General features: G+C 34.3%; 2 protein-coding genes across 2 annotated transcripts; one reads left to right on the top strand and one right to left on the bottom strand.

The window, feature by feature from the left end:
* Positions 1-27,207: 27,207 nt before the first annotated feature.
* Positions 27,208-50,099, top strand: LOC139894377 (vacuolar-processing enzyme-like). Its single transcript, XM_071877630.1, has 10 exons — positions 27,208-27,431; positions 28,856-29,020; positions 29,099-29,255; positions 29,834-29,919; positions 30,003-30,202; positions 30,876-30,924; positions 31,256-31,305; positions 40,420-40,579; positions 49,099-49,305; positions 49,687-50,099. Exons 1-10 carry the CDS (start codon positions 27,258-27,260, stop codon positions 49,867-49,869), a joined length of 1,431 nt encoding a protein of 476 aa, XP_071733731.1. The 5' UTR covers positions 27,208-27,257; the 3' UTR covers positions 49,870-50,099.
* On the bottom strand, positions 44,894-47,564 carry LOC139894378 (uncharacterized). Its single transcript, XM_071877631.1, has 2 exons — positions 45,403-47,564; positions 44,894-45,310 (listed from the first exon to the last, which is right to left on the bottom strand). Exons 1-2 carry the CDS (start codon positions 46,316-46,318, stop codon positions 45,294-45,296), a joined length of 933 nt encoding a protein of 310 aa, XP_071733732.1. The 5' UTR covers positions 46,319-47,564; the 3' UTR covers positions 44,894-45,293.
* Positions 50,100-72,089: the final 21,990 nt, after the last annotated feature.

Here is a 72,089-nt window from a genome sequence, read left to right on the forward strand (position 1 = left end):
TGAAAAGGGAGTAAATGAAACTCACCATACTGTATTTTGTAGTAAAAATACATATGACGACATTTAACAAGTGTAGAGTTGGCCTCGGATTCACGAACCTATATCATTTGTGTATATATTAAGACTTATAATAACAATTAAGCAAGTATATATATTAATATCCATATACTTAATAATTTGTATGTGATATTAATAAATAATTTGTTTTAACTATTTTATATACTTTAGATAACTAATTAATATTTATATATATGATTATATTAACATATGTTTATCTATCATATGCAATTAAATTAATATTTTATAATAATAACATTTCATTTTAAAACAATATGTAATGTAATATTAATATAGTTATGATACATGTAAAAAATATATTGTTATATAAATATCATTTGTTTGTTAAAATTACAATAATACTAAAATAATGATAATAATAATAATTCATTGTAACTTAATCATTTTCATTGTATTATTTGTATCTTTATTCTTTATGTTGGTAATCATAATAATAATAATAATAATAACGTTAATAATTATAATAATGGTAATAATATTATTAATAATAATGTGTTAATGATGATAATAAAAATATTAACACTTAATAATAATAATAATAATAATAATAATAATAATAATAATAATAATAATAATAATAATAATAATAATAATAATAATGATAATAATAATAATAATAATAATAATAATAATAATAATAATAATAATAATAATAATAATAATACCTCAAAAATAAGGTTTCTAAAAAGAATTGCCATAGCCCAGACTCGAACCCACGACCTCTCGTTCCCTTTCAACGCCCTTAACCATAGCACCATCTGCTTCCTTCTAATATTTTTCTCAAATTAGATTCTTTTAACCCTTGTGTGATTGCATCCTTCTGCTTTATCATCTAAAAATAAAAATAAAACTTTGCAGCTCCCCAGGCTCAAACCTGTGACCTTCTGAATAAGCACAAACATGCCTAAACCATCAGTCTGTCTATCATCTTTCTGAATTAAATGATACCTAATATCCTATAATTCTTGATCCTGTTCTCTTCTTCTTCTTAATCTATCATCATCATACCTTAATCAATTTCTATTTTAATCACCATCTTCATTGCCTATATAATCACGATCCTTATTTTCATCTTTAATATAATCGATCCTCTAGTCATCAATGACATCATAATCATCATCTTCCATGATCATTATATCGTCATCATTATTGCAGCATCATTCATCTTCGTGATCATCATATAAACGCCATTCTAACAGTACACCTAAGCTAATCCTTAACTCAATAACATGACCAAGGACATGGCCTAAACAGAAAGCAAATAGCAGCCCATTCAGCAACCCTTTATTCAGTCTAATAATCTGGTTCATTTAATAACTAATACGGCACCTAGAGAAAGAAAACTGAACATGGCAGTGAGCTTAAGTCGATTTCTTGGATACCAGTATGTTTCCTCTTCACATCATTTTCCATGATTTGAATTATTCCACTAGATGGCCCTCTCCCCATTTTGTTATTTAATCCTATCTTCACACCTCATCATAGTTTAATATCATATTCTTATACTTCTCTTTTTTTTTAAAAAAAAAATATGTAAAGGTATTCTTGGTTGGCCATGAGTCCCGAATGAGTCCCACATGTACCACTAGTCCCCAAGTTTTATAATACTACTTTTATAAAGAAGCTTTATCACATTCAATATGACAACTTGTAGGTGGTAGTGGTTTACAACAATATATCATGTTCGAATAAATAAGAAGCCAAGCAGCAAGACAAATTACTCGTAAGTCTTTTGTTGTTCAACTAATTTCCTCTCTAATCCCCATAGAAAGCTAATAGCTCAACAGAAGAAAAAAAACAGGTTTATGTTCGATCTGTAGTAGACGGTTAATGGTTTTCAACATAAGATGGTATTCGATGGTGGTTTACATCAGAAGTTGTTGTAGCAGTGTTTGTAATTTTTACAGTTATGATGATGTTGTTTTTCAAACAAGCACGCAGTAGTAATCATACAATTGGTGATGGCGGTTTAAGGTAACAATAATATTATGTAGGTGATGGTGTTGTTGTTGAAACAGAAAATAGGAATTTTTCGAAAGTTTGAGCGATGGAGGATGAAGGTTTTGTCGACGGGTGTGGTGGCACAAGATGGTGATGGTGGTTTAAAACAGGAAAGAAGAAGAAGACCAAGATTATGAGAGAAAGAGGAGAGAGAGTGCGTGAGGTGGTGGTTGTTTGTGGTGCTCGATTAAACAAAAAAGAAAAGCAGTCAAAACAGTTTGCAGGTGAATGTGTTTTAGTTGTGACAATTATGGTGGTTATGGATGGTTATAGGTTACAAGATGGTTATCGTGATGGTGGTTAAGAATAGATTACCATTTAACTTCAAAGGCACCAAGTACAGGTTTTCTTTTCTGCATAAGTGTGTATAAAGTGTGTGATTTTCATGTAAGTGAAATTTTGTTTTGCTGAAATCGAATATATTACACAACTAGTTTATACATTGTATTTGGTAGTGATTGTAAATGATAATGGGAGTGAAAAGTTAATTGAATTTTGTTAATAACATAGAATGATTGTTTGTGTTAAAGTCAATTGTTTGTCGACAGGGTTAATTTAATCAAGGGCAGAATAATCAAAAATTTAACTGTAAAGGTAATTAGATTGGTACGATCGATTCTTCTTGTCTAACAACCGAGGAGATACAACCAAAATCAATTACAGTAAGACAGCTACATGAAACTGATTCCATTAATTTTTCTGGTTCCTAATCTGTAATTATTCTATATCCAATATTATATTAAATATAATTTGTCTATAAAATATTAGTAATAATAATTAATAATAATATTATTAATTACGATTTTTATAAAAAAATCAATATTAAAATTGATATAATTAATGATATAAATGATAAACTTAATGATTTTTACGATAATATTAATATTGATAACTATAAAAGTAATATTACTATTAGCCATAATAACTAATAATATTACAACTAAATAATAATGTTAACCGTTCTTGTATTAATTTTTGTATTTGAAGTATTTACTTTGATAATCATAAACCTTAAATTTATTGAGATTTTAATATTTAATATTTATTAATATTACTAGTATTGATATTAAAATTTATAATAATACTAATTGTACTAATTCTAATATTATTAATGATAATAATAATATTAGTAATAACAGTACTATAACAATTTGTATATATATCAAATTTATATATATATGTATATATATTTTATATAATAATATTAATGATACACTATCAATATTAATATTAATAATAATAATAATGTAAGTAATGAATATAATATTAATATAACATTTATATTCAAATTAGTAGTACAATTTATAAATTTTATCCTGCTTAGTAATTAATATATTGAATCTTTAATTATTATTGATTATAATATTATTTATGTATATAATTCATATATATATATATATATATATATATATATATATATATATATATATAAACTTTTATTTAAAAAAAATTGTTTGTGAATCGTCAGAAATAGTCAAAGGTCAATTGTATTCATGAATTAGTTCAAAAATTTAGAAACTCGCTATTACAGACTTTGCTTATCGTGTCGAATTCCTATAAAGATTAAGTTTAAATTTGGTCTGAAATTTCCGGGTCGTCACAGGAATTGGCTGAATGAAACCAAACTGTCTACATACCCTTTGTGGGACGTGGGGTTCAACAGTAGAACAAAAAATCATCCAGCCAATATAGACCCACAAATTCCTATCCTGTGTGGCAGGGAGTGTACTCAAAATATCTGTGTAAGGCTCCCACTTAAACTGTAAACAAAATACACCATAATTTTATATATACTAGACAATGGTATATAAATAAATATTATTTAACGGTGTCTTAAAATGCCACAATCAACTATATTTAATATAAGCAAATATTACAAAACAACATTTAAATATATAAGTATTTAGATATATATAAGTATTTAATTATATGTAGTTATACCTGATCATCAGCTAATGTAGTGAAAGCTGAGCGGGTTGTTGTAATACAGTGAGCTGGGGTATTCTTATTGCTAAAGGTTGCATTCCACCTAATATACGCGTGTTTAAAAAACGTATGATAAATATACATTTAAATAGATTTACGTATATAAGCTTTAATAAATAAAGTTATATAAATATAGTTGAATTATACCTAGCTGCATACAGGTCTGTCATGTTGTAGTGCATTCAATACGAGCTGGGGCAATGATCGGTATTCTTTCATATGCCCAAATTTGTAACAACCGTAAAGCTCCTTGTATACCTTTCTTTCGTGAATTTTCAGCAGCTTTACACAAATTTCTATACAAATAAGCTAAGACTGCAGTCCCCCAACTTCTACGGGCCTCAACACTAAAATCTTCAAAGTTGGCCACATAGTTTAACGGGACCTCATGAGAGCTAGAATCCGGAAATAAATTGTAGTGACCCGGAAAATTTTGACTATTTTAAATCAAACTCTCGATACGATATTGTATTTTCAACATGATAAGCAAAGTCTGTAATATTGAATCTCAAAATTTTGGAACTACATTCATATAGACAATTACCCTTTGACTGATTCCGACGATTCACAAACAAATAATTATATATATGTATATAAATATAAATATAAATATAAATATAAATATAAATATAAATGTATTTATAATATTTTGAATTAATAAAGTATACTTTAATCAATTAGAATTAAAAATATAAAATAACAAACAAGTAAGTAAGTTATTAGTAAAATGAAGATATATAACTAAATATATAATATTATTACAAATCTATATATATATATATATATATATATATATATATATATATATATATATATATATATATATATATATATACATATATATAAGATCTCTATTAATAACTATTATATTGAAGCATTTGTAAAATTTATAAGTATTAAATATTCAATATATATATATATATATATATATATATATATATATATATATATACTACTATATAATATATATTACAAACAGGATATATGAAACCGGTTATAACTTAGTTAGTAATTATATTATTAGTAGACATTATTATTACATTATCATTAACAATTAGTATTAAGGTTACTACTAACATAAGTATTAGTATTATAATTATTTGTATTTCGATATTATTATTATTAATAATCTTATTATTTTATTATTAGTATTAGTATTTTATTATTTGTAACATCATCAAAATTATGGTTGTTATTTGATATTACTATAAATATTATCATTATTACTAGTATTATTATTATTATATATTATTATTGTTATTATTATTATTTATTATTATTAATATAAAAAAATAAAAAATAAAATAATAAAACAACGAAACTAAAATTGAATCAGTTTCATATCATGGTTTAACTATTTTGATTTTTGTTTCCATGTATAGATTGGTTACACATCATTATCGTTAGTACAAATTTGGTTGAAATCATACTTTGCCTTTTATATTTTTTATCCATTTTTTTTTACCAACCGATTCTCCTGGTCGAGCAATCTTTACTACAAAACAAACACAATTGATTCCTATCGTTTATACATCATACACTGGCACGTTATATTTATCTAACACTGCAAATGGTAAGCTAAAAATGAGAAAAACCAAACTAAATTGTAGCCACCATATGCTGCTGCTGCAATCTCCATTCACCATCACCTCTATCACTAGCTACCACCACCACCTTGATAAATACCATCGTAACCACCATCAAGAATAAATCTGCAACTGCAAATTGAGTGCTAACTGCCCTATTCCGGATCAAATTAATACATGACCCAACCCAAATCAGTTGTACTTTGCTACTGCAGCTCACAATCTATTCTTACTATTACCTTGTTACTATTTCTATATAAACACCAAAATCACCACCAATTAAACCTGATCCTAACCTGTTGTGCTATTAAATTTCTGTTTCTTCTATTCTAAAACCGAGCACCAATTGAACCTTTGTGAACCACCACAACAAATCAAACCAACACATATACGATTACATATATATATATATATATATATATATATATATATATATATATATATATATATATATATATATATATATATATATATATATATATATATATATATATATCATAAATTGAAAACATTATTTATATAATTGATCAATCAAACAATTATCAAACCTGCAAGATTCTTAGTCGTATACTATCTGCTGCAACTGTCTATGTTTCGAACCCCATCATTGAACCCATTTCTGTTACAAGTGCTGCTGCTGTATTTGCATTCTGTTTCAGGCTCAATTCAACCGATCAACAATCCACCAAGAACATCATGAACACTCCTTTATTTATTTTATTTTTCTGCTCAACAAACCCTAAAACCATCAATAAATTATCACTATATCTCATCTATTACTCGAAGTAGAACAACATCACGAAACCAAATCCTTGACAACTGTTACCATTGATTTCTAATTTGGAACAAAACCCAGGAATATGAACACATTTGCGTTTGTGTTCCTATCCGTAAACCACCAATAACCCTCATCAAATCTTTTCTTTCGATTACAATTATCAAACCCACCAAGAACAATCATTAGCTAATGTTCTTATTCACCCAAATAATTATACAGAAATTATAAGGGGGATTAAAGAAATAAGTGAATACTTTTGAATCAAATACATACTTGATAAATTAATTAACCGATTACCTGGAATCAATCGATGAACCGATTACTTGACTAATTGATGACGAAGGCCAATGATGACGGTGTTGAACGAGGATGATGACGAACCGATTGATCTGCTATTTCGTGATGATTGCCATTCGATTAATCTGATGATGATGCAAATTGATTTTTTTTTTTACTTCTATCTGTTTTTGGGAACAGCCAATAAAACGCGTATTTCTATATATATATGAGGTATAATTATTATAATTATATTGTTATTATTATTATTATTATTATTAGTTATTATTAATTGTTGGTATTATTATGTTGGTATTAAAAGAAAAATATGAGTATTATTACTATTATCATTTTAATTATTATTAAGAAATATCATTAAGTGTTATTATTATTATTATTATTATTATTATTATTATTATTATTATTATTATTATTATTATTATTATTATTATTATTATTATTATTATTATTATTATTATTGTTGTTGTTGTTATTATTGTTATAAACATCTTTATTATTAACATTATTATTATGAATATTATTATTATTAGTAATATTATTATCATCATTATTATTATTATGATTATTATTATATTATAGTCATTATTATTATCAGTATTTTTTTTATTATTATAAATATTACTAAAAGTATCATTATTTTTAAAATTTATCATTTTTGTTAAAATTAGTATTTTTATTGAAATTTACATTTTTATTAAAAATTATTTTTTTATCATTTATTTAAAATTATCATTATTATTATTATTAGAAATTATCATAATTTTTATCATATTGGTATTATTTTTATCATTATTATTATTAGTAATATTAATATATCAAATAAAGATTTTCTATATATAAAAATATATTATGACATAAAACATAACTACATTAATAGTAATATTACATAGTATATTAAATAATATTTTAAATGAGTAATTACTATGCTAAAATTTAATATGATAAGTATTAGTTACATAAAATATATAGATTAAATATAAATTTATCAATATAACATATAAAATAACAAGTATATTATTAATAATAATATATATAAACTTGTTCGATTACTATTTGGTGTTAATATATATACTTGATATAGGTTCGTGAATCCGAGGCCAACCCTACACTTGTTCAATGTCGTCATATGTATTTTTACTACAAAATACATTACAGTGAGTTCATTTGATTCCCTTTTACTCTTTATATTTTTGGGACTGAGAATACATGCGCTACTTTTACAATTGTTTTATTAAATGCTTTTGAAATACATTTTGAACTGCAAATACGTGAAATGCTTTTATAAATGTTTGACGAGATATACACAAGCAAAACATTCCTCGAATGAATTATGTGGACGTGATAACGGCCACCATTGAATTATGTGGACGTGATAATTGCCACAACTGATATGAATATTTTTCCCCTAATTATTATTGCTTAGTAACCTAAGAATTAGGGAACATCACTAATTTTGAGAATTAGTGCACGCCTAATTGACGCGAATCCTAAAGGTAGCTACCGGGTTTAACACCCCCACCCAGAATGTTCACTAGACGGAAGGGCTAGTGGGCGTGGTGTTTAGTACTTCGAAGTTTATATGATTATTATACAGATGAGATGTTCTGTTTTGAGGATATTATTATGTGCACTATATGTTAAGGTCGGTTACCAAGCTAAGCTATGAAAGCAATGAAAAGTGAATGTTATGTATCGAGAGAATGATTTTATACACAGGTTATGTGTATGTTATTTTTGTGCACGAGATATGTGTACGGTTACTAAGATTTATGAAAGATGATTTCGTACACGAGAAAGGTGTACTGTATTTAAAAGATATCGCATGTACATTACAGGTGGGTATAGGATTCGGGCCCATTTGTACCATGCAGGATTTAAATCTTGTGGTCTATCAAAATGATGAATTTTATTGTTTTATGATAAACCTATGAACTCACCAACCTTTTAGTTGACACTTGAAAGCATGTTTATTCTCAGGTATGAAAGAAATCTTCCGCTGTGCATTAGCTCATTTTAAGGATATTACTTGGAGTCATTCATGAAATATTTCAAAAGACGTTGCATTCGAGTCGTTGAGTTCATCAAGATTATTACTAAGTCAATTATAGTTGGAGGTATTATGATATAGTATGCTTGCCGTCAACTTTCGATGTAAAGAAAGTTTGTCTTTTAAAAACGAATGCAATGTTTGTAAAATGTATCATATAGAGGTCAAGTACCTCGCGATGTAACCAAATGTAATGTATTCGTTCAGATGGATTAGGACGGGTCGTTAGATAAATGCCCAACAAGCAAAATTAAAATGTACAAACTAGCTCTCTGTTTATAACCTTCTTCAGTTTCGACTACCCGATTTAAAAAAAATTAACCAAAGTGCCAATTACTATTTTTCCGGTAGAGACTTTTTCTTCTTCTACCTCAATACCTAACATTAATTCACAGTATTCGACCCAACATTCCTTATCACAACACAACCACACTCCAGATACAGGTTGTCCGTTTATGGGCAGACCCCATAAAACTTGAATATCTTGTAAAGTAATGGTTGCTTCACTGACTGGAAACTGAAAGGTGTGTGTCTCCGGACACCACCTTTCTACCAATGCAGTAATTAGTGCATGATCTAACTTATGAAAACCGGTAGAGAAAACACCGGCTAACCCAGCTTGATGAATATAATCAAAGAATCTTGGGTGTATTTGTTGTCCTGGGAGTGTCTTAATGTGATCCCAAAGAGCTTTATCAGCTCTTCGCACGTTCAACTGATTCCCAGATCCACACTCGAAAATATTTTAAATGATCGATGTTGTCGTGTCGCTTGTAACCACAACAATTCTTTGTTTGGTGGTTGCTCGTTTACTTGTATTCCCGCCATTGCTTGATAATTATATAGTGTAAATGTATGCTTGAAAGTGTATGCTTGAAAGTGTATATTTGCAATCTGCTTGAAATTTTACCTGGTTTAAGTATGATTTATAATACTCAATCTCTTGTCACATGCATGCAAAGAGAAACCGTGTTCACAATACTATCACATGCAAACTGATGTGCGTAGGGGTGTATACGAAATAGCTTATATTTTACTAGGAAATACTATTAAATACTATACAATTTTACACAAGTTATTTATTTATTTATAGAGTGGATATACCTAAACCTTGCTACAACACTTATAGGCAGTGTACCTAATCGTACAGTAGTGTAGTTTTTAGTAAGTCCGGTTCGTCCACAGGGAACTCGCCAAGTTTAACGCTATATTTTTAAAACTATATTTGTATAAATATAAATATATATATAAGTAATATTATTATTATAAAAAAGGGGGGTTTTACCGTTTAATGACCGGTTTGTCGATTTTAAAACTTTAGTCGCAGTTAAAACCTAATGTAACATATTAAAAATAAATATAGCTTAATTTAAAGCGTAAATTAAATAACGATAATGAAATTACGATAAATAAAAATGTGATAAATAAAATGACGATAAATAAAATTGCGATAATTAAAAAGTACGATAATTAAAAGTGCAATTAAATACAATGACAGTAAATAAAAGTGTGATAATTAAAAGTGCAATTAAATATGAAATAAAGAAATTATGCTTATTTAAACTTCCGTAATCATGATGTTTGACGTGTTGATTTTAGTTTATTCCCATGGGTTAATTGTCCTTTGTCCTGAATTATTCACTATGTCCGTCTGATTTTTGTCCATAACAGTCCATCAGTCATAAATATAAAGTGCGAGTGTCCTCGTCAAATTATCCTTATATTCGAAGTCAATATTCCAACTAATTGGGGACTTAAACTATAATTACGCCAAGTGTCCTTGTACATAATTCACCCCTGTTTTAATAAGTCCATTAACTATTAATCCATTCCCGTGTCCGGTTAAATGAACGATTATTAGTACTTATAAATATCCCGCCCATCGTGTCCGATCGAGTGTATATGGTTATGTATAGGTACGTACAATTGTAAATCTTTATATTAAATTAACAAACTATCATTTAATTAAACAAATATAAAGCCCATTAATAGCCCATAGTCTAATTTCCACAAGTGTCGTTCTTTTGTCCAAACTCCAATTATGGTACAAAGCCCAATTACCCCGTCTTTAATATTTAGCCCAACATCATGATTACTTCGGCTTAAATAAGCATAATAATAACTTAGCTACGAGACATTAATTTAAAAAGGTTGAACATAACTTACAATGATTAATAATAGCGTAGCGTTACACGGACAGAATTTCGATTTACACACTTACAACATTCGCTAACATAACCTTATTATTATTAAAATTAAAATTAAAATTAAAATTATAATATATATATATATATATATATATATATATATATATATATATATATATATATATATATATATATATATATATACGTTTGAGAGATGGAGAAAGAAAAAGATGTGTTTTTGTTCGACCAAAACTGCGAAATTTATAGGACCTGACCCTCAATTTGGAGCCATGCGATCGCATGGAATTCCTTCTTCCTGGCCATGCGATCGCATGGCCAGCTAGGACAGCTCACATTTGTTATTTGCTTCTTGCCGACGGTTTTATAAATATATATAATATATATATATAATTTTTAAGAATTATTTATATATTATATTATATTTATGTGCATAGTTAACTTGTAATTTTAGCTCCGTTGCGTCGCGCGTTGAGAGTTGACTCTGGTCCCGGTTCTGGATTTTCGAACGTCCTTGCGTACAATTTAATATCTTGTATTTTGCGTTTTGCGGCTCGTACTCTTGTAATTTTGAGACGTTTCTCATCAATAATTTGAACCACTTTGATTGTACTTTGTACTTTTTAGCTTTTTGGTCGTTTGCGTCTTCAAATCGTCGAATCTGTCTTTTGTCTTCTCCTTTTATTATTTAAACGAATATCACTTGTAAATAGAACAATTGCAACTAAAAGCTTGTCTTTCTTGAGGGATAATGCTATGAAATATATGTTCGTTTTTAGCATTATCAAATATTCCCACATGTGATGACCCGAAAATTTCTGACCAAATTTAAACTTAATCTTTGTATGATTAACATTTCCGACATGATAAGCAAAGTCTGTAAAACTGAATCTCAAAATTTTTGAACTACTTTTATATATTTAAATACCCTTCGGTTGTTTTCGACGATTCGCGAACAATTATATGTAAATAGATACATATATACTATAACTTGAAAAGGTAACAATGTATTAATTGTTTGATACCGTACATTAAACTTATTGGTTTAAATATCTATTTGAATATATATGATAAGTTGAAATATTTATTATTAAAATTTATTTATAGATAACTTTCAAGGTGTATTTAAAAACTTATTTATATATTAAAAAAAAGATATATACATATATATAATTTCAAGTTATTTAGTAAACGATAGTAACATTCGTTTATTGATTCGATTGATATTTAGATAAGTTAACTAAAGCATTTAAGATGAACCAGTAAAACACTAATTTGCTACAGTATTTTCAAATTGCTACAGTACCCAAAAATGCTACAGTATTTTCGAAAATCACTATTTGCTACAGTGAAATTGACTTTGCTACAGTGAATTGCTACAGTAAAAATTGACTTTGCTGTAGTAACTGTGCTACAGTAAAACACTATTTCAAAATAAATAAAAATATATACATATGTATATGTATATACTGCGAGACGATGATTTATAGAAGCAAATAACCAAAACACTTAATTGATTAAAGCTACACTTAGAGTGACATAGTTATCAATGATTAAATTTAATTTTTGATAAAGGTACACGTCACGTAACGAAAATTGCTAGTTTTCTAAGCGTACGTAAGGACGTTCAAAAAATCGGAACCGGGACATAAGTCGAGTGACGATGTACGACTTATCGGAACAAAAATTACAAGTTAACTATGCAAGTAAATTTAATATAATATATAATTAATTATATAAATTAAATATATTATATTTATATTTATATTAAATAATTATGTCGACAAACAAAAAGTTAAAAGTTTGTGAGCTGTCATACCTTCCCATGCGATCGCATGGGAAATGGCTTGGGAAGCCATGCGATCGCATGGCACCCTTTTGCTGGCCACATCTATAAATTCGCGATTTCTGCTTCTGATTCAATTCATTATTTATTATATTATTTATTATTATTATTATTATTATTATTATTATTATTATTATTATTATTATTATTATTATTATTATTATTATTAATAAGATTATTATTAATCTTATTATTTTTATTATTAGTATTATTATTTTTGCGATACAAAAATAATAATGTACATTAAATATTACGACGGAGTGCTGTCCAAGTAATTTTCAAAACAAGTTTCCGAGCGAGCTAGAGCTAAGGAAAATATGGGTTATTGCCAAGGAAATTATGGGTAATGTTCGAGGGTATTTTTGTGAATCAAACCTCATGTTTATCATCTCCGATGCGTCTACGTGCTTTCCTACAATATTGTATATCAATATTAAACAGTGAGTTTTATATGATCCCTTTTACTCAATATATTTTTGGGCTGAGAATACATGCGACTGTTTATAAATACTGAAAATACTAGATTTATATGCGCGAGTTTCATTTGCTCCCTTTTTAATTGCTTTTGCAATCTATATTTTTGGGCTGAGAATACATGCACTTTATTTTAAACGCAATGGATACAAGTACATACTAAATTCTACACTGAGTTTGAACCGAAAATCCCTTAGCTTTGGTAACTGTTAACTGCCAGTTATAAGAACTGGTGGGCGCGAGTAGTAGTATATGGATCCATAGGGCTTGATATCCCCGTTCGAGCTAGAGCACTAGCCTTTTAACGGACGTATGCTATTTGAGAAGCGTACACGTTGGTTTGCGTGTATTATTAAGATGATTATACAAAGGGTACAAATTATATATACGTTAAGTTTAGTTACCAGGGTGCTCAATTTCGTAGAATATTTTGATAAACATTTCTGGATGAAACAACTGAAATCTTGTGATCCACCTTTATATACAGATTATACAAAACATTAAAACTATGAACTCACCAACCTTTGTGTTGACACTTGTTAGCATGTTTATTCTCAGGTTTCCTAGAAGTCTTCCGCTGTTTGCTTATATGTTAGACAAGCTAAGTGCATGGAGTCTTACATGGCATATTTATCAAGGAAATGTTGCATTCACCAAATCATCACCATGTATCTTATTTTGACTGCATTGTCAATGGAAGTATTATTGTAAACTTATTTACTGTGATTGTCTATATGTAAAAATCATCAGATGTCGAAAACCTTTGATTTAAATATTCATTTATGGTGTGCCTTTTCAAAAGAATGCAATGTTTACAAAACGTATCATATAGAGGTCAAATACCTCGCAATGAAATCGACGAATGACGTGTTCGTCCAAAGGGATTTGGAAGGATTGTCATACCACACTTGAGCATTGCTTGTCCTCAAGCAATATAGTCTTGAAAATAAAAATACTAGAATCACTTCTTTATTCTTCACACTTTGTACATCAGTGATTTTTATACGGCGGTATAAACAATGGTAGTAACGATGTGGTTTACAGTCCCACATGACTATGAAAATTTAGATCCTTTAGGAAATTGGATTTTTATGAAAACATTTGATCTTTTGAAAATTCAATCTAGCTTTTAACCTAGATAAGTTTTCCGGAATAACCCTTCACCGGTGTTTGCGAAATTGTTTTTGTGGGTTTGGTGGGTTTCAGATTTGAAAATTTTAGCTCAAAACTTGCGGTTTTGTGTCACCCACTTGCTAACCTTGTATTGGGAAAGCAACACATCCAGTATACTTGCTCCGTATATTACCTTTCGGTAAACTACCGTCCGGTTGTAAAGGAAAGCGTTGAACAAGCAACTGTTAAGGCAATGTCCCGTGACATGCTTTTAATTATGGTCTATAACGTGTCGAATGCAATTACTATCCTTTGTAGGAGCAATAGTAAAGATCACCCTATAATTTTTCAGTCTGGCACAAGGTCCTGTCTTCGACCATGCTATGCAACCACCGTTCTTACGGTTGACACCTGATTTGGTTCAGGTGACCTAATGAATTCCAGGTGAATTCCTAGGATTTTACGTTCAATGGTAATGAACGCATTGAAAATATGGTTTTCAGAAAACAAATCGGTTTGTAATTTGATCAAAATATTTTCTCGTTCAAGCTCGAGTTTAGATATCATTGAATTCCATGAGTTTGAATTTTCAATCTTTAAGGTCAATCTCAAGGATTGAGTAATATCAGTCTTAAAAGCTGATTTTTAATCTTTAAGGAGATTATCCTTTCTGGGGGTCTGATTCATTAGTCTTATCAAGCTAATTTGCACGGTGCCCTCCCCATTTTACGAGACAGATCCTCTCATGGTTAGGATAAGTCTGACCACTTGGCGACCCTATTTGATGCTGAGGTCCGTGGATTTCCAGCTGATTTTCGAGAAAACTTTTCAAGGTTTTTCGTAGACTCTACAACTGGTCTGGACGACAACTTCCAGACCTAAATCAAGAAGCGCGTGTCTTTTTCGGAAGACTTTACTTCCTTTTAATGATGGAATTGATTCATCGTGTAGATCCATCTTTCTTTCAAATATATTATAAGAAATTGGGTAAAACTAATAAAATTGTCCAAAACAAAAGTATCTTCAGTTATTTGTACAAAAATATGTGATATATGTTTTAAATAACTTGGTAAATTTTCCCACACTTGGCTTTTATTTTCCTTTCTTTGCCTTTTTATTGTCCTCTATTCCATTTTAAATGAATTCTAACATTTTGGGGCGTTTCTCAATTTATGTCCTTTCCGAGGTAACAAATTTCGGTGTTAACACCTAGTTTTACCGTTCATAAATATGTATAAACATGATTTTGAATTCATTTATTTGAAAATTTTGAAAAATTTTACTAGAATTGGGTAGTCAGTATATAAGACTAGGGTTGTTCTTTATTATCAGAGAGCACTAGATTCTAATACAACTACTGTGTTACTAGTATTTTTAATTGTAACCAAGTGTATAAGTTAAAATTTTAAAAATCCGAAAGAATTTAATCCCTTCCCACACTTAAGATCTTGCAATGCCCTCATTTGCAAGAAATCAGTAACAATTAAATTATTGAGGGTGATTAGCGTAGAAAAATGATTAAATTTTACCAAAGTTTTCAAACATATTGGCGTTTGTTTGTTGAATGATAAATGGTGCACATCATGCAGCAAACATATTGCGAAGGTAAATAATGTTCTTTAAAATCAAATGCTGACTCCACGGCCAGTCATGCAGCAAACACAGCGGAAGCATACCTCTTAAGGACCTGAGAATAACAACACGCAAAAACAGGTCAACAAATAATGTTGGTGAATCTACAGGTTTAAAGTAATGTAACAGTATCTGAAGAAAAACAGTTATCAGAAAAATAGTTTGATTTCCTTGACCACGAGATTCTATCGTTGCATACACCGAGCACCTGAATACTAGCAATGACCCGAGTATAGATGCCACTATACCCGCCTTTACCTCCTAAAATGTTATACACCTGTACGAGTGTATCTAATGTTCAAAATAAATGCACCACTGCTTTTATAGTGGGTGAGGTTGTCAACCTAACGGATCCGTCCATCTAAATTGTGCTTACACCGATGGTATTAAAAGTATTCAAGCTAGAGGCTTTGTGTACAAACTCAATATGCATATGTGTAGTACTCATGTCAATATAAAAGTAATTGAAAATGTAAATATAAAAGCGTGTATTCTCATCCCAGAAAACATGTAAAAAGCGGGACTGTAGAATCACCTTTGAATAAGCTCGGAATGAAAAACAAACGACTTGTACGGTTTAGACCCGAGTAATGTAACCTAAGTATACGTATGTAGGTTGGTCAATATATGTATCTTATATAAGTGTGGTTTCATAGTGTACGTTGTCTTATTGCTCGACTCGACGCGTTTCAAAGTAAAAGTCAACTATATCATGCAAGTCAAACAAAGTCAACCGAAGTCAAACCGAAAGTCAAACTTGGTCAAAGTATTCAACTAAAGTCAACATCAGTGGGTTCATGCCAAATATTGGCCAACATGTCAATCTTAAGTCAAACAATACGTTTTAGGTCATGAATGATCATTTTCACAATTTCAATTTATCGTCATGCACAAAATTTATGAACACGTAGCATACTTAGTACATTATCTCATAGTACAAAATTCAAGTAAATATGACAAACTCCAGATCATAATTACACTTAAAATAGATTCCAAAAAGTCCATCCAGGGACTCATACGACAATTAAAAGTCAGGAATCAGAAGGGATACATTTGGGGTTTGCCAAGTCAGTTTCTGACCGCGCACTGATTTCATTTTGGATATAACTGGAGTTAGGAACATGAAATTGATACAAGACCAGTGGCAATAGTTCAAGGACAAATCAAAGTAACACATATCAAAAATCTAGCAACTTTTGTTTAGCCAATTTGTACAGTTTATTCGTGCAAGTTGAACATTCATTTTCAGCTCAAATCCGAATTCACATAAAGTATGGATCTATTGTGCCCAATGCATAAGGTTTCAGAGATTGACATAAACTAACAATAAGTCACATATCATGTTAAATTTCATTTACCAGAAGTATACATGCTCAATCAATATACAAAATCCACAGAGTACAAAACCTTGTTCAATTTACAGATTCGATTCTCATTTAGTTAGTCACGTTCGCACGCGATTATCCGAAGATCTAGATACAATTAACCTATGATATCCACATGAAAGATGAAGTAATTTTTGTCTAATTTTCAAATATGCAAAGCTTTAATCACAGAAGTTAACACATTTTATCATACAAGGTTATTTTCATACAAGTGCTGTATAAAACTACTTTTATACTAATTCTAGCATATCTCGGGCTATACATAAGAAAACGACATGATATCCTAGTCTAAATTGAGTTTTTTAAATTATATTTCCAGTGGTATAAGTCTCACATGCCAATTCATTTTCTATCAATACCAGATTTCTGATCAAGCAACAAAAACACAACGATAATTCAAATCGACATAACTTAATCATACGGAAACGAAATCAAGAGAATCCAAAGCCTAAACTCAATAGTTTTTCGCAAGGAATCTGATTATATAATAATAATTAGCATTTGAAAAATTTAATTTTTCTGATAAAACAAATACAAATTCGTTTTTAAACCCTAGCGCATCAAACAATCAAAATAACGATTACAATTAACACGTACGCGTATAGACTTGAGCAATTGACAACATAACTATGAAACTTTATAAAAATCAGATTTTTAAGAATTAGGGTTTATGCAATTATACCTTTGATCGCTAAATTAAATACACCAACGCGTAGAGGAGATCAGGAATTACAACTTTCGTGTTCAAGGTTTTATCAAAAAGTGAAAATTGAATGGTGGTAGTGGTGATGGAGGTCGACGGTTTTGGGGAGGAGGAAGAAGTTGACTGCTTCTTTTTCTAGTGAGGGTTTATACCTAATTTGTGTTAATACATGTATTTATACTAGCCCTAGTTTAAACAATTAGCACATAAGTCCCTAAGGTTATCAAAATTAAACATAAAAGGGGTGGGGAGGGGGTTTCGGCCGTGGCCCACTTGGGATGGGTTCCCGGGCTCTCGTTATGCAATATCGTGTAATCGTGATCCGTTTTAAGTGCCGTTTAGTCGTACCGAAGGCCCGAAACGCTAACCCGATCGTTAAACGCAACCAATCGCTTAATTTATTAAAAACCCAATAAATTAAATATTTTAAAAAGTTAATAATTAATAAAATTAATTATTAAAATAAACTCGAGCGTTTCGTTGCTCAAAAAGCTATTATCAAAATCGTATCGTTTTTATCGTGTTTCACAATCCAAAATATTTATTTAAATTAATATCAACCCATAATAATTATTGAAACCTTCTGAAGATCAAGTACGCATTTAATACACGAAAACGCATAAAAGTTAAATAATCGCTGTTAAATAAACTAACGGAAGGTTAACGAAAGTAACGAAAAAATCAGGGTTGTTACATTACCCACCTGTTATTGAAAATTTCGTCCCGAAATTTTAGTGATCGTCAGCTGAAGTAGTTTCCTCGAGAAACAATTGCAGATATTTCAGTCTCATCTGTTTTTCACTCCCCCACGTGAACTCTGGTCCTCTTCTCGTGTTCCACCGAACCTTAACGATAGAAATTCTGCTCTGCTTCAACTGTTTGACCTCACGGCCCAAGATTTCAACAGGCTTCTCAATGAAATGAAGTTTGTCGTCGATACGTAGTTCCTCTAAAGGAATAATCAAATTATCATCGGCTTGGCACTTCTTTAGATTGGATACATGGAAAACGTCATGAATACCACTGAGTGCTTGTGGCAGTTCCAATCTGTAAGCTACCGGTCCAACTCTTTTAGTTATCTCAAACGGTCCAACATATCTAGGACTCAGTTTACCTCGTTTCCCAAATCGTACAACACCCTTCCAAGGTGATACCTTAAGCATAACCTTGTCACCAACTTGGAACTCTATGTCCTTTTGTCTAACATCGACGTAACTCTTTTGACGAATTCGATCCGTTCTCAGTCGTTCCTGAATCTGCAGAACTTTCTCAATTGTCTCCTGAATAATCTCAGGACCTGTCAACTGACTATCTCCCAACTCGCTCCAACAAACGGAAGATCTACACTTCCTTCCATACAACGCTTCCAAAGGTGCAGCTTTAATACTCGCATGGTAGCTGTTATTGTATGATAACTCAGCTAGTGGTAAATACTTATCCCATCCGTTTCCGAAATCAATGACACACGCTCTCAACATGTCCTCAAAAGTCTGAATAGTTCGTTCACTCTGGTCATCCGTCTAGGGGTGATATGCTGTTCTCATATCTAAACGGGTCCCCATTGCTTTCTGCAACGATTGCCAAAACCTGGAAGTAAATCTGCTGTCGCGGTCGGATATAATGGATATAGGCACTCCATGCCTAGAGACGACTTCCTTAATGTAGATCTGAGCCAACTTCTCCATTTTATCAGTTTCCCTTATCGGTAAAAAGTGTGCGGACTTAGTGAGATGATCTACGATAACCCAAATAGTATCGTGACCTCCCGCCGTTCTCGGCAGTTTCGTAATGAAGTCCATGGAAATTCCTTTCCACTTCCACTGGGGAATCTCTGGTTGAATTAATAATCCTGATGGCTTCTGATGCTCAGCCTTGACTTTAGCGCAAGTCAAGCACTTCCCGTCATAAGTGGCAATGTCAGCTTTCAAATTCGGCCACCAATAAAACGCCTTCAAATCCTGGTACATCTTATCTGATCCTGGATGAATTGAGTATCTCGACTTGGGTGCTTCCTCCAACACTAGTTCTCTCAATCCACCAAACGTTGGTACTCAAATTCGGTTAGCAAAGTACCGTGTTTCGTCCTCCTTGATGTCAAACTTTTTATCCATCCCTTTGAGAAATTCAACATCAACATTCTCTTGTTTCATGGCTTCTTGTTGTGCTTCGCGGATTTGTGATGTGAGATTCGTACGGACAACTATGTTAAGTGCTTTAACCCTAAGAGGTTTCTCTCGCTCCTTTCTGCTTAAGGCATCTGCCACAACATTCGCCTTGCCCGGATGGTATTGAAGTTCTCAGTTATAATCGTTAAGTAGTTCCATCCAACGTCGTTGTCTCGTGTTGAGCTGTTTCTGATCGAATATGTGCTGTAAACTCTTATGGTCAGTGAAGATAGTGAACTTGGTTCCAAACAGGTAGTGTCTCCACATTTTAAGTGCAAAGACAGCAGCTCCTAACTCAAGGTCGTGTGTAGTGTAGTTCTGCTCGTGAATTTTTAACCGACGCGATCCATAAGAAATAACCTTGTTTTGTTGCATAATCACGCAACCCATTCCTTGACGTGAGGCATTACAATAAACAGAAAATCTTCACTTCCCTCGGGTAGATACAATACTGGTGCAGTTGTTAAGTTCTCCTTCAACAATTGAAATGCAGTCTCTTGCGGTTCTGACCACTCAACTTCTTGCCCTTATGAGTCAACGCGGTTAATGGTCGGGCAATCTTAGAGAATCCTTCAATGAATCTCCGGTAGTAACCAGCTAGACCCAAAAATTGCCTAATCTGCGTTGGCGTCTTTGGAGTTTCCCAATTCTTAACCGACTCAATCTTTGCTGGATCGACCTGTATTCCATTGGCCCCTACAACATGGCCAAGAAATTGTACTTCTGGTAACCAAAAGTCACACTTAGAGAACTTTACATACAACTGCTCTTCTCTAAGCATAGTCAATATCGAGCGTAGATGCTGTTCGTGCTCTTCTCTGTTCTTGGAGTACACCAATATATCATCAATGAACACAATGAAGAATTTATCTAGGTATGGCTTACACACACGGTTCATGAGGTCCATGAACACTGCTGGTGCGTTCATCAAACCAAACGACATCACTGTAAACTCATAATGTCCATAACGTGTTCTATACGCTGTATTTGGGACATCAGCTTCTTTGACTCTCAATTGGTGATACCCGGATCTCAAATCAATCTTCGAATAACAACTGGGTCCTTGTAGCTGATCAAGAAAGTCATCAATCCTCGGTAACGGATACCAATTCTTGATTATTAGCTTGTTTAATTCTCTGTAATCGATACACAACCTCATCGACCCATCCTTTTTCTTAACCAACTGGACCGAAGCTCCAACTCTAATATATTTGGCCACGTGGTTGCCTTCTTGCACAATTCATAGATCACACATGATGGCGCTAATGTTCCTCACCATTTGGGGTGTTCCTTAGTACAAAATAGCATTACGTGCTAGCGTCGATGAAACAACGTTATAGAAATAGACCAGAAACGAGTGGTGATTGAATCGACTAGGAGTAAGGAATAGTGTTGAATAGCGGTTGGCAATGATACATAGTAAGTAATTGCGATGAGAGGTGATGGGTATGTTCAATATATATCAACTAATGATACGTGGTAACAAGTGGGGTCATTAGTGATGAGTTGTAGTATGTACGTATATTTTCGATAGGTTATGAGGGACTTTTAGGTTCATTTTATAAGCAGTGCAATTTAGAAAAGAAAAAAAACATTCCTTGACTAGCCTCCCATTCCTTATGTCATGCTGTCGAAACTTCCTTATAAGTTACCGTAATATAATCCCGGTCATTACATTACGCCGACTCATACTTCCATTTCGACATTACTTCGCAAGTTCTGATTAGCATACACGTACGGTTATTCCATTGCACGTAGCGAGAATCTATGTGTACCTTTACCCATTGGAAGAATTACTAATGAATTTGGACCCAAAATTCACCTTCACACGACTTTCTATGACCTTATAAAAATTGGCAAGGCTCCTTATACTTAAATAAGTGCTGTAATATTCTTGAGATACAGTCATGTGAGTTTTAATTCAATGCGACCTTTCTTCAAAACGTTAGGGTCGGTTATTTGGATAAGTTATAAGGGACTTTATTACGAAATCCTTGACGTGTATTCCAAGCAAACAGAGCTGTACTTATATTATATAAAAAAATATTTTTTTTCCAGAGTTGACTGTACGCTATACTATACTAACATGTAAAGAAAGTGTACGACACTCGTGTTTTAGTTTAAATCAACGTTAGTGTAACCGTCCAAATGACATAACCTTAGTGTAAATAAATAGTAGTAATGGTATGAACAACTTTCAACAACACATGCACGAATAAAATAGAAGGAATAGCATTCGAAATATGAAAGTACAATAAAAGATTTCTGAGTGATTGAATATGTCTCACAAAACAAATAATGAAACATGTCTGCTAGTCTTAACACGAAACAAGGTACTGTAGGTAACATACGTTAAGATAATCTCGATCTCACTCGGAGTCATCTTCATCTGGAAATTTTCGCTCTAAACGGAGGAAACTTGGTCCGACACGCTCTTTGAATGCGGCCAACTCGTCGTGCGGGTCAGCATACTTTTCGCTAAGGGTAGTAGGTGTAGTGATAGGTATAATCGGATCCCGGAGTCTTGGTTTAGTAGTGAGCAGTTCCTTAGACTTTTCTTCACCCTCAGAATCCTTTTCCTGTTCGGATCCCTTTTCTTCATCAGAATCTTCTTCATCAGAATCTTCCTCATTCACGGGTTCCTCTTCTTCATCGGAATCCTCTCGGTCGAGAAAATCAAACAAAGGGTTATCCTCGGCATTAGAATCTTCCTCGTCCTCTTTGGTCTCAGGCTGCCCAGCTATTTCAAACAATCTTTCTTCATCAATACAAGGTGTAAGAGTATCGCGAGCAGTCACGGAAGTATCGGACTCGGTATCCGCATCCCAAGCACTTAAGTAAACATCATGAAGATACTTCATCTGGTGTCAGCATGGAAGCACGTTCACATTAGAACATCTAATATATAATAATAGTAGGCATTTATATATAAACATATATGATATATTAAGCAGACATAGAATCAAGTAAAGTAGTAAGTAGTGTAACTACAGTCTACGTACCTTAACCAGTCTAGGGTTATAGTCCAGACACTAGCTGTCCTAGCGTTCGACTCTCTAATGCAGCCTAGTCCTAGGTAACCGTTTGGCTCTGATACCAACTTTAACACCCCACCAAATTACCATATGACGGCGTGTTAATTCAGGTCCCATAGTTAACAATTACACCCTCTATATGAGACGTTTAAAGCAATCGCATTTAATTTTATTCAAAAATTAACTTTCAAAAACGTAAGTCAATAATCCCAAAAATTGAAACACTGTTGTGATCGTAACCACAAGCCAACAGTATTTAAACAGTATAAAAGTTTTAAATGCGAAGGTAAATAATGTTCTTTAAAATCAAATGCTGACTCCACGGCCAGTCATGCAGCAAACACAGCGGAAGCATACCTCTTAAGGACCTGAGAATAACAACACGCAAAAACAGGTCAACAAATAATGTTGGTGAATCTACAGGTTTAAAGTAATGTAACAATATCTGAAGAAAAACAGTTATCAGAAAAATAGTTTGATTTCCTTGACCACGAGATTCTATCGTTGCATACACCGAGCACCTGAATACTAGCAATGACCCTAGTATAGATGCCACTATACCCGCCTTTACCTCCTAAAATGTTATACACCTGTACAAGTGTATCTAATGTTCAAAATAAATGCACCACTGCTTTTATAGTGGGTGAGGTTGTCAACCTAACGGATCCGTCCATCTAAATTGTGCTTACACCGATGGTATTAAAAGTATTCAAGCTAGAGGCTTTGTGTACAAACTCAGTATGCATATGTGTAGTACTCATGTCAATATAAAAGTAATTGAAAATGTAAATATAACAGTGTGTATTCTCATCCCTGAAAACATGTAAAAAGCGGGACTGTAGACTCACCTTTGAATAAGCTCGGAATGAAAAACAAACGACTTGTACGGTTTAGACCCGAGTAATGCAACCTAAGTATACGTATGTAGGTTGGTCAATATATGTATCTTATATAAGTGTGGTTTCATAGTGTACGTTGTCTTATTGCTCGACTCGACGCGTTTCAAAGTAAAAGTCAACTATATCATGCAAGTCAAACAAAGTCAACCGAAGTCAAACCGAAATTCGAACTTGGTCAAAGTAGTCAACTAAAGTCAAAATCAGTGGGTTCATGCCAAATATTGGTCAACATGTCAATATTAAGTCAAACAATACGTTTTAGGTCATGAATGATCATTTTCACAATTTCAGTTTATCGTCATGCACAAAATTTATGAACACGTAGCATACTTAGCACATTATCTCATAGTACAAAATTCAAGTAAATATGAAAAATTCCAGATCATAATTACACTTAAAATCGATTCCAAAAAGTCCGGCCAGGGACTCATACGACAATTAAAAGTCAGGAATCAGAAGGGATACATTTGGGGTTTGCCAAGTAAGTTTCTGACCGCGCACTGATTTCATTTTGGCTATAACAGGAGTTAGGAACATGAAATTGATACAAGACTAGTGGCCATAGTTCAAGGACAAATCAAAGTAACACATATCAAAAATCTAGCAACTTTTGTTTAGCCAATTTGTACAGTTTATTTGTGCAAGTTGAACATTCAGTTTTCAGCTCAAATCTGAATTCACATAAAGTATGGCTCTATTGTGCCCAATGCATAAGGTTTCAGAGATTAACATAAACTAATAATAAGTCACATATCATGTTAAGTTTCATTTCCCAGAATTATACATGCTCAATCAATATACAAAATCCACAGAGTACAAAACCGTGTTCAATTTACAGATTTGATTCTCATTTAGTTAGTCACGTTCGCACGCGATTATCCGAAGATCTAGATACAATTAGCCTATGATATCCACATGAAAGATGAATTACTTTTTGTCTAATTTTTAAATATGCAAAGCTTTAATCACAGAAGTTAACACATTTTATCATACAAGGTTATTTTCATGCAAGTGCTGTATAAAACTACTTTTACACTAATTCTAGCATATCTCGGGCTATACATAAGCAAACGACATATCCTAGTCTAAATTGAGTGTTTTTAAATTATCTTTCCATTGGTATAAGTCTCACATGCAAATTCGTTTTCTATCAATACCAGATTTCTGATCAAGCAACAAAAACACAACGATAATTCAAATCGACATAACTTAATCATACGAAAACGAAATCAAGCGAATCCAAAGCCTAAACTCAATAGTTTTTCGCAAGGAATCTGATTATAACATAATAATTAACATTTGAAAAACTTAATTTTTCTGATCAAACAAATACAAATTCGTTTTTAAACCCTGGCGCATCAAACAATCAAAATAATGATTACAATTAACACGTACGCGTATAGACTTGAGCAATTGACAACATAACTATGAAACTTTATAAAAATCAGATTTTTAAGAATTAGGGTTTATGCAATTATACCTTTGATCGCTAAATTAAATACACCAACGCGTAGAGGAGATCGGGAATTACAACTTTCGTGTTCAAGGTTTTATCAAAAAGTGAAAATTGAATGGTGGTAGTGGTGATGGAGGTCGACGGTTTTGGGGAGGAGGAAGAAGTCGACTGCTTCTTTTTCTAGTGAGGGTTTATACCTAATTTGTGTTAATACATGTATTTATACTAGCCCTAGTTTAAACAATTAGCACATAAGTCCCTAAGGTTATCAAAATTAAACATAAAAGGCGTGGGGAGGGGGTTTCGGCCGTGGCCCACTTGGGATGGGTTTCCGAGCTCTCGTTTTGCAATATCGTGTAATCGTGATCCGTTTTAAGTGCCGTTTAGTCGTACCGAAGGCTCGGAACGCTAACCCGATCGTTAAACGCAACCAATCGCTTAATTTATTAAAAACCCAATAAATTAAATATTTTAAAAAGTTAATAATTAATAAAATTAATTATTAAAATAAACCCGAGCGTTTCGTTGCTCAAAAAGCTATTATCAAAATCGTATCGTGTTTATCGTATTTCACAATCCGAAATATTTATTTAAATTAATATCAACCCATAATAATTATTGAAACCCTCCAAAGATCAAGTACGCATTTAATACACGAAAACGCATAAAAGTTAAATAATCGCCGTTAAAAAAACTAACGGAAGGTTAACGAAAGTAACGGAAAAATCAGGGTTGTTACATTGTGAAAGCGTTCCCCATCTCCCACATGCGGCACCCCATGTTTTATGTCCATCCCGCAGCTCCCACATGCGGGAATACTTGTTTCATAAAAAAATTAATTGACCATACGGGTACGATAAAGAGAGTTGAGATACATACGGTTTTGGCAAAAAATTCAGATTTCGAGTGCTTAACTTGTCAAGTAATCAAGTTCTTTGATATTTTTGATTTTTTTCAGGAGTTTGGAACTTAATCAAGTTACACGGCTCATCGGTCTTCTTTCTTTCATTCTTTATTTCTTTCGTTCTTTCTTTCTTTTTTTTTTTCTTTTTTTCGGTCTTTCTTGCTATTGTACTTGTAGTAAACAATAAGCAATTGAAAGACCATTTTTTCATGTAATAGCATATAAGTGATAAACACGGACTTTCGTCTACATTTTTAATTCATTTATAATAAACAAACACTAGTAGAAAGTTTTTTTTCCTGCCATAATTTTCAAAAAAAAAAAGACAGGATTGTCCTCACATATTTGGCACATGCTGAAGGTTAACAGAGGAAAGAGATGAACAGTTAACAGAGGTACGACATAAGTTATATAATGAAAGTTCGAACGAAAAAAAAATTGTAAGAGCGACGCATATGATTTCAACCTAATTCAAGAATGATAGAAGTAATTTTAAATAAATTAAATAGTGAATATTGATAGAATGTGAAATTGTTGACGAAGGTTTTTGGGATTATAAATCCGTGTCGTGATAGATAAATGAGATACACGTTGGCGTGTACACTTACCAATTAAAAAAAAAAAAAAAAAAAAAAAAAAACAAAACTATAAAAAGGTGAAGCCTTTTAATATCAGCAAGAAGATTGCCAAAAAAGCATATATCTTCGATGAATCGTTACGCAATCCTCTTTGCACTTGCTCCCTTGATCGTCGCCGTCGTACACGGCCGTATTACGCCGCGTGATTTCCTCCGGTTACCGTCGGAAAAACTTGACTCCGATGGTACTCGTTGGGCCGTCTTACTTGCTGGATCTAACGGTTACTGGAATTATAGGCATCAGGTTACTAATTCAACCTACTATTACAAATAAATTGTATCTGTCTTTTAAAATTTTTTGACCTGCAAACATGATTTATACTTAAAAAATATTAAAATTGAGTAAAATTGTCTTGCTGATTGAGTACATATCAAGCTTAAGTAGATGCTGCGGTATAATGTTATAATTTGTGTATATATACTGAGGAGGTCTGTTAGTTAGGTTTAACATTGTAATTAAACAAAATTCTGATTCTGATTGAATTTTGTAAGGAATAATTATGATGTATTTCGCCCTATTAATGGATTATGTAAAGTAGAAAATAAAAACTAAATGACTGCCTATTTTAATGCTGTTTTGTAGCTGTAGTTTATGATTTGATTTATCTGAGTAGAGAATTGAACAAATTTCTGATGTTAGTTGAATTTATGTCAAGGATTTAGTATAAAAAGTGTAAGGTATCGCTACGGTTGTATATGATTGCGTATAGAATTACTAGAATTGATTAGTTATTGTATTGCAATGTGTATAATGTTGTAATAGACTATACTTTTTGTTTGTCTCATAATTTTTTGGTGTCGAATGCCATATCAATAGAGTATGCAGCAACTAAACACTAAAACAGCGCTCGTCTCTATTTTGTTAGTCATATTTCTGATTTCATTCAGATCCTATTTGGTTTATGTAAATCTGAATCTGTCAAATCAAACACTAAGCTTTCATTTGAGATATAGAGTTGACAAAAGCAATGCTTGGATGATAACTTTATATAGATAGTTTAGGCAGTTTAATTAAACGAACAGAGGAAATGCGTAGAATAGTAAGCATACTACTAAGCTTCGCCACTAATTTTTCTCTAAGGAGAAACTATTTATCTTTTTATGTGAAAATAAGCTGGTAGAATGTTTGAATGGTGCCTACTAAATTTTTCAAACTAAAAACGTTGTGATTTTGAGACATGTTAAGTTACTTTTGTTTGGAACATTATCTTTATCGTTGACAATAAAAGAAAGACTAAAATGTTACTCCAATATTCTTGTATTGAGCTTAACATGTTAAAAAAAGGTGTAGAAGAGTAAAAATTTCAATTGAACTCATGAAGTAAAAGGGCAACAGTGAGGTGTGATTTCAACCTTGTGTCAGTGAAAGTTTTTGTTATACTTGGTCACAATTAAAAAAAATAAATTCTTGGACTACTAATAAACTCTAAAGATTGTAGGCCAGAGTATTGTTATTATTAACAAGACAACAACTATGAATCATGTTTAGATACTTGAATACTTTTTCTACATACAAATGCTGAGTTCATTTTACCAAAAATCAGCTTGCATTTCCAAGAAAGTTCAATAGTATTTATAACCGATGATTTAGCTAAAACTACTCATGTATTTGGTTTGTTCTTCTCGATTGTTTATTCATTAATTTAAAACCCTTCTTTTCTACTCTAGGCGGACGTATGCCATGCGTACCAAATCTTGAAGAACGGTGGCATCAATGATGAGAACATCATAGTTTTCATGTATGACGACATTGCACATAATGAGGAGAACCCACGATCTGGAATCATCATCAATAGCCCAAATGGTGATGATGTTTATAGTGGAGTCCCAAAGGTTTGTATTTTGAGTCACTCATACGTATAAGGGATACGTGTTCCATTTTCATGTAATGCATTTTTTCTTTATTTTTAGGATTACACAGGGGAAGATGTCACCGTTGACAATTTTTTTGCCGTTCTTCTTGGAAATAAAACTGCCGTTAAAGGGGGCAGTGGAAAAGTTGTTAATAGCGGCCCCGATGATCACATCTTTGTGTTTTATTCAGATCATGGTGGTCCAGGTGTACTTGGTGAGCTACTTCATTCCCTATTTTATCCGTTTAGTAAACCGTTATACAGTAAATATGATTTGTTATTATTCTAATGACTGCACACGAAAAAAATATTGTCATAATTACTGAGATAATCCTGTGGTTTCTCCCAAATTGCTGAAATAGTCCTAGGGTTTTTCTTTGATCTACTTGGTCCTCGTGATTTTCAAAATTTTGCTGAGATACTCCTTTTGTTACTGAGATAGTCCCTGTGGTTACATACACCAAAATGTTGCGGAAACCACAGGGACTATCTGAGTAACAAAAGGACTATCTCAACAACATTTTGAAAACCACTAGAACTATCTCGATTAAAAAAACCCTAGGGACTATTTCAGCAATTTTGGTGAAACCGCATGGACTATCTCGGTAATTATGTCAAAAATTAATAAATAATCTAGTGACTTAGGAAAGGTTTTACTAAAAAATTAATCTAGTGACCCGACCCGATTGGGGTTTTACCCGCTTTGGCCTGTTAAAAAACCTGACCCATTTGGGTTCAACCCGTTTGTACCCAAACCCAACCCGATTGCTAGGTATAATTATTATATTTTCAGGGATGCCAACTAGTCCGTACTTGTATGCAAATGATTTAGTTGAAGTTTTGAAGAAAAAACATGCTTCTGGAACATACAAAAGCTTGGTAAGTTTTTCTTATAATTTGCTGTAAAATTAAAATGATACTAGTATCTATTAACTTTACGGGTTGCAATATGTATTATGTAGGTATTTTACCTTGAAGCATGTGAATCGGGAAGCATTTTTGAGGGTCTTCTTCCTACGGGTTTAAATATCTACGCAACCACAGCTTCTGGTCCCGATGAGAACAGTTGGGGTACGTACTGTCCTGGCGAGCATCCTAGTCCACCCCCGGAATATGATACGTGCTTGGGTGACTTGTACAGTGTAGCATGGATGGAGGACTGGTACGTTTGACTAGTAGGATATGCGGGTCCCTCCTTTAGATATTTTTATTTTATTGTCTTCCCTACGTTCTTCTTAGATCTTATTTATTATATTAATGCTCTCTACACAAATTTTTTGATTGGATACATAGTTTCATAAATTTGTTTGATATAGTCACTTCTGTAAAAATCGACCAACGCGTTGATTTGGGGACTAACCAGTCCCGACTCGCCCAAGAACGCCTTAAATGTGGGTCAACGCTAAAAGTTGGGTCAAAGTCGGACAAAATTGGCCGATTCGGGCCGAGTCGGGTATGAGTCGGTCAAAGTCAAAGTTAGGTCAAAAATTTTATATATTTTAAAACTAAATTTTGTGCCATATATCTATGTTTGAAATATTTATCTTTTATGTATGATATATTTATGTTTTTTTTCTTAATTTATTAGTCAATGTTGGTCAACGCTCTATTCGTCTCTGTCTCGTCCCGGACTTAACCGACTCGTCCCTCCAAGGTCCCGACCGACTCGTGACTTTTACAACCTTGGATTTAGTTATATAGGATGAAAAGAACTTTAGAATGAAAAACAAAGTTAAGGATACGATCTATTAATGATTATATGTAGTATACTAACTCTATTTTGAATTGGGTCGTACTGCTGTCCTGTTTAACCGGTATTCTTTTCTTGCCGACAGTGAGATACACAACCTGCGAACAGAAACAATTCAGCAGCAGTATCATCTGGTAAGAGTTACGCTGCAGAAGCATCTGTTTAATCTACAATTCTATTATGCGTATCAATGAAATGTTCCAGATCAGTATTGAGTATATTTGCTTTTGTGGGCAATTTCATATATGGCACTGTTCAACTAAACATATCAATTGTGTCTTAAAATGCATAAAAATCATTTTACCTTATTCATTAAGTAGCGGTTTAGATAGGGGTTTGGGGTGGCATATATGAGCTTTTTCTCTGCCTTTTGTGTTCATTTTAATTGCATGGATGAGCAACTTGGTGTAACGGTGCACTGCAAACAATTATGATTTATTTTATTCGTGATACTTACTCGAGCAGGTTAAAGAAAGGACTTCAAACGGAAATGCTAATTATGGGTCCCATGTAATGCAATTGTAAGACCCGAATAATTGAAGTGTACATATGTGTAAATAAGTGTATTGTGCGGTACTCGAATCGGGGTTGGTTGTATATATTAAAAAAAAGGCAAAAGAAGCTGGACTGGGAGGGTTGCGCGCCGCGCGGATTGGTGGCGCGCCGCGCCATATGACTGGCAGATTCTCCCTTTCTTTTAAATTAGATATTTTGTGGGTATTTTGGTAAATTCACATCAAGGCCGAGTTTAATGCTTGGTTCAGTAGTTTGGGAGCTCATTTACTCCCTTGTTCACCAACCTTATCACCTCCCAACTTATTTTAGTGAGAGAGTGAGTTTTAGAGAGGGAAAGCTCACTTTGAAGAGGAAGAAGGGGGTTTCTTGCTAAAGCCCAAGTTCTAAAGTTGTTCATCTCGTCATTATCTTCGTTTTGGTAGTTGTGGTATGCTCTAATCTTAATTCCTTTGTTTAATTCAATTTAGGGCTAGGGTTTGAGTCAAAGGTGAACATAAAACCCACTTTTGGTTAATTTTGGGTATTCTTGGGTAATTTGGGTCATATAGACTCAATATTGAGTTAACTAGGGTTTTGGAAGTGTTAATTGATGTTAGAGAACCCTAATTAGCTAGTAAGAGGGTTAGAACACCATGATTTATGTAAATGGGTGTAAAAGGGTTAGTGGTTGACCCAAAAATGGGTAGGTTGACTTTGAAAGTGCCAAATGGGTCAAATTGAACTTAAGCTAATTAATATGTGTAGTTGAAGCCTAAAACTAATGTTAAAATGTGTAAAGAACCTACTTTGGTTAATGATAGGGTTTTGTGATGAGTTAACCCGATTTTAGGGTTAAGGGTGCAAATGGGTCGGATTTGCACCATAGGTCAAATTGGCTCTAGGAGTGAGCTTTAGAGTGTTGACCAACTTGAGTTATGATTTTGATATTGTGATAAATGTAATAGGTGCGTTACATTGAAGTGTTCAAGCTCGGTTATCTTTCGACAAGAGATTTTGAGGTGAGTGGAATATCTATATATGTATGTATATGATTTATGTACCGTGTTGATGGTGTCACATAGCCGTTTTGTGACCAAAGTTGTGGGACTTAGCCGTATTAGTCCATGTTTTGTACTAAGGCACATAGCCGTGTTTGTGCATTTAGTGGCGAGTAATAGCCGTGTTTTACTCCCACGTTATTATTTGAGTTACCCGTACACATAGCCGTGTTGGTGTACGAAAGCGTGAGTAATAGCCGTGTTCTACTCACATTGAGCAAGTGATGCCATAGCCGTTTTTGGAACACTTGAGGGGTGATGCCATAGCCGTTTTTGGAACACCTCGGGGGGTTAGCATGCCATAGCCGTTTTTGGAAGCTAACGAATGTTATGAACATCGATGACTTGTTTCGCGAAGTCGTTCCCTAGCGAAGAGATTGGTTAACCATGATTTATTGTTGTTCATACTAGCATTTGATTATTGTTATGAGTATTTATGCTATGATTATTGCTAGTGATACGTTTGGTGATACTAGCTTGCTTATCGAGATTTGTTATGTGTTATTTGATATCGTGGATGCGTGTGGGTAAGTTGTATATGCATGTATATATATGTTTTACTCACTAAGCTTTGCTTACCCTCTCGTTGTTCACTATTTTTATAGGTTCCGGTGTGGACAAGGGTAAGGGCATCCGGTTGGATTAGAGATCCCGTCTTGTTTAGTGACGCTTTTGGGATGTGATGATTTTGGAGTTTGACCGAGATTTGGGTAGTTTAACCCCAAACACCATGCTCGTTGTATCGTTTGGCAATTAAACTTTTCGTGGTCGAAACTCTAATTTGTATTAAACTTTGTATTTTAAACTTAGTGGCGTTTTGGGCACGTGTGGGCCCCACTTTGTAAAACTCGCTCAAACCTTAGTTATGTGCTAGTTTTACATATATGAATGTATGGTTAAAAGCGTTTTGGCTAAAAATGTCGGGAACTAGTCAAACATTTTCGTTAAATAGACTTCCGGGGACAGCGGGCTGTCCAGGCGATTTGGCGCGCCGCGCGGCCATCTGGCGCGCCGCGCAGATGGTCTGCACCAGAAAATTTTTTTTTTTGTTTGCAATTTCGTCGTGTTTGGTCGGTTACGGTTTGGGTTGTTACAAGTGGTATCAGAGCATGGTCTAAGGGATTTAGGTGACTTGAGATAGGCGCCTAGACTTAGACTTTTTGTGCGTGTTTATGCGGGACTTGTAGGACTTTGGGTCGGATCGGTATGATTAGTGCATAGGTTTATGTGAACTAATCATGCGCTATTTGTTTGTGTTGTGTTTAGCAATCATCAAGCGAGATGGACGTTGTACTAGCGAGTTAGCGCGACGTGCTCGCGTGGTAATGACTAGCTACCATTACTACGGGTGCAAATCGGGTCAAACAAGCAATGTACGACGATTGTTGAGCAAGATGGGGTAGTGTGGTGTATACGTATGTAATTGGGTATAATTGTCCTTTCGTTTCATGGTTTAACCTAATTCGTTTTATAGAATGAAGACGAGAAACGGTCCTGATCATGAAAACGGGAGTACAAGTGAAGACGCCGAGTTCTCGACCAAGGTCGAGGCCGTCTTTAAGAAGTTGAAATCGGATTTTCTTGCGGATGTCCGAAGGGTCTTCCAAGAGTCGGTCGATGGGCAAGTGACCGAAATGATAAATGAACGATTGAAGGCCACTATTGAAGAGGCCCTTGATGCTAGAAACGTTTATCCTCGAGGTGAAGGGGGTGATGGAAAGAGAGACTTCCACTACAAAAATTTTAAGGATACTCAACCTCCGACGTTTAATGGGGTGAGGGATCCGTTGAAAAGTACTTGTTGGATTTCGGACATCGAGGGGGCCTTCCGTACCGCGGAGTGTCCTCCCGAGAAGAAGGCGAGGTTTGGGTCTAGCATGTTACGTGAAGAAGGCAAGTTGTGGTGGGATGATAAAATCAATTTGTATGGCGAGGAGCAATGCATGGGCTTGACGTGGGAGGAGTTCAAGAAAGAGTTTTTCAAGGAATATCGAACTTCATCCGATCTTGATCGAATTCGGGACGAGTTGCATCAATTGCAACAAGGTTCCATGGATTTAGTTACCCTCAAGTCTACATTCTTGGCAAAGACTCGTTTTTGCCCGGAGTATGTGGGTGATGATCATAAGCTTATGAAAGATTTTTATCGTACTTTGAATGCCGACTACAAGAGCAAGATTAGCCGGGGTATGGCTAAGACTTTCGATGAATTGTTTGAGTTGGCTCGGGGTTTTGAGCCGGAGGTGCCTAGGAAGAGTGATTTTGTTTTCTCGAAAAGGAAGTTTGAAGGTTCGAGCTATTCGAATTTCTCAAACAAGAAGTCTAGGAAAGGCACCGAGAGCGTTAATAGTGTGAAGAAAGGTGGCACGGGTACTTTTGCGCCCACTTGTTTTAATTGTGGGAAGTCGGGTCATTACGCCCGTGAATGCACGGTCAAGACGGTTACGTGTTTTAATTGCGGTAAAGTGGGGCACAAGAGGCCGGAATGCCCCGAGTTGAATAATGATCATGTTAAGAAGATTGAGAAGGCGGCGGGGTCGGCTAGAGGGCGAAACTATTTGATGACGAACGATGAAGCCAAACAATCCAACGAAGTTGTTTCAGGTACTTTCATGGTTAATTCTAATCCGGCAAGGATTCTTTTTGATAGCGGTGCAAATTTGTCGTTTGTGTCTCCTAAATTTGTGCCTAAACTTGATAGTCCGCTAGCTAAGTTAAGTCGTCCGGTAGAAGTCGAAATAGCGGACGGCAAGACGGTGCTAGTGGTTGATGTGTGTAAGAATTGTGATGTTGTTTTTGGTGCCGAAACTTTTAAAATTGATCTTATTCCAATGACCTTGGGCGACTTTGATATCGTTGTTGGTATGGATTGGCTCGATCGTTATAGAGCCAATATTGCATGCCATGATAAGTGTATTCGTGTAAAGACCCCAACTGGGGGAGAAATGATTATTCATGGCGATAAGAGAAGAAGACCGGTGCCGATATGCACTTTTGCACGGGCACGTCGTTCCGTTGTTACCGGTGGCATGGCTTTCCTTGCTTATGTTGTTGATACTCGTAATGAGCCACCACTTATTCGTGAAATTCCGGTAGTTAATGAGTTTGAAGACGTTTTTCCGGATGAGTTACCGGGTGTTCCGGCGGAAAGACAAGTCGAGTTTCGCATTGAGTTGGTTCCGGGGGCTACTCCCATTGCTAAAACTCCTTATCGTTTAGCACCAACGGAAATGCAAGAGCTATTGAATCAAATCCAAGAGTTGCTAGAGAAGGGTTTTATCCGACCGAGTGCTTCGCCGTGGGGCGCTCCGGTCTTATTCGTGAAAAAGAAAGACGGTAGTATGCGCATGTGCATCGATTACCGTGAGCTAAATAAAGTGACGATCAAGAATCGTTATCCGTTACCTAGGATTGACGATTTGTTTGATCAACTTCAAGGCGCGACGTATTTCTCCAAGATCGATCTACGGTCCGGCTATCATCAAATGCGGGTCCGTGAGGAAGACATTGAGAAAACGGCTTTCCGAACGCGTTACGGGCATTATGAATTTGTGGTTATGCCTTTTGGTCTTACGAATGCACCGGCGGCATTCATGGATCTTATGAACCGGGTGTGCCAACCTATGTTGGACAAGTCGGTTATTGTGTTCATTGACGACATACTAGTCTACTCGAAAAGTATGCACGAACATGAACGTCACTTGCGCGAAGTTTTGAAGACGTTAAGAAAGGAGAAGTTGTTTGCAAAATTCTCTAAATGTGAATTTTGGCTAAGAGAGGTCCAATTTCTTGGCCACATTGTGAACGAAGGCGGTATCCAAGTGGATCCGGGGAAGATTGAGACGGTGAAGAGTTGGGGACGACCGACTACGCCTACGGAAATCCGGAGTTTTCTCGGATTGGCCGGTTATTATCGTCGGTTTATCCAAGACTTTTCTAAGATCGCCTCTCCATTAACAAAGTTGACGAGGAAGAGTGCTAAGTTCAATTGGGAAAACGAGCAAGAAATTGCTTTTCAATTATTGAAAGAGAAGTTGTGTCAAGCTCCGGTGTTAGTGTTACCGGAAGGCGTCGAAGACATGGTGGTTTATTGTGATGCTTCCTTAAATGGGCTCGGGTGCGTTCTTATGCAAAGGGGTAAAGTCATTGCTTATGCCTCTCGACAATTAAAGGAACACGAAACGAGGTACCCGACTCATGATCTTGAAATGGCGGCGGTTGTGCATGCGTTGAAAATTTGGCGCCACTACTTGTATGGTGTCAAGTGTACGATATATTCGGATCATAAGAATTTGAAACACCTTTTTACTCAAAGGGATTTGAATTATCGTCAACGTAGATGGATGGATGTGGTGAAAGATTATGATTGTGAGATACTTTACCATCCGGGTAAGGCGAATGTGGTCGCGGATGCGTTAAGTCGAAAGACTCAACATCCGGCGATACGTATAACATCGTTACGTTTGATTATCACTAACGACTTTCTTGAAAAGATGGTTGAAGACCAAATAGAGGCTTATGTTCACGATAAGCACACGGAACGAATTGTGGGCCAATCGGAGTTTATTACTATGGGTCCGCGGGGTTTGTTGTCCTTTCAAGGAAGGGTGTGGGTGCCTAAGACGGGTGATTACCGACGGGTGCTACTCGATGAAGCACATAAGTCGAAATATTCCATTCATCCGGGCGCGACGAAAATGTATCATGACTTGAAGAAAGATTATTGGTGGCCGGGCATGAAACGCGATGTTGTAAAATACGTCGAACGATGTGTTACTTGTTTGCAAGTTAAAGCCGAGCATCAAAAGCCGTATGGTAAGTTGCAACCGTTAGAGATCCCGAAATGGAAATGGGAGCACATTACCATGGACTTCATCACTAAATTACCTAAGACGGCGAGAACTCAATATGATTCGATTTGGGTTATAGTGGATCGGTTGACGAAAAGTGCTTTGTTTCTTCCCATTAAAGAAGCAATATCGTCGGAGGCCTTGGCTAAGTTGTTTATCAAGGAAGTGGTCTCGCGACATGGCGTTCCTATATCTATTATTTCGGATCGAGATACCCGTTTTACATCTCGATTTTGGGAAAAGTTTCACGAAGATATGGGTACACAATTAAAGTTGAGCACGGCGTATCATCCTCAAACGGACGGTCAAACCGAACGTACGAACCAAACTTTGGAAGATATGTTACGGGCGTGCATTATCGATTTCGGTGGTAGTTGGGATGAGCATCTACCTTTGGTGGAATTCTCGTACAATAATAGCTTTCATACTAGTATCGGGATGCCCCCTTATGAGATGCTATATGGGCGAAGATGTCGAACTCCCGTCTGTTGGGGAGAAGTGGGTCAAAGGGAAATCGGGAGCACCGATTTGGTTCTTGAAACGAATAACAAGATTGATACTATACGAGAACATTTGAAGAAGGCTCAAGATAGGCAGAAGTCGTATGCCGATAAACGTAGACGAACGATCGAATTCCAAGAGGGCGACATGGTTATGCTTAAGGTTTCGCCATGGAAGGGTATTATTCGATTTCGAAAACGGGGAAAGTTAGGTCCTCGGTTTATTGGACCGTTTAAAGTTTTAGCTCGTGTTGGTGAAGTTGCATATCGATTGGAATTGCCCGAAGAGCTTGCGGGGATCCATAACACGTTTCATGTTTCCCACCTCCGTAAGTGTCTTGCGGATGATTCCTCATGGATGCCTTTAGACGAGATCGAACTAAACAACAAGTTGGAATATGTTGAAGAACCAGTCGCCATACTCGATGAGAAAGTTAAGAGGTTGAGACATAAAGAAGTGAGGACTTTTAAAGTCCAATGGCGGCGTAGCAAGGGTTCCGAGTTCACTTGGGAGCCCGAAGAGTTCGTATTGGTTTATCTTCCCTCGTGTCATGCGGCTTGGATTGCGAGGACGCAATCCGAATAAGTGGGGGAGAGTTGTAAGACCCGAATAATTGAAGTGTACATATGTGTAAATAAGTGTATTGTGCGGTACTCGAATCGGGGTTGGTTGTATATATTAAAAAAAAGGCAAAAGAAGCTGGACTGGGAGGGTTGCGCGCCGCGCGGATTGGTGGCGCGCCGCGCCATATGACTGGCAGATTCTCCCTTTCTTTTAAATTAGATATTTTGTGGGTATTTTGGTAAATTCACATCAAGGCCGAGTTTAATGCTTGGTTCAGTAGTTTGGGAGCTCATTTACTCCCTTGTTCACCAACCTTATCACCTCCCAACTTATTTTAGTGAGAGAGTGAGTTTTAGAGAGGGAAAGCTCACTTTGAAGAGGAAGAAGGGGGTTTCTTGCTAAAGCCCAAGTTCTAAAGTTGTTCATCTCGTCATTATCTTCGTTTTGGTAGTTGTGGTATGCTCTAATCTTAATTCCTTTGTTTAATTCAATTTAGGGCTAGGGTTTGAGTCAAAGGTGAACATAAAACCCACTTTTGGTTAATTTTGGGTATTCTTGGGTAATTTGGGTCATATAGACTCAATATTGAGTTAACTAGGGTTTTGGAAGTGTTAATTGATGTTAGAGAACCCTAATTAGCTAGTAAGAGGGTTAGAACACCATGATTTATGTAAATGGGTGTAAAAGGGTTAGTGGTTGACCCAAAAATGGGTAGGTTGACTTTGAAAGTGCCAAATGGGTCAAATTGAACTTAAGCTAATTAATATGTGTAGTTGAAGCCTAAAACTAATGTTAAAATGTGTAAAGAACCTACTTTGGTTAATGATAGGGTTTTGTGATGAGTTAACCCGATTTTAGGGTTAAGGGTGCAAATGGGTCGGATTTGCACCATAGGTCAAATTGGCTCTAGGAGTGAGCTTTAGAGTGTTGACCAACTTGAGTTATGATTTTGATATTGTGATAAATGTAATAGGTGCGTTACATTGAAGTGTTCAAGCTCGGTTATCTTTCGACAAGAGATTTTGAGGTGAGTGGAATATCTATATATGTATGTATATGATTTATGTACCGTGTTGATGGTGTCACATAGCCGTTTTGTGACCAAAGTTGTGGGACTTAGCCGTATTAGTCCATGTTTTGTACTAAGGCACATAGCCGTGTTTGTGCATTTAGTGGCGAGTAATAGCCGTGTTTTACTCCCACGTTATTATTTGAGTTACCCGTACACATAGCCGTGTTGGTGTACGAAAGCGTGAGTAATAGCCGTGTTCTACTCACATTGAGCAAGTGATGCCATAGCCGTTTTTGGAACACTTGAGGGGTGATGCCATAGCCGTTTTTGGAACACCTCGGGGGGTTAGCATGCCATAGCCGTTTTTGGAAGCTAACGAATGTTATGAACATCGATGACTTGTTTCGCGAAGTCGTTCCCTAGCGAAGAGATTGGTTAACCATGATTTATTGTTGTTCATACTAGCATTTGATTATTGTTATGAGTATTTATGCTATGATTATTGCTAGTGATACGTTTGGTGATACTAGCTTGCTTATCGAGATTTGTTATGTGTTATTTGATATCGTGGATGCGTGTGGGTAAGTTGTATATGCATGTATATATATGTTTTACTCACTAAGCTTTGCTTACCCTCTCGTTGTTCACTATTTTTATAGGTTCCGGTGTGGACAAGGGTAAGGGCATCCGGTTGGATTAGAGATCCCGTCTTGTTTAGTGACGCTTTTGGGATGTGATGATTTTGGAGTTTGACCGAGATTTGGGTAGTTTAACCCCAAACACCATGCTCGTTGTATCGTTTGGCAATTAAACTTTTCGTGGTCGAAACTCTAATTTGTATTAAACTTTGTATTTTAAACTTAGTGGCGTTTTGGGCACGTGTGGGCCCCACTTTGTAAAACTCGCTCAAACCTTAGTTATGTGCTAGTTTTACATATATGAATGTATGGTTAAAAGCGTTTTGGCTAAAAATGTCGGGAACTAGTCAAACATTTTCGTTAAATAGACTTCCGGGGACAGCGGGCTGTCCAGGCGATTTGGCGCGCCGCGCGGCCATCTGGCGCGCCGCGCAGATGGTCTGCACCAGAAAATTTTTTTTTTTGTTTGCAATTTCGTCGTGTTTGGTCGGTTACGGTTTGGGTTGTTACAGCAATACGGGGACTTGCAGCTTAGTATGGACAAAGTTTACTTGTATTTGGGTACAAACCCTTCGAACGAGAACTTCACTTATATTGATGGTAACTCTCTGCAACCGTCTTCAAAAGCTGTCAACCAACGTGATGCTGATCTCTTACATTTCTGGCATAAGGTTCATCTACCTCTTCTAACATTTAAGTATCTTTTTGATTAGAGGTGGCAATTCTGACCCATTTACATATAAATGGGTCGATTGGGGTTATATTTGTTGGAGTATGATACCAAAATCATATTGAGCGGAAGCATTTTAAATTTTACAAAATCATACTCCTCCAAGGACCCATGTACAAAACTTTTAGCAAACGAAATTAAAACTAACAAAAGGATAAGATTAGATTACAACCTTTGTAGCCTTTGTTGAAAATCCTAGCTTGGAGAGAACCCAAATGAGAGCTCCTCTAAACGATTGACACCCAAAGTTCCAACCTTGTTTTGATATGCACCTTCTAATTCACCAAAACCCTTTCTCTCCTTTTGTTTTCCAAACCCTTTTTACTCGTAATAGTTGTCTGTTATTTTAGTTTTAGTCTAGATGAAAAAAAGGAAAAACTATCCTTTCCCTTTGTTAACCACTGAACAAAGCTTGCAAGTGAGACATCTATTTTGTTGGTCAAAATCCTTAATTAAAAGGAATGGAATGGAGAGTTGGACTTTTGAGATTGCATGTATCGGGTTTAATAAAAAATACAAGCATGCTAATTTATTTTATTTTTTTCGTTGTCTTTCCAAGAAGCATGCTTATGCTTATTAATTAATTATAAATTAATTAATCTCAAAATTGTATTTAATTTATTAAACCATTAAAATTGATTAATAAATTAATTCCCGATTAGAAGGTGTATCAAACAATTTACGATTGGCCTTTGTGTGTGACCGAATAGGATAAATGGACTTTATATTATTTAATGTCATGGGCATACCTTCGGAATATATGTACCACGATCAAACCACGGTTGAACCGTAACCAACCCGAGAACATATTTCCAACAGACTCCCACTTGCACTGACATTAATAATATTGGTTAGTCTTAAAAGACACACCATGTGTAACAACTAGTCAATTAAATTACACTCCTATATTTTGATTTATATCAATCATCCTTTTGTTCTAAATATCTTTATGAACGTGTGACATGGTTAAGTGTCAATCATCATCGTTCAAGATTATGTTTCCCGATTGAGATTTGTGGTGATCAAATAGACTGCAATTGCATTAATTCAGTCGTAGCATGGCCATGCATTTAATTCAGCACAAATAAACGAGGGGCCCAGAGATATCGCTTCAACTTGCTTAGAGAAGAAGGAACAAATTGCTTCAACTGTATAGACATCCACCACATCCCATATTATACCTGATCTGCACCCTTATGACTGGCATTTACGCACAGCGTTAAATACAGGTCAAAGTAGAATATAGTTTGTGTCAGGATTCCTCATACATATCCACTCTAGGATAAATGATGTTGCCATCTTAGAGCTTACTTGTGACTTAAAAACCATGAAGTAGCGTCTAAGTGTGGTCATTCCAGAACCTTGAATCAACTATCAAGTTCCTCATGAATGTAGTTTCATATAAGCCTATATTACTACACTTCATAGCAGCCTTAATTCAATTCTCTCTTCCTTAGAGAATGACCGACTGTGGAAGTCTATGAAATAATATTCATTGGAAGTTAAAACATGCAAAACGAAACATGACAATATTCAATGAAATGATCGCATCGTGCGTATAATATAATCTCAATATATTAATCATCAGATCAATTGCATTATATATTATTGCCGAATGTTTAAAGTTTCAAACTTAACATTATAAATACAATCAAACTTTATCATCAATGACACTAATGCCAATAGACATGCTATGAGCATCATGCTTAGTCTGTGGCAAAGGCTTGGTGAAAGGATCAGCCAAGTTCTTAGTCGTGTCTACTCTACTTAACAATATATCATTATCTGCTACAAGTTGACGGATGTAATGGTACTTTCTGAGTATGTGCCGTGTTCGCTTTTGTGACCTCGGTTCTTGAGCCAAGACAACCGCACTCACATTGTCGCAGAAAATCTCAACAGGATCATGGATTGTAGGAACCACACCTAGATCCCCGATGAATTTCTTTATCCACATGGCCTCTTTAGCAGCTTCATTTACCGCTATATACTCGGCTTCTGTCGTAGAATCAGCAATAGTACTTTGCTTGGAGCTTCTCCAAGTGACGGCTCCACCGTTCAACATAAATACAAATCCTGATTGTGAAGAGCAATCATCTCTATCTGATTGGAAACTAGCATCAGAGTATCCTTTGACGCTCAGCTCGTCATTTCCACCATAGACCAAGAACATCTCTTTAGTTCTCCTAAGATACTTTAGAATGTTCTTGACTGCTATCCAATGAGCTTCACCAGGGTTGGCCTGATAACGACTAGTCATGCTTAGTGCATACGATACGTCAGGCCTAGTGCATATCATGGCATACATGATCGACCCTATAGCTGAAGCATATGGAGTCCGACTCATCGTAGCTGACTCCAAGTCAGAATTAGGACATTGAGACTTGCTCAATATCATTCCAGGGTTCATAGGAACACACCCTTTCTTGGAGTTGTGCATACCGAATTTCTTCAGTATCTTATCTACATATGCACTTTGGCTTAGCCCAATCAATCTCCTCGATCTATCTCGATAGATTTTAATTCCCAAAATATATGATGCATCTTCCAAATCTTTCATGGAGAAACATTTCCCTAGCCAAGCTTTGACATCTTTCAATGTCGGGATATCGTTTCCCATGAGTAATATGTCATCGACATATAGTACAAGGAAGACTACAACACTCCCACTAGACCTAACATAGACACATGGCTCATCTTCGCTTCTGATAAAACCAAATTCTTTGATTTTCTCATTAAAGCAAAGATTCCAGCTACGAGAAGCTTGTTTAAGTCCATAAATGGACTTTTGAAGCTTGCACACACTTTTAGGATACTTGGGATGTACAAAACCCTCAGGCTGTGTCATAAACACATCCTCTGTTAGCTTACCATGAAGGAAAGCTGTTTTTACATCCATTTGCCATATTTCGTAGTCATAAAATGCAGCTATGGCAAGAAGTATTCTAATGGATTTCAGCATAGCCACTGGTGAAAAGGTTTCATCGTAGTCTATACCATGTTGTTGCGTGTAACCCTTAGCCACCAGTCTGGCTTTGAATGTGTGTACATTTCCATCCATGTCGGTCTTCTTCTTGAAGACCCATTTACACCCAATGGTTTTAATTCCTGGTGTATGATCAATCAAGGTCCAGACTTGATTATCATGCATGGATTGAATCTCATTGTCCATAGCCTCCTTCCATTTAGCAGACTCGGGGCCTGTCATTGCTTCCTGATAGGTAATAGGTTCATCAGAATCTATATTTTCGTCATCACCCTCAGATATTTGTAAACTATATTTCTTTGGTGTTTGACGCACTCTATCAGATCTACGTATGGGCGGTGGCTGTAGGTCAGTTTCTTTCTCAACTGCAGGCTCGTCGACCTCTTGTAGAGAATCAGTCCCAATATCGGTTTCTATGTCGGTTGATTCTTGAATTTCTTCAAGGTCAATTTTGCTCCCACTGGTTCCTTTTGATATGAGATCCTTTTCAAGGAAGACTCCCCTTCGAGACACAAAGACTTTGTTCTCGGTAGGGTTGTAAAACAAATATCCAAAAGAATCAGTTGGGTATCCAACAAATAAACACTTTTCAGATCTGGGTTCAAGTTTATCTTGAGCTTCACGACGAACGTAAGCCTCACATCCCCAGATTCTAAGATACGAGAGAGACACGGTTTTGCCATGCCATATCTCATAAGGTGTTTTGGAAACTTTCTTGGTTGGGATGAGGTTAAGGATCCTTGCGGCAGTTTGTAGGGCGTAACCCCAAAAACTGATTGGAAGCATTGTGCGACTCATCATGGATCGAACCATATCAAGTAATGTTCGATTCCTCCTTTCAGCCACACCATTATGCTGTGGTGTTCTAGGAGGAGCTAATTGTGAGATTATCCCACAACCCCGTAGATGATCACGAAATTCATCATTAAGATATTCACCACCTCTATCAGATCGGAGAATCTTAATTCTTTTGTTCAGTTGATTTTCTACTTCGTTTTGGTATGCCTTGAACACTCCCAAAGTTTCAGACTTTTGTTTAATTAAATAAACATAACCATATCTACTGAAGTCATCAGTAAATGTAACGAAGTATCGTTCCTGGTGTCTAGTAGGTGATCTGAACGGACCGCACACATCAGTGTGTACCAACTCCAACAGATCCTTACCCCGTTCACAGTTTCCTGTGAAAGGTGCCTTTGTCATTTTTCCTAACAAGCAAGATTCACATTCGTCATATGATGTAACATCAAATGATTCTAAAATTCCATCTGACTGGAGTTTTGCTATGCGTTTCTTGTTTATATGGCCTAAACGGCAATGCCATAGATACGTTTTATCCAAAACATCTTTGGATGAATCAACATTGTAGATTGAACTATCATTTAGCTTTGCTGTGGTTTCCAAGATGCCTTTACAAGGACTAGCCTTGAAATAAAACATCCCATTTTTGTGAACAAGTATTGATCCATTATCAAAACTAAAATTAAAACCATCATTAAATAAAGCATCAAAAGATATAATGTTTCTTGCCATTTCGGCACAGTAGCAAACATTAGATAAAACAATACATAAACCAGAATCAAAAGAAAGCTTGTATTCTCCAATCATGTCAACAGAGGCAACATTCTTATTCCCCATGATTAGATTAAGCTCTCCGGTCTTCAGCTTCCTACTTCTTGTGAGTCCCTGCACATTAGTACAAATGTGAGTACCACATCCTGTGTCCAATACCCAGGAATTAGAAATAGAAGTATTGTTTAGTTCAATCATGAACAAACCTGAAGGTAGGGCAACTCCCTTAGCCCGTAGTTCATTAAGTTCCTTCAAGTACTTGGTACAATTGCGCCTCCAATGTCCTTTATCCCCACAATGGAAGCATATTGCTTCTTCAGGAGACTTGGTTTGCGGGATCTTTGAAGTAGAAGAGTTAGCAATGCCCTTAGGTTTAGGTTTGAAGTTGGATGTGCCAACCTTACCCTTGCCCTTGTTCTTGCCCTTTGTTTTGTTTTTCTTCTTCTTGATCCCACCTTCACGAATGGCTAGGACGGTAGTTGCGGGTTTAGCTTTGGCCATGTTAGCCTCAGCGGTTTTCAACATGCCATGGAGCTCCATGATTGTTTTCTCCATATTGTTCATATTATAGTTCATAATGAATCCTTCATATGCACTAGTCAGCGAGTTCAGGATAAAATCCGTTGCAAGCTCCTGACTTATGGAAAAACCAAGGCGCTCCAGCCGGTCTATGTACCCTTTCATTTGTAGTACATGGACACTAACGCTACTTCCCGTTGCCATTTTGCAAGATACGAGAGCTTTCACGGTGTCAAACCTTTCTTGCTTTGCTTGTTGTTGGAACATGTCCTTGAGTTGGTTAAGCATGTCATATGACCCTAAGCTCTCCATGCCCTTTTGGAGCTCTGGAGACATGGTCGCCAACATCAAGCATGCTACTTCATTAGACTCAGAACGACGTTTTTCAAACTCGTCCCTAGCCGCTTGAGTAGCTCTCGATCCGGGTTCTGCCGGTAAGGGTTCCTCAATCGCCCTGATCTTTCCTTCCATCCTAAGAGCAATTCTTAGGTTGCGAAGCCAGTCCATGTAGTTCAAGCCCGTAAGCTTGTCCTTTTCGAGGAGCCCTTTAAGGCAGAAATTAGTGATTGATGACGGAGTAGGATTTGTGTTTGTTGCAGACATCTGTCATATTTTTAAAGTAAGTTGTATTAGTTAGTTTGATATGTTTAATCCTTGTTAAAATAATTACCCAAGTGTGTTCAAAATTTTAACAATTATAATTAACAAGGCTAAGATCCATATTTCACTTATGGTAACGACGGGTTTGCCGCGGATCGCCAATCATAAGCTATTTAGGTAGGTAACTATATTACCAATTTCATCCATTATGAAATTCTTAGGTTCTGCGGGATTTAGTGATAATCAATTATTTCACTTGGCATGTTTAATCCCTTCTACGCAAATCCTTCCTCGTGGCGGGTTTGCCGCGAACCACGATTTCAGATTGTAAACCGTCCGTGATAGATACACGTGAAATCCGGCCCAAGACTCTCGGGTATCGCGAAATTCACCTCACCCTTCCCAACACCCAATTAAAGTCCGGCCCAAGACTCTCGGGTATCGCGAACTCTAACAGGTAGAAGGTTCGGATGTGTGTACTACTCATGGATAGCGTAAAGTTTACATTTAAAACGGGTTTTTGTTTTCTTTTAGCAAAAGTAGTTTATACCATTTTAAATATTTTGCTAATTTAGTATTGCGTGTTTCGTTTGTTAAACCAATTTTAACCAAACCATTTTATATGATTATTGTCCTTTTGTTTTTAAAACATTTTCTAGCTAGCATGGCATAGACAAATAATAAAACAATAATAATCATGACACGCAAATATCGGTAGTATGCCTCGAGTCCTATGCGTTTTTCCGGTGAGCCAACACACGGAAAAACATGGTCAACTAGGGACATAACCTTGTGTGAGAATTGGCTCCCACTAAAACCGCCATTTCCATTATATGCTCGGATGGGCCGCCTTGTGAACATCGTCTTCTTGATTCCATTCTTGGTTGCATTATCTTACAAAATAAAAAAAACTATTCTATTTCCTATACTATTACAAATACAATATAAATAGAAAGACGACATGCAAGCCGTTTAATAAATTATTACATTCATCCCGAATAAATAATAAACACGACATGCAAGCCGTTTAATAAATTATTACATTCATCCGAATAAATAATAAATTAAATCATACAACCAAACATCCACACAAGGGTCTTATTGAGGCAAATACTACCGATTTCATACAACAATCACATACAAAACAAATGGAGTGCCAAATATCCATTTTCATGAAACATGTTTCGATAAGGATTGATTTAAACAACACTTAATGGCACACAAAATAATCAATCCTTGTTTACATAACTTATGTATGCATGCAAACCCACTTTATATTTTGTAAGTATGGTTTTCATGCCAAAATCATCCAAACAAACATATTAAGTGTATCAAAACATGTTGGAGATTTATTTACTTTAACAAAGCATAAAGTCTAAAACTAATAATTTTAATTTTCTCATTTCATGTAAGACATGAAAAGAATTCATGTACTTTATTTTCCTAAACATTGAATCTTTAATAGTCAACATGCAAGTTACATTTTTTAATTTTCGGAATTAATTTTGGCAGATTCATACATCAACTTTAAATGGTCATATCTTACTCATTTCTAATCCGTTTTCGATGAATTTTTTTTTTTCAAATTTAAGTTCTTTCAGTTAGCTTTCAAATGCAACTGGCCTCATACGAAAATATGGAGTTTAAGGCCTCGAAACAGTCCATGAAAGACAGACTGTTCAAGCTGAAAAAAAACTTAAAAAAAATAACCATTTAACATTTTGCCAAAATCAAAGATTCAAATGCTATTTAGGAAACATAAAAACACAAATCATGATAATAGTTTTGTATGTTCATTATGCATAATCATCTCCAAGTATCATGCATACACATTCATCAAAACGATTATCATAAGAAAAGTTTGCTAAAATTTGTACAAGATGGCTCGGATACCACTTGTTGGAGTATGATACCAAAATCATATTGAGCGGAAGCATTTTAAATTTTACAAAATCATACTCCTCCAAGGACCCATGTACAAAACTTTTAGCAAACGAAATTAAAACTAACAAAAGGATAAGATTAGATTACAACCTTTGTAGCCTTTGTTGAAAATCCTAGCTTGGAGAGAACCCAAATGAGAGCTCCTCTAAACGATTGACACCCAAAGTTCCAACCTTGTTTTGATATGCACCTTCTAATTCACCAAAACCCTTTCTCTCCTTTTGTTTTCCAAACCCTTTTTACTCGTAATAGTTGTCTGTTATTTTAGTTTTAGTCTAGATGAAAAAAAGGAAAAACTATCCTTTCCCTTTGTTAACCACTGAACAAAGCTTGCAAGTGAGACATCTATTTTGTTGGTCAAAATCCTTAATTAAAAGGAATGGAATGGAGAGTTGGACTTTTGAGATTGCATGTATCGGGTTTAATAAAAAATACAAGCATGCTAATTTATTTTTTTTTTTTCGTTGTCTTTCCAAGAAGCATGCTTATGCTTATTAATTAATTATAAATTAATTAATCTCAAAATTGTATTTAATTTATTAAACCATTAAAATTGATTAATAAATTAATTCCCGATTAGAAGGTGTATCAAACAATTTACGATTGGCCTTTGTGTGTGACCGAATAGGATAAATGGACTTTATATTATTTAATGTCATGGGCATACCTTCGGAATATATGTACCACGATCAAACCACGGTTGAACCGTAACCAACCCGAGAACATATTTCCAACAATATTGACCACCAATTTGTGTACCTGCAGTTTTGATTAGCTTTTTTTTTTTTTTTTTTTTTTACTTCTATGTTATTATTTAACTTTCTTTTTTCTTGTAACAGTATCAAAAGGCTCCGGAAGGATCTGCTAGAAAGATTGAATCCCGGAAACAGTTTGCTGAAGCAATGGCTCACCGAATGCACATCGACGGCAGTATAAAACTTATTGGAGAGGTTTTGTTTGGGATAGAAAAGGGTCCCGAGGTACTTAATGCAATTCGACCCACAGGGGAACCCCTTGTTGATGACTGGGACTGCCTTAAAACATTGGTAAGTCTTGTTACTCAGTTTCTTGTAAAAAGGACAAATTACTCTATCCCAAAAATCATGCCTGGACCTAGACTAAAATATTTTAAATATTTCTTAATAAAAAAATCCTTCACTAAAATAAGAAACTATGTTTCTGGTTTTGAACCATTTACTTACGAATGGGTTGATTTTGCATTGTGTTCTATGTCAATTGGGTCAAATAGTTACGATTGATCTAAGGAAATTGGTCAAACGTGATGAAATTCTCCCAAAGTCGCCATCTTGTATAACATCGTAATTGGTTTTGTTCAAAGGCTTGGATTGTTACATGTACTAATAATTTAGGTAAAATAATCAGGAGCCTTAAAGAAATAATGTGGTTGGTTTGTTTCTTGTTTAAAGGTGAGGACGTTTGAAACACAATGTGGGTCCCTATCACAATATGGTATGAAACACATGCGCTCCATAGCTAACTTCTGCAATGCTGGAATTAGCAAGGAACAAATGATGGAGGCATCATCACATGCATGTCCTACCTTTCCATTAAATCCCTGGAGCTCGCTTAACAATGGATTCAGTGCGTAATTATTTGGGTCTAATGGAAATTGTTACCCTAGTAGTAGTCTAATGTAATGCTCAAACTATCTTTAACAAACATATCTCCATCTGTTGTGCCTTAGGTTGAAAATATGCCTTAAATGGTAAGTAGCATCTTTTGTAAATATTGTAGCACTCATTATATTGCAGTAACTGTCTAATAATTGCAGCCATAATAGTAGCAAGGTACTTAGTATTAAGGGTGTGAGTGAGTTGATTACTTGCGAGCTAATCGAGCTCAACTCGTTGAAAACTCAATTCGAGCCGAGCTTGGACGACGACGACGACGGACAACAACAACAACAACATTCAATATCACATGAGTGGTGTATGGGGAGGTGAAATGTAGACAATCCTTCTCACATCCGAAAATAAAAAAGTCATTACTCCATCCAGAGTGAAAACACTATCAAAAGTAGAGAAAGTCATATCTCTCTCTTCGACGGATAAAGATATTGCTTCCGAATGGATCTCCGGGCAATAAGTAGGAAATTTTTGTAAAAAAAATAGTAAAATAAAATTGAGACGCTATGAAAATGGTAGAATCAAATTCCATGGGTTTTAAATCCTGTCTGAAATTCAATGTAGGCTCTAAACAACAGTCAAGACGCCAATAAATCGACGCTTGTTGTTGACTCAAAAATAGAGCCGAGAGCTCGAGCTTGGACATATTTTGATATTGTATATTCCGTAGTAATAGCTTAAGCTTTAAGCTCGCAAGCATAATCGAGTCTTTCATTTATATGCATCATTAGTTATTGTTTTATAATCACGGAGTATATGTTATAATTGGATAATAAGTGCTCCGTATTATATAAATATATATCTATATCTATTTATATCAACGAGTTTAGTTCAGGTTAATATATTAGGCTCTAAATAGGTCGGATTCGAGCTCCAAATTTTTGAATATTAAACGAGGTGAGTTTGAACTCGGGTATCTTCAAAACTAATACGTAGTAATATATATATATATTTCGTCACATAAAAATCTTTTTTTTTTTTACGGAAAAATTGAAGTAACGTTTAAACGAATCTGAAGATTAAAGGTATAACCGATATAAAAGGAGACATAAAACAAGCTCTAGTCAACTAAACCCGCAACATGCAGTACAACAGCAACGCAGACTAAAGATTCACACAAACATGGTGGAAAATACAAACGAGTAGAAAACTAGAACAAAACTAAAACTAAAACACATAAGACCTAAATAACATTTGCACCAAATCTTAACTAATGAACTTAATAGTCGCCGCAGAGAACTCCGACGGCCACCACGTCCACCATAAATCGGAAAACAAAACAGGAAACGTCTTCACATGAACGGAGGTCCCGCCGTAAATATAACCAGAGCGAAGTCCGGTCACCTTTAAAGAGAGTTCAACAGCCAAATCCCACAACGAGAGAACGTTGCTAAAATAGCTTGGGACGAGAAGCAAACCTGGAAGCTGGCGAGATACTCTAGCAAAAAAGACAACGACCGAAAAGCAAACCAAGTCGCCCAACTCAAACTTCGATAGAATCCAAGAGTGGTGTGTGAGACAAAATCGACGAAAGAGCAAAACCACATCGGAGCAATATAACAACCCTCATATTTCCATACCTGAATTGACTAATTTGACTATAGGGTTGTTATCCATTCGTAATATATAATTAAATTCGACGTTGATCAAATATTTATTTTTAGTTGACACGTTCTGTTAACTAAAGTTTACACTAATTATATAAAATAACTTTAGTTAATATTAATGTGTATTATATTTAAAACTATATGTAACATAATTATTAATTAAATGATAAGTTATTTTAATCATTATATATATTTTTAGCTTATAAAAAAAATAAAAATAAAAAGAAATAAGATTTTTTTTAATAAATTAAATAATGAGCCCATGAATTTTGACTAAATATTTTCAAAAACAAAAACTTATTAAAAACATTTTTAACATGTTTTTATTATTTTGTCAAAATTGGCACCTTTATTTTATTATTATTTTTTCTTTTCACCAACCATTTTTTACCTATAAATACATGGCTCCTTATTCATTTTTTCTTGCCAAACACAAAAACTTAAGTTATTCTCTCAAAACTTTGAAGGAAATTTGAGGTACTTTCTATTTTTATTAATTTTTTTCAATATTGTCATTTATATTTATATTTATTGTATATTCTTTGTAAAATTTGAAATTAATTATGTTTATATGTTATAATTAGTATTATAAGTGTTATGATGCATAAAAATAATTTTGATAATTTATGGAATATTATTTATAATTAAATACGAATTATGTAGTGTTTAAACGTAAAAATAATATAAAATTCGTAATAAATACTTTTAACCAAAAATAAAATATATATAATTTTTTTCTGAGTTTTTAAAACTTATATAGATGTTAAAAAAATTATAAAAATAATTACTTGGGTCGAATTGGTATTTATTATATAATTAAACTCTATTATTATATAATTCGAAGGTAAATTAAGAATAAATATAAAATAATAAAAAAATATTTTTTTAAATATTTTTCTACAGGTTATTAGACTGATAGAAACTTATAAAAATTATAAAAATAATTGTTTGGGTTTATTTAGTAATTATGTAGAATTAAACTTTTTTTGTGAATAAATTAAGGGTAAAAACAAAAATAAATACAAAAATATAACAAAAACGTTTTCTTAAAATTTTCTACTAATCTATATGATTAACTAAGTCTATAAAAATTATGTATATAGTTTTTACATATTTAATTAATTATTTAGACATTTTTGAATAATGTTTGATTAATAAAACACTATTATTTTTGAAGTAATTTAGGTATTTATTTAAAGGTAATTATATTTAATATATATAAGACATACTAAGGTATAATAACTAAATATTAAATAAAACTTAGGTTATATTATCACATATATAATTATTAAGTACATTAATAATTCGTTGTGTGTATACACCTAAAGTGAAGGTTAATCAAAGATAATGTATAATTCATGTGAACTTCATCGCTACTCACGGTCGTAAGTGAATGATGTCTAGGTTGCCATTTATGGGTAAGCTTGTGGATCTCGAATGACATGACTTAGATTCTGGTCAAGAATCCTGGGCCCCCGGTTACATCTGGTCATTCCTGACTTATTTGATAGCAACGAAGTTTGAGTAAAGTTATACAACGTCTTGCTAAAGATTAACCCGAACTTTCTAAAATTGGAAAATTACTATAAGTGGAAACTTTCCATAAATAGTAACCTTCTGAAAATGGAAATTCTTTAGTGAACCATTACTATCAATATAGTACTATATACTATTGTCTGTTAGGCAATGTCTGATCATACGTTCTATCTCTAGGTTGAGATCTCGGTCACGTCCTTCCGTTCAATTCTTTCTTGTGCTACTAAGGTGAACTTCATAGCCCCACTTTTTACTGTTTCATAACTGTTTTATAACTTTTGGGGTGAGACACATGCTTGCTTTATAACTGTTTTACGCTTAGACACAAGTACTAAATTGTTAACTATGCTGTCATGCTTTGATTCATGCTAAATCCCTACCGTAATATCGTTAATTGCTACGTTTAAATGCAAACTTAATTATTGTGAGTAGGCCTATTGAGAGTAACGTCTCTAACCATTCGACCGTTGGTCTTTGGTTACATAATAATGATTCCACGACACTGACAGTACAAGGTGTCATAGGGTAAACTTGTTTAGTAGCGATATTACAAAATACAGCAACACTTTTAGATTGATATTTTGTCATAACCCGTCCTTAACCATAAGAACGTGTTAGATAACGTATGATTTCATTGCGAGGTATTGACCTCTATATGCGACATTTTTAAAAAGGAAAACTGCATATATTATACATTACAAACCAAACCATTATTTTTGTTACAAGCTTTAGACAATAAAAAGATGATTATCGTTTAACGATAATCTTCGACTTACAAACTTTACAAATGATAATAACAACACGATTTCTAGCATATTTTACAACACACGTCCTCGGATATGCAGTTTTATTTTTGACACAAATATGAGTACGCATGATCCTGCTTAGATTCAACATAATGCAGCGGAAGCTTTAATTATCACCTGAGAATAAACATGTTTAAAAACGTCAACATAAAGTTGGTGAGATATAGGTTTAGTGCGCAGCAATATATATATATAGACCACAAGATTTCGTATATAAACATTTCAATAAAAATATTCTAAGTGGTTGAGCACTTGGTAACCATACTTAACATTTTCACGTCGCATATTCCCTTTAATATGAAATCTTACTACACCGTACCAAGTGTAGTCACAAAACGAAGTACTGTGCAACCGTTGAATACTGGTCGTCCAGTCCGGTTGGGGTTGTCAGGCCCGATAGATCTATCAACAGGATTCGCGTTTACAATACCGCTGTAAATATTAGTTACCAAGCTACAGGGAAGTATGCCAGTGGTACAACTCAACGTAGAACATATTTTTCAGTTACTTGTGTCCATATCGTAAAACATAAAATACATGTATTCTCATCCCGAAATATTTAGAGTTTAAAAGTGGGACTATATACTCACTCTTGTCTTGATGATATATATATTTTGACTCGGTCTTCCGGTTGATATCACGAACCTATCCATATATAATATATCAATATGTTTTCATTTTAAAACAAACGTTATATATATATATACTTGTTATACTTTTAATACTTTGAATAATTCCTTAGTCCGTAGTTAGCAGTCCGATGTTAGTAATTCAATTTTAATGGTTCATTTTTAGATGTTTAATATACCCGCAATGAAATAAATAAAACCCCCAACGAAATAAATAAAACCTCATCGTATATGTATTGGTCGAGATTAATCTTGACCCATGGTACCGGTGTTGTCAAATGACGTGTTGCGTACATAAAGTACCGGTGTTGTCAAATGACGTGTTGCGTACAATCATGGGATCTTATGATTAATCTTCTCGTGTTGTTTACGGGTGATCCTGAACCATATAAAATTGAATTATAAGTACATATATATAAAATATCATGTTATCTTAGAAATATGTGATTTATATCATTTTTTTCCAATTGATCCCGTAGTTGAAATGATCTAGGATAACCAATTTTGTTTCGGTCATAGTTTCTTCGTTACAAATCCGTTTTCGTTGATTCAACTTGCCATCTTCTTGGATCGAGTTCTTCTTTAAGACTATGAACTGTAAATACCTTGGTTTGTATTCAAAATCATACGGCATAAGTGAAACATTAGTGAAACATATGAAGTTAAACATTTTTGTTACAACAAAATCATTTAATGACCATTTTTCTAAAAATACTTATACTTTGAAAAACCAAGTTTTACCTTGTTAAATTAGCATATACATAAGTTATATTACAGGTCTTGAAGTATTTTAAAAGTTAAGTTAGAAGGATCTATTTAGTTTGCAAACAAGTTTGAAAGCATTCAAACTATGTTCTTGTTGTTAAACTTTTGTACCACAAAATAAGATAGCTATATATATATAAATCGAATAAGGTTATGAACATAGTTACTACCTCAAGTTCCTTGGATAAGTTTGCTGTAAAAGAGGAGTAAGAAGCTAGAATCAAAAGGGTGATAGAAGTGGATGAAAGATTGGAAGTAAGTTGGTGTTCTTGGAGGGTTTTCTTGAAGTGTTTTTGTATGGTTTTCTTATGGTGTTTTAGTATGGTTTTTGAAGCTAGATCTTTATGGAACTTTGCTGGATTGTTATGGAGTTTAGAGAGTAAGAAAGAGTGTGTGTTTTTAGTTAAGAGATTGAAGTAAAAATGAATCAAAAATGATGATACATATATACTCCTAAAAATGTGATCTTTAAGGATAACATGACAAAATTCTAGTTTGTATTTTTGTAATTAGTCTTGCAATGATTCAAAAGTAATTACCTAGCTCTAAGGGCATGAATAATGGCTGGTTAGGTGGTGATTTTGATGTGTATTTACTATTAGTAAATACGTATAGAAGCTAGGTATGATACGAGTACAAATACTCTAAATATACGTATAGAAATTTTGTGAAAAATGGAATGAGGATTCAAATATAGCTATCTTTTGTGAATACACTTATATGATTTTATGTATTTAAGTTCTTAAAAGTGATTAAATACATTACTTATACAATATATGTATAAACATTATATGTCTTAAGTATTTATGTCAAATAACGTTACGTATAGTTATCGTTTTGAAAACTTAAGTTAGTAGTTTCAAAATACACATATAACTTGTTGTTATTAATATAAAATGAGGTATTAAAACATTCCTTAATCATGTTAAATATGTATATATACATATATATACACAAACGTATAATTATCATATATTGTATAGTTCGTGATATCATTGGTCAAACTAGACGGTCAAACGTTGTGTAAAATTCTTTTCGGAAATATAAATCTCGACAATTTGGATTGCTTATCATGTTGGTAAGGTTTAATTTATGTAAATATTAATATTATAAGTATAGAATGATCGAAAAAGTGCGGGTCGTTACATTACCTCCCCGTTAAATAAATTTCGTCCCGAAATTTTAAAATTGTACCTATTTTGCGTTATCGAGAAACAAGTGTGGATACTTTTGCTTCATCAGATCCTCTCGTTCCCAAGTAAACTCGGGACCTCTTCTAGCATTCCAACGAACCTTAACAATCGGTATATTACTCTGTTTGAGCTGTTTAACTTCACGGTCCATGATTTCGATTGGTTCTTCGACGAATTGTAGTTTCTCGTCGACATGAATTTCTTCAAGAGGAATGGTGAGGTCTTCCTTTGCAAGACACTTCTTAAGGTTTGAGACGTGAAAGGTATTATGTACTCCGGCGAGTTGTTGTGGTAACTCGAGTCGATAAGCTACCGGTCCAATGCGTTCGATGATCTTAAACGGGCCTACGTATCTTGGGTTCAGTTTACCCCTTTTGCCGAACCGTATTACACCTTTCCAAGGTGACACCTTTAGCATAACCATGTCCCCGACCTGAAACTCTAATGGTTTCCTTCGGACATCGGCGTAGCTCTTTTGGCGACTGCGGGCTGTTTTTAATCTCTCCTTGATTTGCACTATCTTTTCAGTAGTTTCATGTATGATCTCGGGACCAGTTAATTGTCGATCTCCTACTTCATTCCAACAGATAGGAGATCTACACTTCCTTCCGTACAATGCTTCGAATGGTGCAGCTTTAATGCTCGCATGATAACTATTATTATACGAGAATTCTGCTAATGGTAGATACTTATCCCATCCGTTTCCAAAATCGATCACACATGCCCTGAGCATGTCTTCAAGAGTCTGAATTGTTCTTTCACTCTGCCCGTCCGTTTGCGGATGATATGCGGTACTCATATCCAAACGAGTTCCTAGTGCCTCCTGTAGTGATTGCCAGAATTTTGAGGTAAATCTACTATCACGATCGGATATAATGGAAATAGGTATTCCATGCCTTGAAACAACTTCCTTTATATACAATCGTAATAGTTTCTCCATTCTATCCGTTTCCTTTATAGGCAAGAAATGTGCAGACTTGGTGAGACGATCAACAATCACCCAAATGGTGTCGTATCCCCAGGCAGTCTTTGGTAACTTCGTGATGAAATCCATGGTAATACCGTCCCATTTCCATTCTGGAATTTCTGGTTGTTGAAGTAACCCTGACGGCTTCTGGTGTTCTGCTTTAACCTTGGAACAAGTTAAACACTCCCCAACATATGTTGCAACGTCTGTTTTTAAATTAGGCCACCAATAATGCGTCTTAAGATCTTGGTACATCTTTCCAACTCCAGGATGTATCGAATATCTTGTCTTATGTGCCTCGTTCAATATCAACTTCCTTAATCCACCCAACTTCGGTACCCAAATACGATTTGCAAAATATCGAATTCCATCTTCCCGCATAACGAGTTGCTTCTCATACTTCTTCATTATTTCATTTCCTATATTTTCTTTAGTAAGTGCTTCTCGTTGAACTTCTTTGATTTGTGAGTTGAGATTCATGCGAATTTTTATGTTCATCGCTCGTACTCGAATTGGTTCTCGTTCCTTTCTGCTTAGAGCATCGGCCACCACGTTCGCCTTTCCGGGATGATAACGAATTTCACAATCATAGTCGTTTATTAACTCGACCCACCTACGTTGCCTCATGTTCAGCTGTTTTTGATCGAAAATATGTTGAAGGCTTTTATGATCAGTAAACACAGTGAATTTAACCCCATACAAGTAGTGTCTCCACATCTTCAATGCAAACACGACTGCTCCTAATTCTAGATCATGCGTCGTATAATTTCGCTCGTGAATCTTCAATTGTCGGGATGCAAATGCAATAACTTTCTTCCGTTGCATAAGAACACAACCAAAACCTTGTCGCGAAGCGTCACAATATATTTCAAAATCATCGTTCCCTTCTGGTAACGATAAAATAGGCGCCGTAGTTAACTTCTTCTTCAGTATTTGAAATGCGTTCTCCTGCTCCGAGGTCCATTCGTATTTCTTCCCTTTTTGCGTTAATACTGTCAACGGCTTAGCTATTCGAGAAAAATCTTGAATAAACCTTCTATAATAACCGGCTAAACCCAAAAATTGGCGTATCTGCATTGGTGTCTTAGGAGTCTCCCATTTTTCAATAGCTTCAGTTTTTGCTGGATCAACCTGAATTCCTTCGCTATTAACAACGTGACCAAGAAATTGCACTTCTTTCAACCAGAAAGCACACTTAGAAAATTTAGCATAAAGTTGTTCTTTTCTCAACAACTCCAGTATCAACCTTAAATGCTCTTCATGCTCTTGCTCACTCTTGGAATAGATAAGAATATCATCAATGAAAACGATAACAAACTTATCTAAATACGGACTACAAACTCGATTCATGAGGTCCATGAATACAGCTGGCGCATTCGTCAATCCAAACGGCATAACCAAAAATTCGTAATGACCATAACGTGTCCGAAAAGCAGTTTTCGGAATGTCCTCTTCTTTGACGCGTAGTTGATGATAGCCCGATCTTAAGTCGATTTTCGAATAAACACATGATCCTTGGAGTTGATCAAATAAGTCATCAATTCTTGGTAGTGGATACCGATTCTTGATAGTTAACTTATTTAATTCACGATAGTCTATACACATCCTAAAAGATCCATCTTTCTTCTTAACAAACAAAATTGGAGCTCCCCACGGTGAAGTACTCGGTCGTATGAATCCACGGTCCAGTAATTCTTTTAACTGACTTTGAAGTTCTTTTAACTCGGACGGTGCGAGTCTATATGGAGCACGAGCCACTGGTGCAGCTCCTGGTACTAAATCTATTTGAAATTCTACCGATCTAAATGGAGGTAATCCCGGCAATTCTTCCGGAAAAACTTCAGGAAAATCTCTTGCCACAGGCACGTCATTGATGCTCTTCACTTTTTCCTTTGTTTCGACTTTATTAACATGTGCTAAGATAGCATAGCACCCTTTCTTCAAGCACTTTTGAGCTTTCAAATAACTAATGAGTTTTAGCTTTGAGTTACCCTTCTCTCCATAAATCATTACTGGCGTTTTATCCTTACGAGGAATGCGAATTGCCTTCTTGGCACAAACAACTTCCGCTCCTATTTTGGACATCCAGTCCATGCCAACTATTACATCAAAACCTCCTAATTCTACGGGTATTAAGTCGATTTTAAACGTTTCTCCGGCTAAATTTATTTCACAATCACGACAAATTTTATCGGCTTTAATTAGTTTACCATTAGCTAACTCAATCAAGTACTTAGCATCTAGAGGTAATGATGAACAATTCAATTTAGTGTAAAAATTTATACACACGTAACTTCTATCGGCGCCAGTATCAAATAAGACAGATGCTGATAAGTTATTAATGGTAAACGTACCCGTAACAAGCTCCGGGTCTTCTCGTGCCTCTCTAGCATTAATAACAAACGCTCTTCCACGTGCAGGTCCGCCATTCTGATTCGGGCACTGGCTCTTATAATGACCTTGTTTTCCACACCCAAAACAAGTAATGTTAGCCAAAGCAGTTCTATTTGCGTTGGTGGCAGGAGTCTTGTTACCATTTGCATTTGTAACGAGAGCCTTACAATCTTCAGCAAGATGTCCCTGTCTATTGCATTTAGTGCACAACACACTACAGTAACCAAAATGATGTTTGTGACAACGGTTGCATAAAGGACTTTGTCCTTTGTAACCAAAGCCTGAACCGCTACCCGCACCTTTCGGGGTTTCTGGTTTCTTAAAAGATTGCTGTTGGTAACCTCGATCATAATTTCCGTTCCACTTCCTTTTGTTACTCGATACCTTCACCTCAGTAGTGAATGCTTTCTTATCCAGAATGACCTGATCCATTAACTCGTTCGCCATGGTTATAGCTTCATGAATTGTCTTAGGTTTCGACGCCGTAACGTTTGCCTTGACCTTTTTGGGCAAACCACCTTTGTACATTTCAATCTTCCGTGCTTCGGTTGGAACCAATTCAGGACATAGTAAAACCAATTCCATGAATCGCTGATTGTAGTTGGTGATTTCAGTACCAACCACCTTCAAACTTCGTAACTCATCTTCTAACTTAATAACCTCATTCCTTGGACAATACTCGGTGATTATCATTGCTTTGAATTCTTCCCATGGAGTATCATAAGCTACATCTCCTCCTACCGCCTTCACATAATTCTTCCACCATGTGAGTGCACTATCTTGTAAAGTGCACGATGCAAACTTGGTCATGTCTTTTTCATCACAACCACTGATTTTAAACACCGTCTCCATCTTTTCTATCCATCGGGTTAAACCGATCGGTCCTTCCGTTCCACTGAATGATGAGGGCTTGCAAGCTTGGAACGTCTTGTAGGAGCATCCTACACGAGGATTTGGATTAACTGCAGCAGCTCTTGCAGCCTCAACCCATAACATTCTGTCGTTCACTCGCTGGTTGATGAGTTCCTCGAGTTCTTGTTCCGTCATTCGATTCAATCGCGCCATTTCCTAATGAAAGAAAATAATTATTCACATGGATTATTATAGATGTAGTGTGTATTTATAGTACATTATAGCTTATTAATAATATGAACTAGGTATTATTATAAAAGCCTTTTCTTCTTATTAGCGTTTTATAATTATATCTTGGGTAGTACCTACCCGTTAATGTTCATACTTAATAGCTTAGTACAGAATCAATTACTACAATCTAAATAATACTTAACCATGGAAAATTATTGCATTTCATACTTCAATATTTTACATATGCTTATCTTACATCGAACATTAAGCAAACCACACTATTAATATTATACAAAACATTATTCGGTTCCATGGTTTGACACAGCAGCGCATCGTTTGATCTATTTTCTAGGACGTTTAGACACAAAGATTTGCTTAACGCTTATCCTAACTGTCTGCCTATATTTTGGCTGTGGGACTGAAGAACTGGATGCCGGGACAGAACGAATAGGAATAGCGGGGATAGGGGTGGTAGTGTTGAGTGGAATTGGTGCCACATCATTCTCATTAAACTCGGGATTTGGATTTTCTAATTCATTAGCCTTTCGTTTCTTTCCTAGTTCGAACTCGTCTTTTGTAATTTCCTGTATTTCTTCCTCAGGTTCACTTTCCTCCTCGGGTTCACTTTCCTCCTCGGGTTCACTTTCCTCCTCGGGTTCACTTTCCTCCTCGGGTTCACTTTCCGATATTTCTATAGTTGGTTCATCCGGAAATTGTGAGTCTTCCCCAAAAATACCACTTTCGTCATCGGATATGTTAATGACTGAAACACAATCTGAAGGTTCTGATTCGGAGTCGCTGAATGTGATAATAAGTTTCGAGCCCGACATCTATCACATAACAACTAACCCATTAGTACTTACATAATATTTACATATAAATTTTTAACCAACAGTGATAAGCAATGGTTTTTAAAATCAGACCCGGTCAAAGTCCAGACTTTACTAATGTATCCTAACGACTTCTCGGTTAGACACACTAATGCAAACCTGGTTCGCTAAGACCAACGCTCTGATACCACATGTCATAACCCGTCCTTAACCATAAGAACGTGTTAGATAACGTATGATTTCATTGCGAGGTATTGACCTCTATATGCGACATTTTTAAAAAGGAAAACTGCATATATTATACATTACAAACCAAACCATTATTTTTGTTACAAGCTTTAGACAATAAAAAGATGATTATCGTTTAACGATAATCTTCGACTTACAAACTTTACAAATGATAATAACAACACGATTTCTAGCATATTTTACAACACACGTCCTCGGATATGCAGTTTTATTTTTGACACAAATATGAGTACGCATGATCCTGCTTAGATTCAACATAATGCAGCGGAAGCTTTAATTATCACCTGAGAATAAACATGTTTAAAAACGTCAACATAAAGTTGGTGAGATATAGGTTTAGTGCGCAGCAATATATATATATAGACCACAAGATTTCGTATATAAACATTTCAATAAAAATATTCTAAGTGGTTGAGCACTTGGTAACCATACTTAACATTTTCACGTCGCATATTCCCTTTAATATGAAATCTTACTACACCGTACCAAGTGTAGTCACAAAACGAAGTACTGTGCAACCGTTGAATACTGGTCGTCCAGTCCGGTTGGGGTTGTCAGGCCCGATAGATCTATCAACAGGATTCGCGTTTACAATACCGCTGTAAATATTAGTTACCAAGCTACAGGGAAGTATGCCAGTGGTACAACTCAACGTAGAACATATTTTTCAGTTACTTGTGTCCATATCGTAAAACATAAAATACATGTATTCTCATCCCGAAATATTTAGAGTTTAAAAGTGGGACTATATACTCACTCTTGTCTTGATGATATATATATTTTGACTCGGTCTTCCGGTTGATATCACGAACCTATCCATATATAATATATCAATATGTTTTCATTTTAAAACAAACGTTATATATATATATACTTGTTATACTTTTAATACTTTGAATAATTCCTTAGTCCGTAGTTAGCAGTCCGATGTTAGTAATTCAATTTTAATGGTTCATTTTTAGATGTTTAATATACCCGCAATGAAATAAATAAAACCCCCAACGAAATAAATAAAACCTCATCGTATATGTATTGGTCGAGATTAATCTTGACCCATGGTACCGGTGTTGTCAAATGACGTGTTGCGTACATAAAGTACCGGTGTTGTCAAATGACGTGTTGCGTACAATCATGGGATCTTATGATTAATCTTCTCGTGTTGTTTACGGGTGATCCTGAACCATATAAAATTGAATTATAAGTACATATATATAAAATATCATGTTATCTTAGAAATATGTGATTTATATCATTTTTTTCCAATTGATCCCGTAGTTGAAATGATCTAGGATAACCAATTTTGTTTCGGTCATAGTTTCTTCGTTACAAATCCGTTTTCGTTGATTCAACTTGCCATCTTCTTGGATCGAGTTCTTCTTTAAGACTATGAACTGTAAATACCTTGGTTTGTATTCAAAATCATACGGCATAAGTGAAACATTAGTGAAACATATGAAGTTAAACATTTTTGTTACAACAAAATCATTTAATGACCATTTTTCTAAAAATACTTATACTTTGAAAAACCAAGTTTTACCTTGTTAAATTAGCATATACATAAGTTATATTACAGGTCTTGAAGTATTTTAAAAGTTAAGTTAGAAGGATCTATTTAGTTTGCAAACAAGTTTGAAAGCATTCAAACTATGTTCTTGTTGTTAAACTTTTGTACCACAAAATAAGATAGCTATATATATATAAATCGAATAAGGTTATGAACATAGTTACTACCTCAAGTTCCTTGGATAAGTTTGCTGTAAAAGAGGAGTAAGAAGCTAGAATCAAAAGGGTGATAGAAGTGGATGAAAGATTGGAAGTAAGTTGGTGTTCTTGGAGGGTTTTCTTGAAGTGTTTTTGTATGGTTTTCTTATGGTGTTTTAGTATGGTTTTTGAAGCTAGATCTTTATGGAACTTTGCTGGATTGTTATGGAGTTTAGAGAGTAAGAAAGAGTGTGTGTTTTTAGTTAAGAGATTGAAGTAAAAATGAATCAAAAATGATGATACATATATACTCCTAAAAATGTGATCTTTAAGGATAACATGACAAAATTCTAGTTTGTATTTTTGTAATTAGTCTTGCAATGATTCAAAAGTAATTACCTAGCTCTAAGGGCATGAATAATGGCTGGTTAGGTGGTGATTTTGATGTGTATTTACTATTAGTAAATACGTATAGAAGCTAGGTATGATACGAGTACAAATACTCTAAATATACGTATAGAAATTTTGTGAAAAATGGAATGAGGATTCAAATATAGCTATCTTTTGTGAATACACTTATATGATTTTATGTATTTAAGTTCTTAAAAGTGATTAAATACATTACTTATACAATATATGTATAAACATTATATGTCTTAAGTATTTATGTCAAATAACGTTACGTATAGTTATCGTTTTGAAAACTTAAGTTAGTAGTTTCAAAATACACATATAACTTGTTGTTATTAATATAAAATGAGGTATTAAAACATTCCTTAATCATGTTAAATATGTATATATACATATATATACACAAACGTATAATTATCATATATTGTATAGTTCGTGATATCATTGGTCAAACTAGACGGTCAAACGTTGTGTAAAATTCTTTTCGGAAATATAAATCTCGACAATTTGGATTGCTTATCATGTTGGTAAGGTTTAATTTATGTAAATATTAATATTATAAGTATAGAATGATCGAAAAAGTGCGGGTCGTTACATATTTCTATATCAATCAACTTTAAACTAAATCTTGTGATCTAAAACTTTGGATATTATTTATAAACCTATGAATTTCACTCAACCTTTTTGGTTGACACTTTAAGCGTGTTTTGTCTCAGGTGATGATTGAGCTAGCTGCTACTTGCTACTAGATGATTGATGTATGCTTTGCTGCTTGCATGGAGTCCATCATTCATATTTATCATTTTATTTAAGACATTTTCCATTTACTGTACTCTTATGATGTAAAACTTTGAATAATGCTTCCGCTGTTTATTTAATAAATAAAACGTCTCATTTAGAGTCGTTCTCGCTTATACAACTGTGTTATGATATGATTGGTCACAATTACCCCTGGTCCATTTTGGGGGTGTGACAGATTGGTATCAGAGCAGGTTGTTGTAGAGAACCAGGATTGGATCTTATGTGTGCCTTATACAATTAGATACCTTAGCAATGTAGGACTACAACTTTCTTTGACTATAGTGCCTTTAATTGTTGCCTTTAACTGTTAAATGCTACACTATACTTTAGAAACTTTACTTATCTTAGAATGCCGAGCCAATCTAAGAACTCTGCTCATTCTCCTAAGTACTATTCAATTCCGCCACCACATTTAAATGCGACACCGTTCTCGACATTCCTATGTCATTTATCATGGTTTTGTGTATTACATATGTATTACATGAAATATTATCCATGAATTTTTGAAACTCCTATATTTGTTACTATTCATACTCAAACGTATATAACTCCCTGTTATATCACGTACCTATATACTTTATGCCTTTATGCATCAGTTTGCGAACCGAAAAATGTCATTGAGTTATCGAGAATCTCAAAGACATTATAATGTCATCACTACTCATATTCATTACTTTTATACCTTTTATTTCTCGTTATTGAATTTTCTTGACGGATGGCATCTACGAAACTCTAGAATGGAAGGGTTTGGATTACCGATTTAAAGGATCCTATAGCTCAAGCCCCTAGACCTGAATAGGCCATTACGAATTGAAAGTTTTTAATCGAAAGATTATCAGATTACATACTTATCATTTTATGATCTCGACACGTCATACTGCTATTATTGGATTATAGACACATCATATCTTATTATATCTTATCATATCTATCTTAATAAACTTTGTCTAACACTTTTCCTAAATTTCCTCCGTAAATTACGGAAATCTTTTTGCTATATATACGTATATCAAGAAGACAAATATATCATTCAATATTCAACACTCATCTCATAACAAAAACCCTTATTCCGATCAGATAATATGGATTTCTCACATGATTCCTCGAACTCCTCGAGCTCCAATGGCAGCGTAACCGGAATGAACCAACCAATTAGTCATCATCTATTTTGGATGAATTGGGGATGGGTTCGTAGTAAACTTAATCAATGGAGACAAGAAGAATGTGATCCCTTCCACCAACCGAATTCACCTCTTGGTGAAGAACCTGAAGCACTTACCGGCGAACCCGTTCGGAACACTATTTTCACCCTCATTTCCAGGGTATCCAGTCACGAATATATAATATCTAAAATTCTAGATCTTATTCATCCACTTGTCCAAACCGCCAATCACCCCGGAATAATAGAAGAAGTCAACGAGCTTCGCGCTCGAGTGGTGGCTCTGGAGAATATGGTGCGAAACCTACGAGCACCAGCAGCATAACCAGCATCACCACCAGTACCAACAACATCACCACCAACAACATCAGCTTCACCAATAACAAACACCATAATCTGTACCTCGGATATCAACATCATACGCCCCATAGATACCAAGGAATATTAGTAATAATGAGTTAAGATGTATTGACTCATTCTTCCTGAAAATTATATATATATATATATATATATATATATATATATATATATATATATATATATATATATATATATAGTTTGGAACAATAATAAATCTTTTCGTATTAAGCTATTACGTGTGAATCTTAAATAGTATGTACTACTTGGTTAATTCATATCACTAATATGCTATGATATACATTCCTCGTTAATCACTGCTTCATCACAATAAACTCCATTTCATAATAAACTAAGTGTATTATTCAAATACATGTTTGGTTTTACACTTTCATTTTCGATGTACTCAAAACTCTTTAGAAAACATCATTCGTGCCTTGTGAATTTCACAAGAATTCCACGAGCATCAACATCATATACCGAGGTATATCAATAACAATGAACGATGGAGTATTGATTCATAACTTCATTAAAGAAAGATTCTGCGATGATTATGTAATCTCTCAAGTTTTGAAGATTATTTATTCTCGCTTCAACCGCAAATCAAATGATTTTAATAGTATATTAACTCATTAAATCTATATTATACGTGAAGAATACATATATGAACGTATATCTTCATAAAGATTGTAATTAAAAAACCTTTTGTACAAACTGTTAATTGTGAAAATATTTTAACGGGTAGGTAAAACCCGAGAAATATTTATATCTCACATCAATATCTTACATTGTACATTCTTCAAATTCTGATTCAATAATTAGTAACTATACTACTTACATCCACATATGTATCCGTTCACTAATGAACAACCATTTTCATACAAATTTAATTACCTATTCTGATTTGGACATATCGGAATCCAAGTAAAGCTTTAGCAAGTGTAATCTTCCTAAAGATCACTACATTCATGAATTATATTCATTCGTATTCTATGATGAATTATCACATCAAACCACCGAAATTATCGTTCATTACTTTTGAAATCAACAACGCCTATTCATCAACCATTAGAACCGTTGACGATTACAATCAGCGTTTAATCATCTAAAAATGAAATTTCTTGAAACCATCTCGGATTGATAACCGATGAATCAAATATGGCTGCATTAAATGCAGAGGAAACAGCAAAATTGTAGATGGTCTCAATGGCCAAAAGTTTGATAATAAAGAATGGTACGTTGGAAAAGCTCAAAAGAAAATTTGGAACTGAAAAACGGATTGAGCTAACCATGGAGGAGACCAAGGACAAATACAAGGACCAAACCCTATATTCAAAGAATTCAGGTAATTCTGGATCCGATGAAATCTTTAGAGAATATCTTGCTCCGAAGTTATGTTAAAAGCTTGCGGAAAATTTTTCTTCATCAACCTTCGAACTTAGAAATTCCAAAATGTCGTTATAAATATCCTCTATATTTCTGAAGATATTTTCATAACGATTCTTGTCCACAATTAAGTATCTCTTTGTGATATCTTTATAAAGGAAACTATTTTAGTTTCTATATTCAGTAAAATTCAAGTTTAAATTATAAATGTTTTGAAGAAATGTTGGAAATTGAAGCATGAGTTAGTATAATATAATGACGTCAGGCCAACGTGATTATATTACAGTAAGTCATGCTAAATTTTTAATGGAAGATGATGATTCATAGACTTTATAATCATTATTTGCCATGTTACACGACTCTTACATTCTACTTAATCTCTGAACATATCAAGAACATATATTCTTGATAGTTCTATCCTCAGTAATTCTGGTAATTTACCAAATCAAATCGTGATATTACGCTTAGAACATTAGGTTCATTCGAAACTTCATACCTACAAATTCTGGACCATTACTCGCTTAACTTAGAGTCGAGAGCAGAATAAAAAGGTAAAGAGCTCCGACATATAAGGGAAAATACAAAGCCCGATAACAACACCGAAATTACAAATCGTGTATATCAATGCGTATAGCAACATAAAGACACGGGAGAATTAAAAACACTATAACCCCAAGAGCATAGTAGAAGTAAACAGATTCCTCTGGTGGTAAAAGAAAAAGAAGCATGACTGCATATATGGTCAATATAATAACAAATATCAATACGGGATTGAGCATATTAACAAATCTTTTGGAAGTATGAATCTAGGAAGAAAGTATAGAAGTGGTGAAGATAATGAAACGGAAGAAGCTAATTTATAGCAAAATTTCCAAACACAGCAATCGAGGCAATTCATCGCATTTAATCAAAGAAATCCCAAAATTCCGTAAATACCGGATAATCAAATCTTATAGATTACGAAGATTTCCTTTAATCCCTTGAATTTCGGAAATCAATCGTGACTACGTCAAAAGTTAAGGCGAACATTTAATTTACTCATTCACTCTTTTACGATAGCTTCGTTTAAACTCTTTCTATAATCGAATCGTTCTATCCATATTATTCAATAGTGATAAAACTTTATTCTTCAACTTATATTCATCATTACAATATTCTTGTTGTAAACAATGATGATCTCTATCAAACTTCATGACTATAATTTTCATGAACTACTCTCTGTTTTGTCTACCCTAACATTGTGGCATGAACGCTCAAGGTTTAAATGAGCTCGATATTATTCATAACACATTTTATATATCCAATTTACTGAAATGACTTGTATAACATCATCATTTTGAATGATCTCCGCATTAATAATAAAATGCACTTCGTAGAAGAACTTGTAGAAATTATGGTATGTATGATTTTAATTCTTGAAACAGAACAATATTCTATCCGTTGGAATTCACGCAAGGCCCCGAGCATACCTGGGAACGTGAAAACCAAATAAAACGTAAATATCCTCGTCTATGTACGAACAACACCGATTAATGGCAACAACTAAATTTCGGGACGAAATTTCGGGACGAAATTTCTTTTAACGGGTAGGTACTATAACAACCCTCATATTTCCATACCTGGTGGAAAATACAAACGAGTAGAAAACTAGAACAAAACTAAAACTAAAACACATAAGACCTAAATAACATTTGCACCAAATCTTAACTAATGAACTTAATAGTCGCCGCAGAGAACTCCGACGGCCACCACGTCCACCATAAATCGGAAAACAAAACAGGAAACGTCTTCACATGAACGGAGGTCCCGCCGTAAATATAACCAGAGCGAAGTCCGGTCACCTTTAAAGAGAGTTCAACAGCCAAATCCCACAATGAGAGAACGTTGCTAAAATAGCTTGGGACGAGAAGCAAACCTGGAAGCTGGCGAGATACTCTAGCAAAAAAGACAACGACCGAAAAGCAAACCAAGTCGCCCAACTCAAACTTCGATAGAATCCAAGAGTGGTGTGTGAGACAAAATCGACGAAAGAGCAAAACCACATCGGAGCAATATAACAACCCTCATATTTCCATACCTGAATTGACTAATTTGACTATAGGGTTGTTATCCATACGTAATATATAATTAAATTCGACGTTGATCAAATATTTATTTTTAGTTGACACGTTCTGTTAACTAAAGTTTACACTAATTATATAAAATAACTTTAGTTAATATTAATGCGTATTATATTTAAAACTATATGTAACATAATTATTAATTAAATGATAAGTTATTTTAATCATTATATATATTTTTAGCTTATAAAAAAAATAAAAATAAAAAGAAATAAGATTTTTTTTAATAAATTAAATAATGAGCCCATGAATTTTGACTAAATATTTTCAAAAACAAAAACTTATTAAAAACATTTTTAACATGTTTTTATTATTTTGTCAAAATTGGCACCTTTATTTTATTATTTTTTTTCTTTTCACCAACCATTTTTTACCTATAAATACATGGCTCCTTATTTATTTTTTCTTGCCAAACACAAAAACTTAAGTTATTCTCTCAAAACTTTGAAGGAAATTTGAGGTACTTTCTATTTTTATTAATTTTTTTCAATATTGTCATTTATATTTATATTTATTGTATATTCTTTGTAAAATTTGAAATTAATTATGTTTATATGTTATAATTAGTATTATAAGTGTTATGATGCATAAAAATAATTTTGATAATTTATGGAATATTATTTATAATTAAATACGAATTATGTAGTGTTTAAACGTAAAAATAATATAAAATTCGTAATAAATACTTTTAACCAAAAATAAAATATATATAATTTTTTTCTGAGTTTTTAAAACTTATATAGATGTGAAAAAAATTATAAAAATAATTACTTGGGTCGAATTGGTATTTATTATATAATTAAACTCTATTATTATATAATTCGAAGGTAAATTAAGAATAAATATAAAATAATAAAAAAATATTTTTTTAAATATTTTTCTACAGGTTATTAGACTGATAGAAACTTATAAAAATTATAAAAATAATTGTTTGGGTTTATTTAGTAATTATGTAGAATTAAACTTTTTTTGTGAATAAATTAAGGGTAAAAACAAAAATAAATACAAAAATATAACAAAAACGTTTTCTTAAAATTTTCTACTAATCTATATGATTAACTAAGACTATAAAAATTATGTATATAGTTTTTACATATTTAATTAATTATTTAGACATTTTTGAATAATGTTCGATTAATAAAACATTATTATTTTTGAAGTAATTTAGGTATTTATTTAAAGGTAATTATATTTAATATATATAAGACATACTAAGGTATAATAACTAAATATTAAATAAAACTTAGCTTATATTATCACATATATAATTATTAAGTACATTAATAATTCGTTGTGTGTATACACCTAAAGTGAAGGTTAATCAAAGATAATGTATAATTCATGTGAACTTCATCGCTACTCACGGTCGTAAGTGAATGATGTCTAGGTTGCCATTTATGGGTAAGCTTGTGGATCTCGAATGCCATGACTTAGATTCTGGTCAAGAATCCTGGGCCCCCGGTTACATCTGGTCATTCCTGACTTATTTGATAGCAACGAAGTTTGAGTAAAGTTATACAACGTCTTGCTAAAGATTAACCCGAACTTTCTAAAATTGGAAAATTACTATAAGTGGAAACTTTTCATAAATAGTAACCTTCTGAAAATGAAAATTCTTTAGTGAACCATTACTATCAATATAGTACTATATACTATTGTCTGTTAGGCAATGTCTGATCATACGTTCTATCTCTAGGTTGAGATATCGGTCACGTTCTTCCGTTCAATTCTTTCGTGTGCTACTAAGGTGAACTTCATAGCCCCACTTTTTACTGTCTCATAACTATTTTATAACTTTTGGGGTGAGACACATGATTGCTTTATAACTGTTTTACGCTTAGACACAAGTACTAAATTGTTAACTATGCTGTCATGCTTTGATTAATGCTAAATCCCTACCGTAATATCGTTAATTGCTACGTTTAAATGCAAACTTAATTATTGTGAGTAGGCCTATTGAGAGTAACGTCTCTAACCATTCGGCCGTTGGTCTTTGGTTACATAATAATGATTCCACGACACTGACAGTACAAGGTGTCATAGGGTAAACTTGTTTAGTAGCGATATTACAAAATGCAGCAACACTTTTAGATTGATATTTCTATATCAATCAACTTTAAACTAAATCTTGTGGTCTCAGGTGATGATTGAGCTAGCTGCTACTTGCTACTAGATGATTGATGTATGCTT

The sequence above is a fragment of the Rutidosis leptorrhynchoides genome, chromosome 2 (assembly GCF_046630445.1).
Source record: "Rutidosis leptorrhynchoides isolate AG116_Rl617_1_P2 chromosome 2, CSIRO_AGI_Rlap_v1, whole genome shotgun sequence".
Lineage (NCBI taxonomy): Eukaryota > Viridiplantae > Streptophyta > Magnoliopsida > Asterales > Asteraceae > Rutidosis > Rutidosis leptorrhynchoides.

What these genes read in the sequence shown, in the direction of transcription:
- LOC139894377 (XM_071877630.1), top strand. Translation starts at nt 27,258, where the DNA reads ATGAATCGTTACGCAATCCTCTTTGCACTTGCTCCCTTGATCGTCGCC. An exon ending in TTTATAGTGGAGTCCCAAAG is followed by an intron (nt 29,021 to 29,098) that starts GTTTGTATTTTG and finishes CTTTATTTTTAG; the next exon opens with GATTACACAGGGGAAGATGT. An exon ending in AATTATGGGTCCCATGTAAT is followed by an intron (nt 31,306 to 40,419) that starts GCAATTGTAAGA and finishes TGGGTTGTTACA; the next exon opens with GCAATACGGGGACTTGCAGC.
- LOC139894378 (XM_071877631.1), bottom strand. Translation starts at nt 46,318, where the DNA reads ATGTCTGCAACAAACACAAATCCTACTCCGTCATCAATCACTAATTTC.